The 72,089-nt window shown below is 43.2% G+C and overlaps 1 protein-coding gene across 1 annotated transcript; it reads left to right on the plus strand.

Annotated features, from left to right (window-relative positions):
• Positions 1-12,010: 12,010 nt before the first annotated feature.
• On the plus strand, positions 12,011-38,570 carry LOC137637217 (zinc finger protein 721-like). Its single transcript, XM_068369478.1, is given in 5 exon segments — positions 12,011-13,378; positions 15,888-16,075; positions 28,569-29,323; positions 29,326-30,173; positions 37,302-38,570. Coding segments are annotated over 5 exon segments (4,233 nt in total). The 5' UTR covers positions 12,011-12,205.
• Positions 38,571-72,089: the final 33,519 nt, after the last annotated feature.

Raw genomic sequence — 72,089 nt, forward strand, 5'->3', positions numbered from 1 at the left:
GTCATTGTATTATGATCTTTATGACTTCGCTATTGCTAAACGTAGGTGTCGCAAACACGTCCTGGCTGAGGCGACTATTAGGCACGAGCCTAATAAGCTTATCCGGTCCTCCTGCTGGGGTTCAAATCTCTTCCCTGAGGATCTTGTGGAGGAAGTCTTGGCAGAGGCCACTAGAGTCAATCAGAGCCTTAAAGCCCGTTGGGGTTTGACTCCTAAACGGAAATATGACCCCGCAAATTACCAAGCCCGGGGTAGGAAGAAGCTCCGCCCGTATACCTCCACCCAGTTCAGGCAACAGCAGAGTAGTTCGTCCAATTTCCGACTGCCTCTTCCTCCATCTCCCGTTGCTCCTGCGCAGCCTTCCACCTCTCAGGCTCCTTCGGACGACTATGTCACCGTTCTGCTCCCTAAGAGCCAGCTTTCCGGTGCCTCCACCACCTCTCCTGCCTTTAACCAGTTTTATGAGGCTCCTAGCTCTTCCCAGAGTTATAACAGAGGTAGAGGCTACCACCGTGGTTCAAACCAGAACAGAGGTAAAGGAAGAGTTTTTCGCAAGGGAAAGAACTTCCGAGGCGGACGTGGAGGCAACTCCTCAAGCCAATACTGAGGTGCAGCAGGTAGGGGGGAGGCTTTATGCCTTCCGCAACAAATGGAGGTTCAGTCCCTGGGCTTTCAGTATCATCTCCAAGGGACTGGGGTGGAGTTGGATTCAAGGGCCTCCTCCTCCGAACAAATTTCATCAACATTCCACTCCGGACCTAGTCGAATTTGTCCAGGATCTGTTACAAAAGAACGCCATACAAGAAACGAAACACCTGAAGTTTCAGGGTCGGCTGTTCAGTGTCCCGAAGAAGGATTCAGACAAGAGAAGAGTGATTCTAGACCTATCCCTTCTCAACTTGTCCATTCAATGCGACAAGTTTCGAATGCTTACCGTCTCGCAGGTGCGGACCTTACTTCCCCGTGGGGCCGTCACCACCTCTATCGATCTTACAGACGCCTATTATCACGTCCCGATAGCGAGACACTTCCGTCCGTATCTAGGCTTCCGCCTAGGGGACAAAAATTACTCCTTCAAAGTGATGCCTTTCGGGCTCAACATCGCCCCAAGGATCTTCACAAAGTTAGCAGAAGTCGCTGTTCAGGAACTCAGAAATCAAGGGATTCAAGTAGTAGCCTATCTGGACGACTGGCTCATTTGGTCAGACACCTCCCAAAATTGCCTAAAAGCCACTCACAGAGTCATCCAATATCTTCAATCTCTAGGCTTCCAGATCAACTTCAAGAAGTCCCGTCTTCTTCCGAAATCGAAGTTCCAATGGCTCGGCCTGCAATGGGATCTTATATCTCATACTCTGTGTCTTCCCAAACCCAAGAGGTTAGAGATTGCAAGGAACACCAAACGCTTTCTCAAAGACAAAGTAAGTTCCAGACGTCTCCAAGAGAGGATTCTAGGGTCCCTTCAATTTGCCTCAGTGACGGATCTACTTCTGAAGGCAAAATTGAAAGATATCAATCGTGTCTGGCGTTCGAGGGCGAACCGGAAGCTCCGAGACAGGAAAGTCCGCCTTCCTCCCATTCTACGGGAAAAACTTCTTCCTTGGACAAGAGCCAACAATCTGTCAAAGTCAGTTCCCCTTCGATTCCCGCCTCCGAAGTTAATCATTCACACGGACGCATCCCTATCAGGTTGGGGCGGCTATTCTCAGCTCAGGAAAGTTCAAGGTCTTTGGTCTCCCTTATTCCGCCAATTTCACATCAATGTGCTGGAGGCCATGGCAGTTCTTCTAACCCTGAAACGTCTCGCTCTTTCCAAGAGACAACACCTTCGTCTGGTCCTCGACAGCGAAGTGGTGGTCCGCTGCCTCAACAGAGGCGGGTCAAAATCAGGGCCCCTGAACCATGTTCTAGTAGCCATATTCTCCCTAGCAGCCTCGAACCGTTGGCATCTTTCAGCTGTCCACCTGGCGGGAGTCCGGAACGTAGTGGCAGACGCCTTGTCCCGGACCTCCCCTCTAGAATCGGAATGGTCACTCGATCTAAAGTCATTCCGGTGGATTCTCTCTCGGGTTCCCGGTCTCCAAGTGGACCTCTTCGCCACGGAGTCCAACCACAAATTGAGAGTATATGTGGCTCCCAATCTAGACCCTCGGGCTTACGCCACAGACGCCATGTCACAGAATTGGGACATCTGGGAAAGGATTTATCTCTTTCCCCCGGTGAATCTTTTACTGAAAGTCCTAGACAAACTGAGATCCTTCAAGGGACAAGTAGCCTTGGTCGCACCCAACTGGCCCAAGAGCAACTGGTATCCTCTCCTGCGAGAGTTGAGACTATATCCTCACCCGATACCCAATCCGGTTCTGTCTCAGATAGTACAAACACGCGTTGTGTACGCTTTCTCAAACATTCAGAGCGCCCTAACTTTATGGACTTCATGAAGTTTGCGGCCATGCATGGTGCCAATATCGATCCTCAAAACACCTTGTTTCTAGAATCAGATAAACGGGATTCCACCATCCGCCAATATGATTCTGCAGTTAAAAAGTTGGCAAAATTTTTGATGGACTCAGACGTGCACTGTATGAACCTGAACCTTACAGTCACTTTCTTTAGAACTTTATTAGAATCAGGTCTGGCAGCCAATACTATCACCACTATTAATTCTGCTTTGAAAAAGATTTTCCTAGTGGGTTTTAACATAGACTTAACCGACTCTTTGTTAGCTTCAATTCCAAAAGCCTGTGCCAGATTGAAACCGGTTACTCGTCCTACCCCGGTGACCTGGTTCCTTAATGATGTACTCAAATTGGCTTCTGATACCATTAACAGTTCTTGTGATTACATTCCCCTTCTCAGGAAAACACTTTTCCTGGTGAGCTTGGCTTCCGGGGCAAGAATTTCTGAACTGGCAGCCTTGTCGAGAGACCCGGGTCATATTGAGTTCCTTCCTTCGGGAGAGATCCTTCTTTCACCTAACAAATTCTTTTTGGCTAAGAACGAAGACCCTCAGAACAGATGGTCCTCCTGGAAAATTGTTCCCCTCACGCAAGATCCGTCTCTGTGCCCTGTTACTACTCTTAGGTCTTATTTATCCCGGACCTCCTCTAACTCCTCGGGGCCTCTATTCGTTAGAGAACAAGGCGGTACCATTACTATTAAAGGGATCAGGCAACAAATTTTGTATTTTATTAAACAAGCTAGCCCTGACTCTTTTCCTCTTGCACATGATATCAGAGCGGTTGCTACTTCGGTGAACTTTTTTCACCACATGAATTTTACGGACCTTTCCAGGTATACAGGGTGGAAATCACCGTCAGTGTTCAAGAAACACTACCTTAAACATTTGGAAGCCCTAAAATTTTCTACAGTAGCTGCAGGGAGCGTAGTTACTCCCAGGTAACTCACAGGTTAATGCCTTGTCTCTTTATCTCTCCCTCTTACCTGCCTCATTTATACCCTATTGTATTCGTTGGTCTCGCACCTGAATACTGTTATTATATTTGTAAATTTTTAAACTCCTGAGTATCTGTATATATTATCACTCACGGCATTATTATACCTACCTTATTTGTCAATTGTCTACCAAGTGGATTTATGTTCATATTTAAGATACCCTTATAATTGTTTTTTGGTACTCATCTCTGATTAAAGCATCCTGTATTTCCCTTACGCTTATGTTTTTTCCTTTATTTTGCAAGTTTGGTGACATTTCTCTTGTATAGATTCACTGGGCGGCACCGGTTCGAGCCCAGAAAAGGGATTTTGACGTAGGAAAAATCTATTTCTGGGCGAGGGACCTGTGCCGCCCAGTGAACCCTCCCAGCTCCTCTCCCTTGGAGTCCCCAAACTTTGGGTGCTAATGAGTTGGGTTCTGAGCGGATGCAGTGTTAGTAGTACCGAGTGAGGTTGAACGGCTCTCCTCTATTGGGGTTTCTGTCGTGGATGAATCTAAATAGTGCGGGACCTCTGGATTATACGCCCAATTTTATACCGACACCAATAGGTGAGCGAGCTAGTTAACCTAGCACTCCTTTACATTTTTTCTCTGGTATATTTAGCAGTAAATTACCTAAGAATAAGTGCTAAATGGAGCTTATTCACTGGGCGGCACAGGTCCCTCGCCCAGAAATAGATTTTTCCTACGTCAAAATCCCTTTATTATTACTATCCAAGCTACAACCCTAGTTGGAAAAGCAAGATGCTATAAGCCCAGGGGCTCCAACAGGGAAAAATAGCCCAGTGAGGAAAGAAAATAAGGAAATAAATAAATGAAGAGAACAAATTAACAATAAATCGTTCTAAAAAAAGTAACAACGTCAAAACAGACATGTCACATATAAACTATAAACAACATCAAAAACAAATATGTCATAAATAAACTATAAAAAGACTCATGTCCACCTGGTCAACAAAAAAGCATTTGCTCCAACTTTGAACATTTGAAGTTCTACTGATTCAACTACCCGATTAGGAAGATCATTCCACAACTTGGTAACAGCTGGAATAAAACTTCTAGAGTACTGCGTAGTATTGAGCCTCATGATGGAGAAGGCCTGGCTATTAGAATTAACTGCCTGCCTAGTATTACGAACAGGATAGAATTGTCCAGGGAGATCTGAATGTAAAGGATGGTCAGAGTTATGAAAAATCTTATGCAACATGCATAATGAACTAATTCAACGACGGTGCCAGAGATTAATATCTAGATCAGGAATAAGAAATTTAATAGACCGTAAGTTTCTGTCCGACAAATTAAGATGAGAATCAGCAGCTGAAGACCAGACAGGAGAACAATACTCAAAACAAGGTAGAATGAAAGAATTAAAACACTTCTTTAGAATAGATTGATCACCGAAAATCTTGAAAGACTTTCTCAATAAGCCTATTTTTTGTGCAATTGAAGAAGACACAGACCTAATGTGTTTCTCAAAGAAGGCACTGGACAACACCAAGGCAATCAGAGAGAAAAAACTTATAACAGTAGAACCAAAGCAAAAGGCAGAGGGAGTGATATGGAAGAGTTTGTGGTAAATGTTCCTGTCTGTGCAGTTTTCAATATTAAACTTAGCCGGTGATTATATAAGCTGCAACTCTGTTGCTCGACAGAAAACTCTACGTAAAAAATTCGCCAGCGATCGCTATGCAGGTAGGGGGTGTACTTCAACAGCGCCATCTGTCGTGCAGGTACTCAGTACTCAATGTAAACACAGAACTCAATTTTCTCTCTGTCGGGCTACCGGCAAGACCTACTAATTCGCTGTTACTAACTGGATTTGTTTTCACAACTATTTGGTGAAGTACACTATTCTAGTTTTGAGCTTTCGCTATGCAGGTGTTTTATCTTCATCACAAAACTTGAACTCGTTTTGGATAGATTTAATTATGGGGACAAAGAGAGTATGGACTCTCTTTCACTTTTAAATGGCCGACCCTTCCCTTAGACGGAAGTGTGTTTAGGTTTTTAGTAATTTTTCTTATCACGTTATAGATCTATATATTTTATATCTCTCCGCCTTTATTAGGCCTCTTCGATTAACTTTCCATTTATTATAAACATATAAAAATAAATTTTAATGTTTTGTTTATATGCGACCTTTCCTGATAGTAGGCGGTCCTAACTTGGAACCGAAGTTAATCTACGTTGAGCCCGTTATATCGTATTTAGCCTTTAAAGAATTTAAAACTTTTTAAATGTAATGTTTTATGAAAGAATTTCTTTGATAGTCTTCGTACTATTTTCAAAGATGAACTAACGTTTAGTTTTTTAGGCTACGCAGTTGTTGACGTTCAGGACGTTCAACATGCGCTCTATCGTTACGATAGAGAGAGAGTTTATCACGGTTTCACTTTGCAGTAAGAGTAAATCGATTCTGACGTTTTGTTCATTCTTTCTTAGCTTAAATGTTTTAAATTCTAATTTAAAGGAACTTTTTATTTGGAAAACCTTTCAGTTTTTTCCTTTAGTCAAATAACATGTTTTTTTGACGATATATAATTGGGCTCTTCTCTTAGGTGCGAAATCAAGAGAGAAATAGAGAGAGAGATAGAGACGGAGGGAGAGAGAGGAGAGAAAACGTTCCGTTCAAGCGGGTAACGTTGTTCTCGTGTTACTCTCGTCCCTAGTCTCTGTACGGGGAGGAAGGTAAAACGTTTTTAGGTTTTTATTCTCGTCCCCAGGCTATGTGCGGTGAGAGATTGAAAACGTAGTTTATATGAACTAGTGTTTAGTCTCTTTCCCAGCCACTAAATATATGTTTTCTGTTTTTTGCTGGTATTAATGAGCTGCATTATACGACTTATTTCGCAATTACTACCCTGTAATGATGGGTAGAATTGCGTGTTTCAGGTAGAAATCAGTAAAAGTTTCGATTTCAGTGAAATAAGTGCAAAACAGAAAATCGATAAAGTGATATGCGCAAAGTGTTACAGTGTTGCGTCCGAGGGTTCGTCTGTTCGTGCCTGTCGTTCACCTAGTCCGGGACCTCTTGCAAGCTCCCAAGCCCAGGGGAGAAGTAATGTCGAACGACTTATGGGTTCGAGAGGCCTTGATCAACGAACAGACGTTTCCCTCCGTGGTTTCGGGCGTATCTACCCAAGATCGCCCCACCCACACAAAGACGAGAGAGCCCATTTATTCCTCGTCTGCGGAAGAGGTTTCTCGTAAGAAACCATGGACCAAGGTCTCGCGGCTTATTAAGCGCAAGTCGGTCCCTTCCGCGCAAGTCCAACGGCCCAGTTGTAGCCACTGGGTCAGTTCGGACTCGCTGCAGTCTTCCGACGACTGCTCACCTCCTAAGAGAGGCAAAGCGGTACCGCATCAGGCAGTCACACCGTCTGTTGCCGCACCTGCTCCTGTAGACCCTAAGTGGTCTTTGCTGCAGACCATGCAGTCTCAGTTAACGTCATTGATGCGGGACTTTCGTGCGGAGAAGGTTGACACTGCACCAACCTCTAGCCTACAACCAACCACGGTTGTGCGTCCTGTGGATGCTGAGGCAACCTTCTGCCTCACTCCAGCTGAGAGAGTCCCGCCACCCATAAGTTCCAGTGTACCCTGCCAGCCGCATGTTGACGTTCAGCGACGCACGGAACCTTCCGTTGACGTTCGCGAGGTACAACAACAGTCTAAGTTGTTTTGTTTTGACGCGGTGCGTCAACCTCCGCATTCTAGAGTTGTTTTGACTGCTCAGTCTAGACAGTCAAAGCAGTCTCGAGTGGACGCTGTACGTCCTCACGCACCTGTTGTGGTTGACAGTTCAGTTGTTGACAGTTCACAGACTGTCAAGCAGTTACATGACGTTGCGTTCTGGTCCGCTACTAATGCACCAGTGAGAGACTCAGCTTTTATCGGACAAGGTTCCTGTAGATGAGGAAGTTGCTGTTCTCCCTCCTACTGATATTCCCTTGAGGACTCTGTCAGATGGAGAGGAGCCTTAAGCTGCTTAGCCTCCTATGGACTTTAATTAAATCATGATGATTTTTTTAAGGATCTTCGTCCGGATCTTGTAACTGCTGCTCCTCGTTCGCCTTAACGTCAGAACTTACACTAGGCCTAGCTACTTCGAAGCCGTTGTTTTTAAGCTAGTGCTCTCTCGCTCTCCTAGAGAGCGTTACGTTGGCTAGGCGACTGGTTTTTTCACCAGGAGGAGTATGGGGGATACAGCCTTTGATTTCCCTTCTTTTAAACTGGCTTATAGAGCGAGAGTCTGATATGACACGAGAGAAGTTCTCGGCTTGGGAGTTCATGCCTCTGCCCAGATAGACTTCTCAATTTTGGTAGACTCTCCCTGGCGCCTAGCCAGGAGACGCTCCAAGTTGTTTACAGGTCAACTTCTCAGCTTTTGTCGAGCCTTTGAAGTTTTGCTGTACTATTATGTCACACATAACAAGGCTTTCAGGGATGGTAAACGGTTCCGCCTCAGTCGCTAACCCCGTCTTTTGCCACACCTGCTCCCGTAGACCCTAAATGGGCTTTGCTGCAAGACATGCAGTCCAAGCTTGCGTCCTTGATAGAGGACTTAAATGCGGAGAAGAACCTTCTGGCCAACAACCTTCCAACCGGTCGGTTGTGCGCCCTGTTGACGCTGAGGTAACCTTCTCGCGTCTGCCAGTTGAGGTGGTTCCTCCTTCTGGCCAACAACCTTCCAACCGGTCGGTTGTGCGCCCTGTTGACGCTGAGGTAACCTACTCGCGTCTGCCAGTTGAGGTGGTTCCTCCTTCTGGCCATCAACCTTCCAACCGGTCGGTTGTGCGCCCTGTTGACGCTGAGGTAACCTACTCGCGTCTGCCAGTTGAGGTGGTTCCTCCACCGATGCGACCCAGTGTGGGTTGCCAGCCGCACGTTGACGTTAAGCGACGCTCGGAGGTGGTTGTTGACGTTCAGGACGTTCAACAACCAGCAGAGGTGACTGGTTGTGACGCAGTGCGTCAACCTCAGCAACCCGGTAGGGTGTTGACTGCACAACCCAGACGGTCTAGACAGTTTCGGGTTGACGCTGTACTTCCTCGCGCACCCATGGTTGTTGACAGTTCACAGACTGTGCAGCAGTTCCATGATATTGCGTCCGGCTCCGTCACGCATCCACTAGTGCGACGGGATTCAGCGAGTCAGACGTTGCCCACTCCGTTGCCGTTTCCTCATCAGTTTCGGATGAGGAACCCTCTGATGAGGACGTTGCTGAACAAGACGATCAGCCCCCAGCCCTGCTATCCATCCAGAAGATGCTGAAGAAGGAACGCTGCTCAGTCAGGCTGTGGATGAGTCTGGTAGGGACGCTGTCATCCGTGGATCAATTTGTGTCACTAGGAAGACTACACCTCCGTCCTCTTCTATACCATCTAGCTTTTCACTGGAAAAGGACAAGACGCTAGAAGCGGTCTCGATCCCGGTTTCCGAAAAGATAAAGTCTTGTCTGACTTGGTGAAAGGACTATATCAACCTAAGAGAGGGTCTTCCCCTGACTGTTCAGACTCCCAACCACGTTCTCTTCTCGGACGCATCGGACGTAGGCTGGGGTGTGACATTAGACGGTCGGGAATGCTCGGGATTATGGAACTCGAGTCAAAGGACAATGCATTTCAACTACAAGGAGCTACTGGCAGTACGTCTGGCCTGGAAAAGCTTCAGGTCACTCCTTCAAGGCAAAGTGGTGGAAGAGAACTCGGACAACACCACGGCTTTGGCGTACATCTCCAAGCAAGGAGGGACCTACTCTCTGACGTTGTACGAGATCGCAAGGGACCTCCTCACCTGGTCAAAAGGTCTAGACATATCACTAGTTACGAGGTTCATCCAAGGCAACTTGAATGTCATGGCAGATTGTCTCAGTCGGAAGGGACAAATAATTCCAACAGAATGGACCCTCCACAAGGATGTATGCAAGAGACTTTGGGCCACCTGAGGCCAGCCAACCATAGATCTCTTCGCAACCTCGATGACCAAGAGGCTCCCAATATTTTGCTCACCAATCCCGGACCCAGTAGCAGTTCATATAGATGCCTTTCTCTTAGATTGGTCACATTTAGATCTATATGCATTCCCTCCGTTCAAGATTGTCAACAAGGTACTGCAGAAGTTCGCCTCTCACGAAGGGACAAGGTTGACGCTAGTTGCTTCCCTCTGGCCCGCGAGAGAATGGTTCACCGAGGTACTTCGATGGCTAGTAGACGTTCCCAGAACACTTCCCCTAAGGGTGGACCTTCTACGTCAGCCACACGTAAAGAAGGTACACCAAGGCCTCCACGCTCTTCGTCTGACTGCCTTCAGACTATCGAAAGACTCTCGAGAGCTAGAGGCTTTTCGAAGGAGGCAGCCAGAGCGATTGCTAGAGCAAGGAGAACATCCACCCTTAGAGTCTACCAATCGAAGTGGGAAATCTTCCGAAACTGGTGCAAGTCAGTATCCGTTTCCTCGACCAGTACCTCTGTAACTCTAATAGCTGACTTCCTCTTATATCTGAGGAAAGAACGATCTCTTTCAGCTCCCACTATCAAGGGTTACAGAAGCATGTTGGCATCAGTCTTCCGTCACAGAGTCTTAGATCTTTCCAACAATAAAGATCTACAGGACCTCCTTAAGTCTTTTGAGACCACGAAGGAGCGTCGTTTGGTTACACCGGGTTGGAATTTAGACGTGGTACTAAGATTCCTTATGTCAGACAGGTTCGAACCGCTACAATCAGCCTCCCTGAAAGATCTCACCTTAAAGACTCTTTTCCTGGTATGCTTAGCCACAGCTAAAAGAGTCAGTGAGATTCATGCCTTCAGCAAGAACATCGGATTCTCATCCGAAACGGCTACATGTTCTACAACTTGGTTTTCTAGCCAAAAACGAGCTGCCTTCTCGGCCTTGGCCAATATCGTTCGATATTCCAAACTTATCGTATGGTTGGAAATGAACTAGAAAGAGTCTTATGCCCTGTAAGAGCTCTTAAGTTCTATTTAAAACAAACTAAACCTTTACGAGGCCCGTCTGAAGCTTTATGGTGTTCAGTTAAGAAACCATCTTTGCCTATGTCAAAGAATGCTTTATCCTATTTTATCAGACTGTTAATACGAGAAGCTCATTCCCATCTAAATGAGGAAGACCAAGATTTGCTGAAGGTAAGGACACACGAAGTTAGAGCTGTCGCAACTTCCGTGGCCTTTAAACAAAATAGATCTCTGCAAAGTATAATCGACGCAACCTATTGGAAAAGCAAGTCAGTGTTCGCGTCTTTTTTATCTTAAGAATGTCCAGTCTCTTTACGAGAACTGCTACACTCTGGGACCATTCGTAGCAACGAGTGCAGTAGTGGGTGAGGGCTCAACCACTACAATTCCCTAATTCCATAACCTTTTTTAATCTTTCTCTTGAAATGTTTTATTATTGTTTTTGGGTTGTCCGGAAGGCTAAGAAGCCTTTCGCATCCTACTTGATTTGGCGGGTGGTCAAAGTCATTTCTTGAGAAGCGCCTAGATTAGAGGTTTTGATGAGGTCCTGTTGTATTGGTTGCAACCCTTGATACTTCAGCTCCTAGGGGTCGCTCAGCATCCTAAGAGGATCGCGAGGCTCCGTAAGGAAGACGTACTTAAAAAGGCAGAGTAATTGTTCAAGTCGACTTCCTTACCAGGTACTTATTTATTTTATGTTTGTTATTTTGAATAACTGCTAAAATGAAATAAAAAATCCTTAGCTCATAATAATGTAAACAATTATTGCTGGTCTCTACCCACCCCCCTGGGTGTGAATCAGCTTATATAATCACCGGCTAAGTTTAATATTGAAAAATGTTATTTTTATAATAAAATAAATTTTTGAATATACTTACCCGGTGATTATATATTAAAGGACCCTCCCTTCCTCCCCAATAGAGACCCAGTGGACCGAGGAGAAAATTGAGTTCTGTGTTTACATTGAGTACTGAGTACCTGCACGACAGATGGCGCTGTTGAAGTACACCCCCTACCTGCATAGCGATCGCTGGCGGATTTTTTACGTAGAGTTTTCTGTCGAGCAACAGAGTTGCAGCTTATATAATCACCGGGTAAGTATATTCAAAAATTTATTTTATTATAAAAATAACATGATTACTATAAAGCCTTTTGCTGTTCATAACTCTGGAGGAAGGCTCACAGAGGTGCATAGCAGTATTAGCAAGACAATTTTGATGGTGACTGGAGAGGAAGTACAGTAAAGGAAATAAGACTATGGATGAAACTCTGTCTTTTTGAAGAGCAAGGGGGAAAACTGTTTAAAGAATAAAACCAATAATGTCACAAGAGATGCTATAGATTATAGAATCTACAGAGGATATGAGATTTTTAGATGCCTGAAATGTGTAACAAGAATAGATAGAACACAGATCGATGTCTGTGGTTTGTATGTCTAGGAAAAATGCAAATTACAGTACTATATGAATTTATTTTATTTTTTAGAAAACTCCATTAATTTTATTGAGTTTTCCTCTTCTCCAACTGATTGTAGTTTTCTTTTCTTCCAGACTTTTCATCTCAAAGGAAGGAATCATCCATCTCTTGCTGCTAAAGCTTGTAAGCTACTGAAGGTATATGCCAGAGACGTAAGACGGGAAAAGAAAGGGTCATGTTGGAAGTTTTTGTTGTACAGTATGATGTCTGAGAATTGGAAGTTTAGTCTTAATTTCCTCTTTGAAGTTTATTGAAAATAATATTAAGGGGTTTGTCATCTTGTGATAGGGAGAGGATGATGAATTCTGAACCACCTTTTGAATTTTCAATGAAAAGTGAAATTGAAGATCTATTTTCACCTGCAGTCGATCCAGAAAATAATGATACATCTGGCAATGTTGCTCTCTTTAATGATGCCGCTTTTTTCTTGGATCCAAAAATGGAAGTCAAAGTAGAGCCAGAAATATTTGATTCTAGCGAAAGCAACTCGAAAAATTCCTACGAGTACGATGCATCATTGAGTGAAAATGGTTCATTAAGTTTTAAAGGGGATGTCGATGATGAGGAAAGTGTAGACACTTACTTAGGGACAGCTGTGAAAGAGGATAAAGGAAAAGAAAAGGGAAGACTTTCATGTGTAATCAGTGGAAGAGAATTATTACAGAAAGATGTTTTGAATCAAGAGGTGAATCAAATAAATGAGAAGCAGATAAAAAAAAGGATCTTTGGTAATGTTAACTCCAATGCTCTATCTAGGAAGCGATGCTCATGCAGTGACTGTGGGAAAGCTTTTCGTGATAGATATAGTCTTTCATTACATTCAAGAATTCACACGGGAGAGAAGCCATACACATGTAAAGTCTGTAGCAAAGCATTTACTACAAAACCACATCTCACTGTACATTTAAGAATTCACACGGGAGAGAAGCCATACAAATGTAATGTCTGTAGCAAAACATTCAATGTAAAAGGACGTCTCACTGAACATTTAAGTATTCACTCGGGAGAGAAGCCATACAAGTGCGATGTCTGTAGCAAAGCATTTACTACGAAAGAACTTCTCACTAGACATGTAGGAATTCATATGGAAGAGAACCCATACAAATGTAATGTCTGTAGCAAAACATTCAATGTAAAAGGACGTCTCACTGAACATTTAAGAATTCACACGGGAGAGAAGCCACACAAGTGCGATGTCTGTGGCAAAGCATTTACTACGAAACAACTTCTCACTAGACATGTAGGAAATCATATGGAAGAGAAGCCATACAAATGTAAGGGTTGTAGCAAAACATTTAGTTCAAAATATAATTTCACTACACATGTAAGAATTCACATGGAAGGGAATCCATACAAATGCAATGTCTGTAGCAAAACATTTGCTACAAAAGCACATCTCACTGTACATTTAAGAATTCACACGGGAGAGAAGCCATACAAATGTAATGTCTGTAGCAAGACATTCAATGTAAAATGACGTCTCACTGAACATTTAAGAATTCACACGGGAGAGAAGCCACACAAGTGCGATGTCTGTGGCAAAGCATTTACTACAAAATAACTTCTCACTAGACATGTAGGAATTCATATGGAAGAGAACCCATACAAATGTAATGTCTGTAGCAAAACATTATCTTCAAAACATAATCTCACTACACATTTAAGAATTCACATGGGAGAGAAGCCATACAAATGCAATGTCTGTAGCAAAGGATTTTCTTGGAAACAATCTCTCTATAAACATTTAAGAATTCACACGGGAGAGAGGCCATACAAGTACTAAACATAAGAAATCACATGAGAGATCTATTCCAATGTCATGAATGTGGCAAAACATTGGATATAAAAGAAAGACTCGATAAACATTTAAGACGAACTCACATGGAAGGGAAACCAGTCAAGTGCAAGGACTGTGGTAAAGCTTTTTGGTCTAAAAGTTTCCTCAAGAATCATTATAGAAGGAGTTACTATAAAATCTGATATTGTGATCTAGAATAAAGAAGAAAAAACAGCAAAGATTACAGAAGTGAGAGTTCTTATGCCTTCTCACGATTTCCCAGGCCGTTAGCTCTCAGAGTTGAAGAGGTGACCTGGTGCCTCCAAACAGCTCATGCGAACCACAGAGTAGCCCCCCAGGTCAGGCACTAGCCAGTTAATTTTTTGGACTTGCACCCACCTAACAGTGAGTCATCACTGTAAATATCGTAAGGGTTTGTATATAGTGTAGTAATAAATGACAAATTTGGAAAAAATTTGCATTTTCCCTATGTATACAATCCTAGAGCTCTTAACACATACTGGTCCCGCCATCACCTTCCCCCAGGAAGTTCTGCCGCAATTGCAAAGTGACATTCAGTTACAAGTACAGGTGTGAGCAGAGTGGTTGGTCCAACTCTCGCACTCCTTTCGCTAAGTAGCTAAAAGTTTTACAGCTAGTTCCAGCTGTTGCCAAAAGGCATCTACGCTGTAAAGAGCAAATTTGTCATTTTAGCATAATTATTACTATTAGAAGCCAAGGTACAAAAGCAAATTGCCACTAGCCCAAGGGACCAAATAGTTGACAGTCTGGTGCAGTGAAGAAATAGGAATGTAAAGAATAAACTATATAAGAGAAATGAAAAATTAGATTATTTTAAGATAGATAACAATGTTGAATTAATAAGCATTATAAAAACCAGGAAATGAAACATCGTCAACAGAAACAACATTTGTACTAAGTTTGAACTTTGAAATATCCGCTGATTCAGTTTCAGGGCCAGTGGTTGATTGGCTTGGTCACAGCCTAAATATAGCTTAGAGAATAATATACAGCATTAAGCCTTTTGAAAGAATGCTGGTGACATTGTCTGCTTTATTGAAAGTAATACTGGATGATTCTTTCTGCTTCTTGTACTGTAGTGAAGTTATGAATGTTAGCAGGAAGGAAGAATCAAAATCCAGTCTACTTGTATTGGAATATGAAGCCATGCAATTATTTACTAAATACTATGGTATGGAGATAGCTTCATTTTGGGGGTTTGAATATAAGTATAGTAATAAGGTAGAAAAGTATCATTAATTTTTAAGATTTGTGTGATTTTCTTGATGTAATCTATTTTATGGTCTTAGTGATTAGTTTAGGTTGTATAAGTTTCATTGGATTGTCCTTGAGAGAATCTTCATTAAAATATCTAAATATTTGGTTTTCTTTCATTTCCACAATTGCTCTTCTCAAACATTTCAATCTGCATTGGTCTCTCTGGAGAGAGAGTTCCTCGTCAAATGATTTTACAGCATTCTTAGTACAGTACTGTATTCAGGTTTCACAAGACTGAAGTTAAGATTTAGACATATTTTGCTGAGTAATATTCCAAGTCCCAGGGCTGGGTCTTCTGGGTAAAATCCATAACCCAATTTTTTCAGGAATAAATTCTACAGGTTTCAGTATTAATGTGAATTTACAAAATTGAATATCTGATGTTATTAATTAAGTTTACAGTATATTGATTGTCTTTGTGGTACAGAGCAGTAATCATGTCCAGAGGCTGTCCTGGTTTGTTTTTCGAAATTCAATTTGTTTGGATTCATAGCTCACCCTAGTATTAACTGTACTAAGTGCAATCATTTGGGTTTAATTTCGGGTCAAGTTTGTTTTTGGTGTTTGCATACGAATAACAAAATACTGAAGGATATAAAGCAATATTTTTTATGTAACTTTTAAGATATATTTCTTTGTTCCGTCACTTTATACAAACCTTCGCTATGTATAGGGATATTACTTTCGGCGAGGCTGGAAAATGAGCCATAAGACTTTTAGCGAGGGTTAACTACCCATTCTGGTAGTTAGTTGGGATAGGGGAGGGTTGCTTGCTACCGCTCCCTCTCACACATCGGTGATTTAGCTCACTTTGGTTTTGGCTCGTTGTCGTTCTTTATCCTCACCAAGTTATATTTTGAACTGCCATTAATGGTTTTTGCTTGTTCTTTCTCTTTAATAGTATGTGTTTGTGTTGACTTTTGCTACCATGTGTACCTGTCCTGGACTTGAAGGCTGGCCCTGCGGTACCTTCATGTCGGTTGTGGACACCGACCACCACACCCTTTGTCCCACCTGCAGAGGTCAACGGTGTGATTGTGGTATTATGTGTAATGAGTGTCGGGAGTGGTCTGCCTACCAGTGGGAAAGGTTTGGGCGACGGCTAAAGAAGAAGTCAAAGCGGGATAAAATTCCTTTCAAGATTTATTTGAAGGGAAAAAAACACAAGACCTCTTCTTCTGCCTCCTGACCTTCCTCCGAAGCTCCTACTCATTCGGCCTCTTCCGAGAGACTGTGGAGCAGTAGCGTAGACCCTTCAATTTATGGCCAACCCTTGTCCTTGAGAGATGGTGTTGTTTCCCCTAGCGAAGCGGCCCCACATCTCCCCCCCCCCCCGGGTGAGGCCTTGTCTATGTCTTCTGTGTTACAGGTTTGGTCATCCTTGGGGCTCCCGGGTCTGCCCTCCAATGACTCCTTGCTGCAGCTTATCCTTCGCGTTGCGAGATTGCAGCCGTCGTTGACTTCGTAGGAGGATCCTCTAATTCCTGTTGACGTTTTGGTGTCAGAGGCGTCTTCTGTGGCCGCTGCCGATGCATTTGCCCCTCCAGACTCTTCGGCTGTTGCTGACGACTACGGTTCCCCTGTTCTGTTCATCCTTCGAGGGGGAAACTAAGTCCATCGTCTGTCTCCTGTGAGTGGTTCTTCCCCTCGGAGGAGTTCACTCATAGAGACTCCTCTTCGGAGGACTGCTGATCTTGGTGAGCTTACTGATCCCACGTCTTAGAGCTCGCCCTCCGCTTCACCTGAGAGGTTGTACTTGACCATCGGTGAAAAGGCGCCTCTTCAGCTCTTCAGTCTTGTCTTTGCCTTTCCCCACAGAGGAGCCTCCACTTTAGTCGTCCTGTGGCCCTTAACCTTCGCCCATTCCTGGTCATTACCCTGATGTTGCTGCCGCTAGTCCTTGGCCATCGACTCTTCTGTGGATCGTTTGCATTCCTTATTAGTGGATGTTCACCCTTTCAAAGGGTACATCCTAGGTCCAGTTCGACCTATCTGCCAACCTGCCGTCATCCTTCCTGACCCCTGTACATCATCCGGATGTTCTTCCGAAGCGTTCAGCTGCGCGCCAAGACTCTCCAGCTCCCCAGCACCCTGCAGTGCACCTATGCTTTCCAACAGCATGTCTTGGTGGTAAAAGGCTATCGCTCAGCCTCAAGCCTCGCATTAACACTGAATGGAAAGGACATTTCTTCATCACTAGAACTTTCCTCACTCATACAAAGTTAGGAACTTACCTGTCCTCAGTCTAAAGTGAGACCTCCCCCATAGAACGTGGTTTGAGTTCTCAGGTCTCTAAAGAGACCTCTGTATAAACCATTATCTCCACCTAACCTGGAAGACGGTGTTCCTGCTAGCTTTATCTTCGGCCAAGCGAGTTAGTGAACTTCATGGTCTCTCATACAACATCTCCCATTCAAGGAGATGGGGGAGAGGTAACGTTCAGCTTTGTCCCTGAGTTTGTTGCTTAGACTCAGAACCCGGGAGTAGCTGATCCTCAATTTGACTCCCTTTGGATTTCGAGTCTTCGTTCTTTAACAGATGACCCTGATCTCTTACTCTGCCCAGTGAGGAGTTTGAGGTTGTACCTTAAGAGAACAGCCGCAGCCTGTCGCCATGTGCCTGCACTCTTTGCCAGCTTAGGAAGGACTAAGAGGAGGGTCACCAAGAACACCATCTCAGCATTGATTTGCAAGGTCATAGACCATGTGTTGAGTCCAGACCCTCCTCCTTCACGTCACCCCAGAGCTCTTGGTGTCAGAGGCGTAGCTATGTCCCTGGCATTCAAGAGGAATTTCTCAGAAACAGGTTCTTCAGGCTGAGGTGATGAAATGTCAGAACACTTTCACAGCCCACTGCCTGCAAGATATGACCCACAATGAGACTCGATACGTTTTCTATCGGCCCAGTGGTGGCTGCACAACAGCTGGTATAATACCTCAAGCTCCTTATTGGACAAGTAGCAGAAAGTAGTGGGGACTGTTCGTTCAGTTTTAATTCTGCGTGATTGAAAAGGTTTGACTGGCTCTTATTCTTTTCTTCATCGTCCCCTCTCTTGCGGAAAGCAGCATCCTTGGTTCTCTGCATACGCTGAACAAAACCTCTGCAGGTAAACCATGCTCCATTGTGTACCTAGTATTAAGCTAATACTGTTGCGTCCTCATACATTGGCGAGGTTGTATAAGGAAAGTCTTGGTTATAATAGTTTTTATTACAAAAGACTCGAAATAACTTTTATTTGGACGGTTACACTTCTAAATATATCAACATACAGCTTGCGTAGGCCGCGTCGTGATCAGGGCAACACCTGCCCTGGGTGTTGGGAGTGGTCTGCCTCCCAGCTGAAGAGCTTTGGACGTGGGTGCAAGAAGTCTTAAAATAGATTATTTGCCTTCAGGGTCCTCATCGAAGTCAAAGAAACCTCTGACTTTGACGTTCAAGCAGAAGGATAAACCATTTAACACCAAGTCAACTTTGGGGTTCGAGGGACAGAACTATGGTGATATTTTACAGGTGTGGCCATCGCTGGGTATGGCTGGTCCCCTGTCAAACAAGGCGTTGTTGGAGCTTCTCCATTGAACTTCTGAGAGAAAGTGACACTGGCTTCATCTGAGGTGGATCTGTTGCCGATGACTGTTGTCCTTGTCTACCCTGGAGTTTCTGCCACCTTGCCCACAGAGGGGTGTTCCCCTTTGTCTTTGCCTGCTGTGGAACTATAAAATGAGACATAATTCTTTTGTGTTTTACAGTAAAGCAACCTTTTTCTTGCCAGTTGTCACTAGCTGGACCATAGAGAATGATTGCATAGCATTCATTACCTTAGTGTTTATTGATTCTGTGTATTTCACAGACTATAAGTGGACCCTTCAGGGAAAATAGGCTAAAGGCTGGATACCAGATATCATGTATCATTTCTATCTCATGATTATTCTTATCACTGTCAGTTGTTTTCCCATCATACTATAATTGCCTCATATATATTGACAGATTTTCCATGGGTAGTGTTTCACATACACGTCCCCAGAATCAAGTGACCATAAAGTGGCATAGAAAGAGTTCAGCAGCAGTCAAAGTTAAAGGTTGTCAATGTCCAAACCCTAATGACTCCTTTTGTAGATAATGAACCATAATTATTTCCGTAACTGAAATACAAGCCACGCTATTTAATATGGGTAATTACTTTCGGCGTAGCTGAAATGACGAGCCATTAGATTTTTAACGAGGGTTTACTACCCCACCGCTAGTTAGCGGGGGGTAGGGAGGCGTAGCTTGCTACTCCCCCCTTCTCACACACACCTGGTGTGGAGGATTTATTTTTACTTTATTTTTATTTTTTGTTTTTGCCAAATCCAGAGAGAGAGAGAGAGAGAGAGAGAGAGAGAGAGAGAGAGAGAGAGAGAGAGAGAGAGAGAGAGAGAATTTCATTTGCTTTAGTTTTGCTAGATCGCGCTAGAGTGTGTGTGTGTTTGAGTGTGTGTTTTTGTGTTTGGTTGTGTGTTTGTGTGACTGCGGTGCGCGCCGAAGAGCAAGTGGTAGTTAGAGAATGATCGTTGGTGGTGAGAAAGACTGTTGGTACAAATGAGATTGTTTGTTTACATTTTTTAGTTAGGTTACGACAGTGGTGAATGTTTCGGAGCGAATGCTTTTTTTATTTGACTGCAGCTTAAGGCAGTTGTGTGAGTGCTGGATAACTATTTATATATTTTCGACCAGCGTGGAAGTGTTTTTTGATTTTCAAAGTAAGTACAGTTTTGTTTATCTTTGCTTATCGTGATTGTGAATGATAGGAACAATTTATTATTTATCTTTGATTATAGTGCGATAGTTCAGTTAGCTAGAAGTGTTCGTAAGTGTTTTTCTTTTTTATTTTGGCAGGCTGCGATTCCTCCTTTGAGAGAGATATTTTGAACATTGATTGATGACCTGGCTTGTTATAAGGGACTTGGAACTGACTGCTATTTTAGATTTGGATTTAATTGGTAACGACTTGGCTGTAAGAAGGAATTTTCGGATGATGATGATGATGATGTGATGACATCCAGGACCCCAATTAGGGAGGCAGTGGTGGCAATTTGCCACACAGTGGATTGTTGACCACAAAGCTGTGGTAGTTGCCTTTAAAAGACTGTTGGCCCTTGTGTGGACGAAGGTGTCCACTCAGAAATATATAAAATATTTCTGTTTATGTTTGTGGTTGTGGTATATTTTAGCTTTTAAGTTTTGTTAGGGTTTAAATTAGGTTTATTTGAATTATGTTACGTTTATTGTATGTTTTGTAAGTTGTTAAGCGTTATTTATTTTGAGGGTTTAATTGAATGGTGGGATGATTAAGGCCTGTTTTGTGTTAAGTGTATGATTATTGATAAGTGTGTTTTTTTTGTTTATGTTGAGCGTTATAGTCTGTAAGAAATATATAGTTTTAAGGTTATGTTTAGTTTTTTTACCTTCTGTTAAAGAGTCTGGTATAGATAACGTAAGGGGAAAGTTTGTTTTGTTGAGACAATTGTCTGTAGGTGTGATTCAGGGTGTGGGGCTTGTTTTTTTTAACATCCCGCCACACTGGTATTTAGCTCACTTTGCTATCGGCTCGGGTGGCAGTCAGACGTGTCTGCTTTCACCCTCGCTTTTGTTGATCAGCCATTATTAATCTTTCTTTGCTTTTTCTTTTTACAGAGTGTATGTGAAGTTGGCCTCTGCTATGCGTAAGTGTCCTGGTTTACCTGACCGCCCTTGTGGCACATTTATGTCGGCGGTCGACATGGATCCCCACACCTTGTGTCCTTATTGTAGGGGCCAACGGTGTGATAGAGTTAACGTATGTGGTGAGTGTAGGGAGTGGTCTACCTCCCAGTGGGAGAGATTTTCTCGGCGCCGGAAGAAGTCCAAACGGGATATTTCTCCTTCAAAGGTTTCTTTGAAAAGAGAAAATCCCAAGGACTCTTCTTCCGTGGCCCAAACCTCCTCTGAAGCTCCCACTCGATCAGTTTCTCCCGAGAAGCCGTCGAGTGGTAGCGTAGACCTTAGTTCTGTTGACCGATCCCGGGGTGTGGGAGAGGGAGTTGCCTCCTATAGCGCGGCAGCTCCTCCTCCTCCCCCGGAAGAGGATATTTCTATGCCTGTAACTAATAGTGATTTATTACAGCTTTGGGCTTCCTTGGGGTTTCAGGGGTTGCCCTCCAAGGAAGCCCTGTTTGACATGATAAAATTTGGAGCAACAAACAATCGCCGACTTTAGCAGAGATCGATCCTCTGTTTATCGTCGACGTTGTTGTGGCAGAGGCTTCCGATGAGTTGTCTCAAACCCCTGCTCCTGATGTTGCTGCGGTAGCTGAAGGCTTATGTTCCCCCCTCCGAACATCTTTCGAGGGAGGAACTAAGTCCTACGGTATCCTGCCAGGATTCTCCCCCTCAGGGGAGTTCACTCACAGAGACTCCTCTTCGGAAGACTGCTGATGGTCAGCTTGCTGATCCCACGGCCCTCAGAGGGAGTATAAGGCTTTCCCCTTCGCCGTCGAGGTCTTCCTTCACCTCACAAGGGTGTCAGGAGGGTCCTCTTCGGCTCGTCATCTCCGCAGTCCTCTGCAGAAGAACCTCGCCGTCATTCGCCGACCCTGCCAGCTACAACCTTGGACCTCTCCGGAGATCGTTCGCGATCTCCTTCGGTATAAGCTCCGCCCTCCAGACCTGCTGACCTGCCGTCACCGTTCCTGGCTGCCGATGCGCTGTAGGCGCCATCTCACCCTGTTATTAAACAGGCAACGGTCCCTTTGGGGCATAAAGGGCACGAGACTAAAATTGCGTCTCAGTCCCTTAAGTGCCAACAATCTTCTGCTGCAGACGTTCCTGTCTTAGCCCGCCAGCACTCACCAACTGCAGTTGTTCCTGTCACCACGCGCCACGGTTCCCCTGCGCGCCAACGATCACTTGCGCGCACCTGCAATGGTCCCTGCAATAGCGTGCCAGCGCTCACCTGCACGCAAACGCTCTCCTACACGCAAGCAGTCTCCGTTGGTTTCTGTTATAGCGCACCAGTACTTACTTGCGCGTCAGTGCTCTCCGGAGCGCCAGCACACTTCAAGGGAGGTTCGTGAGATAGCGCACAGGCACTCACCGGTCCTCCAGTGCTCTCCAGTTTCTGAATGCGCTACTGTGCGCAAGCGCTCTCCTTCAGAGTATCCTGATTTAGCGCGCCAGCACTCTCCTGCTTGCCAGCGCACAACTGCGTGCCAACGCACAGCCCTGGAGTCTCCTGAGATAGCGCACAGGCGCTCACCAGGACTCCAGCGCTCTCCAAAATGCCAGCGCACTTCTGCGCGCAATGCGCGCCCACGATCTCCCGCGCTCCAAGCATGCCCACGGTCTTGGGATCTGGGAGCAGGAATCTCTTCTCCTGCTTGCCAGCGTTCACCTGCGCGCCATCGTGCGCCCACGAGGTTGCGCAAGCGCGCCCTGCTCGCCCATTACTTCAGCCAGATACGCGCACTGCGCGCCCGCGCGCTAAGAAGATTTCTCCCAAGCGCCCGCGCGTGCGAGCGCTCATCCAGCCTTCTGCGAGCCACCTGTCATCGCCAGCTCCTGCTGCCACGCGCCTTCGCTCGCCCGCGCGCCCACGTGCACTCTCGCCATCGACCCATCGCGCGACCCAGGGCAGAACCCATCGTGCAAGCACCAGCGCGGTTTGCAGCCCGATCGCCAGCAAGATCCCCAGGGCGATCACAGGCGCGATCCCACACGTGAGGCTACAGGATATCGCGCGGCCAGGTCATCGTCGTCTCGTTCCCCTCCCCGCAAGCGCAGAACAGCGCGCTCGTCGAAGGAGGGGAGGTTTCCGGATAGGTCCAAGGATGATTCTTCTTCAGTTTCAGCTTCTTTTCAGGCGAACCCTCGTTTGGTGACTCCTCCTAGGGATCGAACGATCCCCTTCCCTCCAGAGGGAGTGTCTGACAGCGCGACTGTCAGCCAGCAGCCCTGGTTTGGGACCATCATCAGAGTTCTCGTGCAGGCTTTTAAGCGTGTTTTCTCTGAACTTGGGCACAAATCAGTGGCGGCTTCTTCTCCCCTGAAGAGGAAGAGAGGAGTTTCTACCGTGGTAACTTCTCCAAGGGCGAAGCTGACTCCGCGGAAATCCTTGAGGAAGGCCCCCTCTCCCTTCCCTGTGGACGAGGATTTCCCGTCCTCCGGGGAGTCAGGTGAGGCGGATCGTTCCCCCATCGCACCAATGGGTGGAACCCCAACTCTCCCTGAGAAGTCTTCTCGGGTAGGAGTTGAGAAGAGCCTTCCACCATCACTGTTGGAGTCCTGTATCCCTCCCAGGAGGGAGTCAAAGAACTCTAAGACTTTACCCAAGTCTTCATCAAGGATTAGACCGGAGCCAGCCAAACCCTCAGAGAATGTCCACGAGTCCCCCCAGGAAGAGCCTCTGGGGACAGGAGACTTTGCTGCCAGCCCTTCAGGAGGAGAGCTGCAGGAGTCAGAACATGCGTTCTGGCAGGTTCTGACCTCAATGGGTTTCCGGATCCAGAGATTTCCCCTCATGAGGGCAAGGACACGGTCTTGGACTGAGTCTATGGTACTCAAAAACCCTCGAGGGCCAGTGCTGCTTTGCCCTGGTCGCAGGGGGTTAGGAGTGCCAGAGACAAGGTTGAAGGCCAGCTCTCCGAGCTTGCCTCCTCCAGCCGATACATCACCGGTAACAAGCTCCTCCCACCTCCTCGCGTCCATCAGAGGAGGTACTTCTGAGATCTTGGAGGACACTTGTTTAGCTCTTCCTCTGCACCACTCCCTGGAAGACTTACCGGGGGAGTCCCTGTAGAGAGAGACTCCAACCGGCACGCCTCGTACTCGGCAACGGAGATCCTGAGTCAGGAGAAAGTAGCGAAGTGTGCCATGCAGGCAACTTCGTGGCTGGACATCTGGCTAGGGTCTCTGGGCATCCTGATACGATCGGAGGACTTGTCCAAAGAGAGTACCAGGAAGGCCTTGGAGACCTTTTTGCTCTCAGGCACGCGTACTATCGAATTTCTAGCCCTCCAAGTCTCGAGCTTGTGGGTTAACACTATCTTGAAACGTCGAGACGCAGTGTCTGAGAGGTTCCATCACAAGGTCCCCATTATCTACGTTACCAGGCTCAGACATTCTTCCGTCCTCGGTAAGAACTTGTTGGAGCCTAAGGACGTGGAGCAGGCAGCAGAGAGGTGGAGAAAGTCCAACCAGGACTCTCTTCTCCATAGGGCCCTTACATCGAGGCCCTACAAACCTCCAGCGACCCAGCAACCACGTCCTGCCAAGAGTACGAAAAAGACAGTTGCAGCAAAGATGAAGGTGTCTAAGTCCTTTCCTGTCAAGGACAAGAAAGGCAAGAAGTCCTCCAGGGGAGGAAAGAATCCTAGAGGGAGCGGCCGAGGCCGAAAACGCTAGGATTGTCAGTCCCCCTACATGTCCACCAGAGGGGGGATGCCTACTAAGTTGCGCAAGAAGGTGGCAGCAACTCGGGGCCGATTCCTGGACGATTTCCGTAATCAGTCAGGGATATCGCGTCCCGTTCACGACATCTCTACCTCCCCTGACAGCGGATTCAGTGTCATTGAACTCCCTTGCCATGGGATCGGCAAGGGGGCAAGCCTTTCGGGCAGAAGTCGAGACTATGTTGAAGGTCACTCTCCAAGAGGTAGTCGACGGGTCCCCAGGCTTCTTCAGTTGACTCTTTCTTGTAAAGAAGGCGTCTGGAGGCTGGAGACCGGTCATCGACCTCTCAGCTCTGAACAGGTTTGTCAAGCAGACCCAGTTCATCTGTCTTCGAGGAAGTACCTAAGATTCTGCCTAGACAACAATATCTACCAGTTCAAGGTGCTGTGTTTCGGTCTCTCCACAGCACCACAAGTGTTCACCAGAGTGTTCACCCTAATATCGTCGTGGGCTCACAGGATCGGCATCCGTCTCCTCCGTTATCTGGACGACTGGCTGATCCTAGCAGACTCGGAGGCAGCCCTTCTACGTCACCGAGACAAACTTCTTGGACTCTGCCAAGATCTATGGATCATGGTAAATCTCAAGAAGTCGTCTCTGCTGCCCACTCAAAGACTGGTATATCTAGGCATGATAATAGACACCAATCTCCACAAAGCTTTCCCATCAGACGACAGGATAGCAAGGCTGAGGAGGGTCGCAAGTCCTTTCCTCAGACGAGAAGAGCTTCCAGCCCAATCGTGGTTACGTCTCCTCGGTCATCTCTCGTCACTGGCCCATCTAGTTCCGAATGGTCGCCTCAGAATGAGATCTCTTCAGTGGCGACTCAAGTACCGGTGGAATCAAGGTCACGATTCCCCGGACACTTTGATCCCTATTGGGTCTGCAGAACAGACGGATCTTCAGTGGTGGGTGGCAGACGAGAACCTACAAAAGGGAGTGGATCTTCTCGTCCTCCCCCAGGATTTGATGTTGTTTTCGGACGCTTCAAAGAAAGGGTGGGGGGCTCACGTTCTGAACCACAGGACCTCAGGCCTCTGGTCAAAATCAGAAAAGTGCCTCCGCATAAACCTGCTAGAAATGAAGGCCATATTCCTACCCCTTCAACAGTTCCAACAATACCTGGCAGGCCACTCTGTGGTAGTGATGAGCGACAACACCACAGTAGTGGCTTATATCAACAAGCAGGGAGGCAACTTTTCAGCACAGCTATTCCATCTCGCAGTAGAGATACTGAGATGGACCGAAGTCCACTCGATTCCACTTTCGGCTCGCTTCATTCCAGGCAAGAGGAATGTGCTCGCCGACAGTCTGAGCAGAGCGACGCAGATAGTGAGTACCGAGTGGTCTTTGGATCGTCAAGTAGCCAACAAAGTCCTGACTTTGTGGGGTTCCCCGACTGTGGATCTGTTCGCGACGGCGCTGAATTTCAAGCTTTTGCTGTACTGCTCCCCAGTCCCGGATCCCAAGGCGTTTCCTCCGTTCTGTCTGATGAGGAGGGTGCTCAACAAGACCAGAATATCGGTTATTCTCTCGATGACCCTAATAGCTCTGCTATGGCATCACGCGGAATGGTTTCCAGACCTTCTGCAACTCCTAACGGAGCGTCCGAGAGAACTCCCTCCACGACACGAGCTACTCAAACAACCACACGCCAACATCTTCCACAAAGCCGTAGCTTCGCTTCGACTTCACGCCTGGAGACTATCCAGCATCTCCTCACTAAGAGAGGAGATGTCTGGACACCTACGAAGGTCATCCGCAGGGGTCTACCAGGCGAAGTGGCGAGTCTTCTGTGGTTGGTGTCGTGGAAGGGGTATCTCTCCACTCGATGCCACTATTCCAGCAATAGCGGAGTTCTTCGTGTATTTGCGGGAAGAAATGCGCCTTTCAGTCTCGGCGGTGAAAGGCTATCGCTCAGCCTTAAGTCTAGCCTTCAGGCTCAAAGGAGTGGACATTTCTTCCTCGCTGGAACTTTCCCTACTCATACGGAGTTATGAACTTACCTGCCCTCAGTCGGAAGTGAGACATCCTCCATGGAATGTGGTTCGAGTTCTCAGGTCTCTTAAGAGACCTCCCTTCGAACCATTACGCCAGGCTTCAGATCGTCACCTTACTTGGAGGACGGTGTTCCTGCTAGCTTTGGCCTCAGCCAAGCGAGTCAGCGAACTTCATGTTCTCTCGTATGACATCGCCCATTCAAGGGGATGAGGGGAGGTAACGTTCAGGTTCGTCCCTGAGTTTGTTGCTAAGACTCAGAATCCGGGAGTGCCGGATCCTCGGTTCGACTCTTTCCAGATTTCGAGTCTTTGTTCTGTAACAGATGACCTAGACCATCTCCTACTGTGGCCAGTAAGAAGTCTGAAGCTATATCTTAAGAGAACGGGTGCAGTTCGTCCCCAAGTGCAAGCTTTGTTTGTGAGCACCGGGAGGACAAAGAGGAGGGTCACCAAGAATACCTTCTCGGCCTGGATTCGTAAGGTAATCCACCTATCCCTGAATCCTGACCCTCCTCCGTCACGTCGCTCTAGAGCACATGATGTCAGGGGCGTAGCTACATCCCTGGCCTTCAAGAAGAACTATTCAGTGATGCAGGTCCTACAAGCAGTGGTGTGGAAGCGTCAGACGACCTTCACAGCCCACTACCTGCAAGACGTGACACACAGGAGACTTGATACGTTCTCTATCGGTCCTGTGGTGGCTGCACAACAGCTGGTGTAAACCTCAGGCTCCTTAATGGACAGGTAGCAGAAGGTTGAGGGCATTGTTACCTGGTCTTAGTCTGCATGAATGAAAAGATATGTCTGGCCCTTATTCTTTTCTTCATCCTCTCCTCCCTTGGAGAAAGCAGCATCCTGGGTTCTCTGCACAGCTGACCTCAAACCACTGCTGGTAAACCATGCTTCCTTGTGTTCCTAGTATTAAATGTAATACTGTCATGTCCCCATACCCTGACGAGGTGGTATTGGGAGAGTCCTAGCCTAGATTTCCATCTGAAGAACTCTAGGTCAACTTCCTAGGACGTGTCACACTGCATACCTTCACACACAGCTTATGTAGGCCGCAGCACTTGCACAGCAAGATGCTAGCGAGGTGCAGGGACTCCTTATTGCTGAGTACTTACACACTCAGATACTGAGTCCCCGGGCAAAGGCAAAAGCCAGTAATGGCCGGGACTTACCACCCTTCCTAAGGGGTGAGTTACCCATATTAAATAGCATGGTTTGTATTTCAGTTACGGAACAAATGACAAATTCGTAGTTAATTTGTATTTTTCCTAACTATACAAACCTTAGCTATTTAATCAAACTTGCCCGCCAGCCCTATCCCCCGTGAAGTCCTACCTCTAAGCAAAGTGAGCTAAATCACAGGTACCCTCCATACCCACCGCTAATTAGCGGTGGGTTAGTTAACCCTCGTTAAAAATCTAATGGCTCGTCATTTCAGCTACGCCGTAAGTAATTACCCATATTAAATAGCTAAGGTTTGTATAGTTAGGAAAAATACAAATTACCTACGAATTTGTCATGTCTGTGCAAGATTACTATAAAACCTTTTGCTGTTCATAATTCTGGAGGAAGGCTCAGAGGTGCATAGCAGTATTAGCAAGACAATTTTGATGGTGATTGCAGAGGAAGTACAGTAATGAAAATAAGACAATGGATGAAACTCTGTATTTTTGAAGAGCAAGGGGAAAACTATTTAAAGAATAAAACCAATAAAGTCACAGGAAATACTGTGGATTATAGAATCTACAGAGGAATTGAGATTTTTAGATGCCTGAAATGTGTAACAAGAACAGATAGAGCACATATCAATGTCTGTGGTTTCTCTGTTAAGGAAAAATGCAAGTTACAGTACTTTATGAATTTATTTTATTTTTTAGAAAACTCCATTATTTTTATTGAGTTTTGCTCTTCTTCAACTGATTATAGTTTTCTATTTCAGACTTTTCATCTCAAAGGAAGGAATCGTCCACCTCTTGCTGCTAAAGCTTGTAAGCTACTGAATGTATATGCCAGAGACGTAAGACGGGAAAAGAAAGTGTCATGTTGGAAGTTTTTGTTGTACCGTATGATGTCTGAGAATAGGAAGTTTAGTCTTAATTTCCTCTTTGAAGTCTATTGAAAATAATATTAAGGGGTGTTTCATCTTGTGATATGGAGAGGATGATGAATTCTGAACCACCTTTTGAATTTTCAATGAAAAGTGAAATTGAAGATTTATTTTCACCTGCAGTCGATACAGAAAATAATGATAGGTCTGGCAGTGTTGCTCTCTTTAATGATGGCGCTCTTTTCTTGGATCCAAAAATGGAAGTCAAAGTAGAGCCAGAAATATTTTATTCCAGCGAAAGCAACTTGAAAAATTCCTACGAGTACGATGCATCAGTGAGTGAAAACGGTTCATTAAGTTGTAAAGAGAATGTCGATGATGAAGAAAGTGTAGACAGTTACTTAGGGACAGCTGTGAAAGAGGATAAAGGAAAAGAAAAAGGAAGACTTTCATGTGTAATCATTGGAAGAGAATTATTACAGAAAGATGTTTTGAATCAAGAGGTGAATCAAATAAAGGAGAAGCAGATAAAAAAAAGGATCTTTGGTAATGTTAACTCCAACGCTCTAGCTAGAAAGCAATGTACATGCAGTGAATGTGGGAAAACATTTTCTAATGAATATAATCTTACTGTGCATTTAAGAATTCACACGGGAGAGAAGCCATACAAATGCAATGTCTGTAGCAAAGCATTTAATGCAAAATCACCTCTCACTATACATTTAAGAATTCACACGGGAGAGTGGCCATACAAGTGTGATGTCTGTAGCAAAACTTTTTCTTTGCTATACAGTCTGGCTGCACATTCAACAATTCATACAAATGTAATGTCTGTAGCAAAACATTTACCCAGAAACACAATCTCATTGTACATGCAAGACTTCACAAGGGAGAGAAGCCATACAAGTGTGATATCTGTAGCAAAACATTTAATACAAAATCATATCTCACTATACATTTAAGAATTCACACGGGAGAGAAGCCATACAAGTGCGATGTCTGTAGCAAAACATTTATTACAAAAGCACAGTTCACTATACATTCAAGAATTCACACGGGAGAGAAGCCATACAAATGTGATGTCTGTAGCAAAACATTTATTACAAAAGCACAACTCACTACACATTCAAGAATTCACACGGGAGAGAAGCCATACAAATGCAATGTCTGTAGCAAAACATTTAATACAAAACAAAGTCTCACTACACATTCAAGAATTCACACGGGAGAGAGGCCATACAAATGTAATGTCTGTAGCAAAACATTTATTAAAAAATCTCATCTCACTATACATTTAAGAGTTCACACAGGAGAGAAGCCATACAAGTGTGATGTTTGTAGCAAAACATTTATTACAAAATCACAACTCACTACACATTCAAGAATTCACACGGGAGAGAGGCCATACAAATGTAATGTCTGTAGCAAAACATTTATTAAAAAAGTTCATCTCACTATACATTTAAGAGTTCACACAGGAGAGAAGCCATACAAATGTAATATCTGTAGCAAAACATTTAGTACACAATCAATTCTCACTAGACATTTAAGAATTCATACAGGAGAAAAGCCACACTATTGCGATGTCTTTAGCAAAACATTTATTAAAAAACATAGTCTCAATAAACATTTAAGAATTCACACGGGAGAGAAGCCATACAAGTGCAATGTCTGTAGCAAATTCTTTACTTCAAAAAAACATCTCACTAGACATAAGAAATCACATGAGAGATCTATTCCAATGTCATGAATGTGGCAAAATAAATCATTCAAAACAGAGACTATAAACATTTAAGAACACACATGGAAGAAAAACCATTCATGTGCACGGACTGTGGTAAAGCATTTTGCTCTGAAGGTTTCCTCAAGAATCATCATAGAAGGAGGTGCTATAAAATCTGATATTGTGATCTGGAATAAAAGAGAAAAAACAGCAAAGATTATAGATGTGAGCGTTCTTATACCTTCGCATGATTGCCCAGGCCGTTAGCTCTCAGAGTCAACGAGGTGACATGATGCCTGCAAACAGCTCATGCGAAGAACAGAGTAGCCCCCCAGGTCAGGTACTAGCCATTTAGTTTTTTGGACTTGCACCCATCTAAAGGTGAGTCTTTACTGTAAATATCGTAAGGGTTTGTATATAGTGTAGTAATAAATGACAAATTTGGAAGAAATTTGCATTTTCCCTATGTATACAATCCTGGAGCTCTTAACACATACTGGTCCCGCCATCACCTTCCCCCAGGAAGCTCTGCCGCAATTGCACAGTGACTTTCAGTTACAAGTGGTGGTGTGAGCAGAGTGGTTGGTCCAACTCTTGCTCTCCCTTCGCTAACTAGCATAATTATTACTATTAGAAGCCAAGGTGCAAAAGCAAATAGCTACTAGCCCAAGGGACCAAATAGTTGACAGTCTGGTGCAGTGAAGAAATAGGAATGTAAAGAATAAACTACATAAGAGAAAAATGAAATTATTTAAAGATAGATAACAATGTTTGATAAATAAGCATTATTAAAACCAGGAAATGAAACATCGTCAACAGAAAAAACATTTGTACTAAGTTTGAACTTGGAAATATCCGCTGATTTAGTTTCAGGGCCAGTAGTTGATTGGCTTGGTCACAGCCTAAATAAAGCTTAGAGAATAATATACAGCATTAAGCCTTTTGAAAGAATGCTGGTGACATTGTCTCTTTTTTTTTTTAAGTAATACTGGATGATTCTACCTGCTTCTTGTACTGTAGTGAAGTTATGAATGTTAGCAGGAAGGAAGAATCAAAATTCAGTCTACTTGTATTGGAATATGAAGCCATGCAATTATTTACTAAATACTATGGTATGGAGATAGCTTGATTTTGGTTGTTGAATATAAGTATAGTAATAAGGTAGAAAAGTATCATTATTTTTTAAGATTTATGTGATTTTGTTGATGTAATCTCTTTTATGGTCTTAGTGATTAGTTTAGGTTATATAAGTTTCATTGGATTGTCCTTGAGAGAATCTTCATTAAAATATCTAAATATTTGGTTTTCTTTCATTTCCACAATTGCTCTTCTCAAACATTTCAATCTGCATTGGTCTCTCTGGAGAGAGAGTTCCTCGTCAAATGATTTTACAGCATTCTTAGTACAGTACTGTATTCAGGTTTCACAAGAATGAAGTTAAGATTTAAAGATATTTTGCAGAGTAATATTCCAAGTCCCAGGGCTGGGTCTTCGGGGTAAAATCCATAACCTAATTTGTTCAGGAATAAATTCTACAGGTTTCAGTATTAATGTGAGTTTACAAAATTGAATATCTGATGTTATTAATTAAGTTTACAGTATATTGATTGTCTTTGTGGTACAGAGCAGTAATCATGTCCAGAGGCTGTCCTGGTTTGTTTTTCGAAATTCAATTTGTTTGGATTCATAGCTCACCCTAATATTAACTGTACTAAGTGCAATCATTTGGGTTTAATTTCGGGTCAAGTTTGTTTTTGGTGTTTGCATACGAATAACAAAAGACTGAAGGATAAAAAGCAATATTTTTTATGTAACTTTTAAGATATATTTCTTTGTTCCGTCACTTTATACAAACCTTCGCTATTTATAGGGATATTACTTTCGGCGAGGCTGGAAAATGAGCCATAAGACTTTTAGCGAGGGTTAACTACTCTTTACGCTAGTTAGTTGGGATAGGGGAGGGTTGCTTGCTACCGCTCCCTCTCACACATCGGTGATGTAGCTCACTTTGGTTTTGGCTCCTTGTCATTCTTTATCCTCACCAAGTTATATTTTGAACTGCCATTAATGGTTTTTGCTTGTTCTTTCTCTTTATTAGTATGTGTTTGTGTTGACTTTTGCTACCATGTGTACCTGTCCTGGACTTGAAGGCTGGCCCTGCGGTACCTTCATGTCGGTCGTGGACACCAACCACCACACCCTTTGTCCCACCTGCAAAGGTCAACGGTGTGATTGTGGTAATATGTATAATGAGTGTTGGGAGTGGTCTGCCTACCAGTGGAAAAGGTTTGGGCGACGGCGGAAGAAGAAGTCAAAGCGGGATAATATTCCTTTCAAGATTTATTTGAAGGGAAAAAACACAAGACCTCTTCTTCTGCCTCCTGACCTTCCTCCGAAGCTCCTACTCATTCAGCCTCTTCCGAGAGACTGTGTAGCAGTAGCATAGACCCTTCAATTTGTGGCCAACCCCTGTCCTTGAGAGATGGTGTTGTTTTCCCTAGCGAAGCGACCCCACATCTCCCCCCACGTGAGGACTTGTCTATGTGTTTGTGTTACCGGTGTGTTCATCCTTGGGGCTCCCGGGTCTGCCCTCCAAGGACTCCTTTCTGCAACTTATCCTTCGCGTTGCGAGTGTGCAGCCGTCGTTGACTTCGTAGGAGGATCCTCTAATTCCTGTTGACGTTTTGGTGTCAGAGGCGTCTTCTGTGGCCGCTGCCGACGCATCTGCCCCTCCAGACTCTTCAGCTGTTGCTGACGACTACGGTTCCCCTGTTCTGTCCATCCTTCGAGGGGGAAACTTAAGTCCATCGTCTGTCTCCTGTGAGTGGTTCTTCCCCTCGGAGGAGTTCACTCATAGAGACTCCTCTTCGGAGGACTGCTGATCTAGGTGAGCTTACTGATCCCACGTCTTAGAGCTCGCCCTCCGCTTCACCTGAGAGGTTGTACTTGACCATCGGTGAAAAGGCGCCTCTTCAGCTCTTCAGTCTTGTCTTTGCCTTTCCCCACAGAGGAGCCTCCACTTTAGTCGTCCTGTGGCCCTTAACCTTCGCCCATTCCTGGTCATTACCCTGATGTTGCTGCCGCTAGTCCTTGGCCATCGACTCTTCTGTGGATCGTTTACATTCCTTATTAGTGGATGTTCACCCTTTCAAAGGGCACATCCTAGGTCCAGTTCGACCTATCTGCCAACCTGCCGTCATCCTTCCTGACCCCTGTACATCATCCGGATGTTCTTCCGAAGCGTTCAGCTGCGCGCCAAGACTCTCCAGCTCGCCAGCACCCTGCAGTGCACCTATGCTTTCCAACAGCATGTCTTGGTGGTAAAAGGCTATCGCTCAGCCTCAAGCCCCGCATTAACACTGAATGGAATGGACATTTCTTCATCGCTAGAACTTTCCTCACTCATACAAAGTTAGGAACTTACCTGTCCTCAGTCTAAAGTGAGACCTCCCACATGGAACGTGGTTCGAGTTCTCAGGTCTCTAAAGAGACCTCTCTATAAACCATTATCTCCACCTAACCTGGAAGACGGTGTTCCTGCTAGCTTTATCTTCGGCCAAGCGAGTTAGTGAACTTCATGGTCTCTCATACGACATCGCCCATTCAAGGAGATGGGGGAGAGGTAACGTTCAGCTTTGTCCCTGAGTTTGTTGCTTAGACTCAGAACCCGGGAGTAGCTGATCCTCGATTTGACTCCCTCCGGTTTTCGAGTCTTCGTTCTTTAACAGATGACCCTGATCTCTTACTCTGCCCAGTGAGGAGTTTGAGGTTGTACCTTAAGAGAACAGCCGCAGCCTGTCCCCATGTGTCTGCACTCTTTGCCAGCTCAGGAAGGACCAGGAGGAGGGTCACCAAAAACACCATCTCAGCATTGATTTGCAAGGTCATAGACCATGTGCTGAGTCCAGACCCTCCTCCTTCACGTCACCCCAGAGCTCATGGTGTCAGAGGCGTAGCCATGTCCCTGGCATTCAAGAGGAATTTCTCAGAAACAGGTTCTTCAGGCTGAGGTGATGAAATGTCAGAACACTTTCACAGCCCACTGCCTGCAAGATATAACCCACAGGAGGCTCGATACGTTTTCTATCGGCCCAGTGGTGGCTGCACAACAGCTGGTATAATACCTCAAGCTCCTTATTGGACAAGTAGCAGAAAGTTGAGGGCACTGTTTACCCGGTTTTAATTCTGCATGAATGAAAAGGTTTGACTGGCTCTTATTAGTTTCTTCATCGTCCCCTCTCTTGGTGAAAGCAGCATCCTTGGTTCTCTGCATACGCTGAACAAAACCACTGCAGGTAAACCATGCTCCATTGTGTACCTAGTATTAAGCTAATACTGTTGCGTCCTCATACACTGGCGAGGTTGTATTAGGAAAGTCTTGGTTACAACAGTTTTCACTACAAAAGAATAGAAATAACTTTTATCTGGATGGTCACACTTCTAAATGTATCAACATCAGCTTGCATAGGCCGTGTTGTGATCAGGGCAACACCTGCCCTGGGTGTTGGGTGTGGTCTGCCTCCCAGTGGGAGAGCTATAGATGTAGGTGCAAGAAGTCTTAAGAGAGATTCTTTGCCTTCGGGGTCCTCATCGAAGTCAAAGAAACCTCTGACTTCTTAATTGACCCCCTGATCTTTTCCCAAATCTCTTACTAGATCAGTCTCCCGGGGAACGTTCAAGTAGAAGCATTGACCATTTAACAACAGGTCAACTTTGGTGTTTGAGAGACAGAACTGTTACCCCTGGAGAAGCGGTTCTGCCTTCCCCTCGGGCAGTAGCTGCTCTTTTTCTGATATTTTACAGGTGTGGCCATCGCTGGGTATGGCTGGTCCCCTGTCTAACAGGGCGTTGTTGGAGCTTCTCCATTGAGTTTCTGAGAGTAAGTGACACTGGCTTTGTCTGAGGTGGATCTGTTTGCCAATGAGTGTTGTCCTTGGCTATCCTGGAGTTTCTGCTACCTTCCCTACAGAGGATGTTCCCCTTTGTCTTTGCCTGCTGTGGAACTATAAAATGAGACATAATTCTTTTGTATTTTACAGTTGAGCAACCTTTTTCTTGCCAGTTATCTCAAGCTGGACCATAGAGAATGATTGCATAGCATTCATTACCATAGTGTTTATTGATTCTGTATATTTCACAGACCACAAGTGGACCCCTTAGTGAAAATAGGCTGAAGGCTGGATACCATTTATCATGTATTATTTCTATCTCATGATTATTCTTATCACTGACTGTCATTTTCCCATCATAATATAATTGCCTCGTATATATTGACATACTTTCCATGGGTATTGTTTCACATACACGTCCCCAGAAATAAGTGACCATAAAGTGGCATAGAAAGAGTTCAGCAGCAGTCAAAGTTAAGGGTTGTCAATGTCCAAACTCTGCTGACTTCTTTTGGAGATAATGAACCACAATGTTGTGTGGTTCTCCTTTTGGCTTGAAGCTTTTTTAAGTCGCAAGCTTGGAACTTTTTTATGTTCCAAGCTTGGAACTTTCTTATGTCACAAGCTTGGAACTTTTTTATGTTCCAAGCTTGGAACTTTCTTATGTCACAAGCTTGGAACTTTCTTTGAATACTTTGACCTTGACTGAAAAGGCTCTTTCTTGGTGTTAATTGCTTAGAAATTAGCATCATAAACCTAATGGCACTGTATTTCGAAAAAGAAATTTTATATCATATCTTATTTTTGGGTGTGTGGGTGTCCTAAAAAAAACCAGGTACTTGTGTTTTTGTATTGATATAAGGGTGCCTAATTAGTGGGAGGGTTTTTTTTTTCAAATAATTTTTCAGTCTTGTATTGTTTTTCAATTCTTATTCCATGTCATAGGAATGAACTTTAGTTACTAAGTCGTCTTCCCTTCGTTCAATTATCCCCAGTATATGAGGACAGATGGCCACTTACAAGATGAGGAAGTCTTCAGGTGTACACCTCCTCCCGCTCTCTGATCTGGGCGTCTTATCAAGGCGAGGGAAACCAGTCTTCTTTCCTTGGCCCTCATCGCTCCCTTCTGGCCTCGGAAGGACTGGTTCCCAGAACTTTTTGTTTTTGAGGTCCTAGTGAAGCCTCCTGTCAGATTGCTAGAGAGACCAGATCTTCTCAAACAGCCTCACTTTCATTGTCTTCATCAGGTGCTCCACATGCTTCATCTTCATGCTTGGAGCCTGTCAGGAGGTTCTCAAGGTAAGAAGGCTTTTCGTCAATTTAGCCTAAGTCATTTGATGCTCTACACGTGAATTTATAAAGTCAAATGGGCAGTTTTTTTATGCTGGTGCTGGATGAAAGGTCATTCTTCATCCAGACCCTCTTAGCCTAAAATTGCAGAATTCCTGGTCCATCTTAACAGGGATGGAGGGTATCTGTAGGTCTTAAGAAGGCACTGGACAACACAAAGGCAACCAGAAAGAAACAACTTATGTTAGTAATGTGAATTTGCCATTACACTAGAACCAAAGCAAAGGCAGAGGGAGAGATATGAAAGAGTTTGTGGTAAATGTTCCTGTCTGTGCAGGATTCTGGAGGAAGGCTCAGAGGTGCATAGCAGTATTATTAAGACAATTTTGATGGTGACTGGAGAGGAAGTACAGTAAAGGAAATAAGACAATGGATGAAACATATTTGTCTTTTTGAAGAGCAAGGGGAAAACTATTTAAAGAATGAAACCAATAATGTCACAGGAGATGCTGTAGATTATAGAATCTACAGAGGATATGAGATTTTTAGATGCCTGAAATGTGTAACAAGAACAGATAGAACACAGTGGTTTGTATTTTTAGAAAAAAGGCAAATTACATAACTTTATGAATTTATTTTATTTTTTAGAAAACTCCATTAATTTTATTGAGTTTTCCTCTTCTCCAACTGATTGTAGTTTTCTTTTTTTCCAGACTTTTCATCTCAAAGGAAGGAATCATCCACCTCTTGCTGCTAAAGCTTGTAAGCTACTGAAGGTATATGCCAGAGACGTAAGACTGGAAAAGAAAGGGTCATGTTGGAAGTTTTTGTTGTACAGTGTGATATCTGAGAATAGGAAGTTTAGTCTTAATTTCCTCTTTGAGGTCTATTGAAAATAATATTAAGGGGTTTGTCATCTTGTGATAGGGAGAGGCTGATGAATTCTGAACCACCTTTTGAATTTTCAATGAAAAGTGAAATTGAAGATCTATTTTCACCTGCAGTCGATCTTGAAAATAATGATACATCTGGCAGTGTTGCTCTCTTTAATGATGGCGCTCTTTTCTTGGATCCAAAAATGGAAGTCAAAGTAGAGCCAGAAATGTTCGATTCTAGCGAAAACTACTCGAAAAATTCCGACGAGTACGATGCATCATTGAGTGAAAACGGTTCATTAAGTTGTAAAGGGGATGTCGATGATGAGGAAAGTGTAGACACTTACTTAGGGACAGCTGTGAAAGAGGATAAAGGAAAAGAAAAGGGAAGACTTTCATGTGTAATCAGTGGAAGAGAATTATTACAGAAAGATGTTTTGAATGAAGAAGTGAATCAAATAAATGAGAAGCAGATAAAAAAAAGGATCTTTGGTAATGTTAACTCCAATGCTCTAGCTAGAAAGCGATGCACATGCAGTGAATGTGGGAAAACGTTTTCTAATGAATTTAATCTTACAGTGCATTTAAGAATTCACACGGGAGAGAATCCATACAAGTGCGATGTCTGTAGGAAAACATTTAATACAAAATATAATCTCACTAAACATTTAAGAATTCACACGGGAGAGAGGCCACACAAATGCATTGTCTGTAGCAAAACATTTACTGAAAAACAATAACTCACTGCACATTTAAGAATTCACACAGGAGAGAGGCCATACAAATGTAATGTCTGTAGCAAAACATTTATTACAAAACGAAGTCTCACTGCACATATAAAAATTCACACAGGAGAGAAGCTATACAAATGTAATGTTTGTAGCAAAGCATTTACTACAAAAGCACATCTCACTGTACATGTAAGAATTCACACGGGAGAGAAGCCATACAAGTGCGATGTCTGTAGCAAAACATTTATTACAAAAGCACATCTCACTACACATTTAAGAATTCACATGAAAGAGAATCCATGCAAATGCAATGTCTGTAGCAAAGCATTAACTTCAAAACAATCTCTCACTGACCATTTAAGAATTCACAGGAGAGAGAAGCCATACAAGTGCGATGTCTGTTGCAAAACATTTGCTACAAAAACACATCTCGCTGAACATTCAAGAGTTCACACTGGAGAGAAACCATACAAGTGCGATGTCTGTTGCAAAACATTTACTACAAAAACACATCTTGCTGAACATTCAAGAGTTCACACTGGAGAGAAGCCATACTAGTGCAATGTCTGCAGCATATTTTTTATTTCGAAAAGATATCTTACTAAACATAAGAAATCACATGAGAGATCTATTCCAATGTCATGAATGTGGCAAAACATGATATTTTAATTATAAAATAAATTTTTGAATATACTTACCCGGTGAATATATAGCTGCAACTCTGTTGCTCGACAGACAAACTGTACAGAAAAAACTCGCCAGCGATCGCTATACAGGTTGCGGGTGTGCCCAACAGCGCCATCTGTCGACCAGATACCAAGCTCAATGTAAACAAAGACTCAATTTTCAATATTTAACTTAGCCGGTGATTATATAGCTGCAACTCTGTTGCTCGACAGACAACTCTACGGTAAAAACTCGCCAGCGATCGCTACACAGGTTGCGGGTGTGCCCAACAGCGCCATCTGTCGACCAGATACCCAGTTCTCAATGTAAACAAAGACTCAATTTTCTCTCTGTCGAGGTTTCGACAAGACGTACTTTACTCGCTGTTGCTAAACTGGAGTTTTTCACATCTAATTGGTGAAGTACTTTATTCTAGTTTTGAGCTTTCGCTGTGCAGGGTTTCTCTTCACACAAATCATTGAACTCTTTTTGATAACGGATTCTTTGTTGATGACTTTTTGATAGTTTTTTGGAATTTCCCTTGACCAATTCAAAATGGCTGACCCTTCACAAGTCCCCAAATTTAGGAAGTGCAATGCTAGGGACTGTTCAAGGCGTCTTCCGAAGGCTTCTATCGACCCTCACACTGTTTGTTCCAATTGTCGGGATAAAACCTGTCAATTGGAAGATCGGTGTGAGGAGTGCGTTGGCCTTTCGGAATTCGATTTGATCGAATTTCAAAAGTATACACGTAGGCTAGAGAGAGATAGAGTTAGGAGAAGTTCTTCTCGTTCTATTGATATATCCTCTCCTCATGCCCCACAACCTATTCCTTCCCCTGTAGTGGTTGCTCCTAACCCCCCTCCTGGCACTCAGGAACCATCGATGGCTGATATGATGCGTGCCATCCAGGCTCTGGGTGAGAGAGTTGAGTCCCTTGCTAGTGACCGTAATCAGCTCATGGCGGATGTGAAGGAGCTTAAGTGCAAAAGTGCAGTGGGAAGTGCTAAAGTGCCGAGTGATAGTGTTGTGGATAGTGTTGCGCTTGAGGGTTCGTCTGTTCGTGCCTGTCGTCCTCCTAGTCCGGGACCTCTTGCAAGCTCCCAAGTCCAGGGGAGAAGCAATGTCGTACGACACATGGGTTCGAGAGGCTTTAATCAGCGAACAGACGTTCCCTCCGTGGTATCGGGCGTATCTACCCAAGATCGCTCCTACCTAACTAAGACTAGAGAGCCCATTTATACCTCGTCTTCGGAAGGTGTTTCTCGCAAGAAACCTTGGACCAAGGTCTCACGACCGTTAAAACGCAAGTCGGTCCCTTCAGCGCAAGTCCAACGGCCCGGTTGTAGCCACTGGGTCAGTTCGGACTCGCTGCCGTCATCCGATGACTGCTCACCGCCTAAGAGAGGCAAAGCGGTACCGCTTCAGACAGTAACATCGTCTGTCGCCGCACCTGCTCCCGTAGACCCTAAGTGGTCTCTACAGCAAGACATGCAGTCTAAACTGACGTCTCTAATGCAGGACTTTCGTGCGGAGAAGGTTGCTGCCGCACCAGCTTGTGCAGTACCTAGCCTACAACCTTCCACACGATCGGTTGTGCGTCCTGTGGACGCTGAGGTAACCTTCTCACGCACACCAGTTGAGAGAGTTCCTCCACCCATGCGTTCCAGTGTGATCTGCCAGCCGCATGTTGACGTTAAGCGACGCACGGAGGTTGCCGTTGACGTTCTGGAGGTTCAACAACCGTCAGAGTTGCTTTGTTTTGACGCGGTGCGTCAACCTCCGCAACCCAGTGTGGTTTCCACTGCGCACCCACATCAGTCCAGACAGTCTGGAGTAGACGCTGTGCGTCCCCGCGCTGCCATGGTTGTTGCCAGCTCACAGACTGGGCAGCAGTTCCATGACGTTGCGTCCGGTTCAGTCACGCATGCACCCGTGCGACCGGACTCAGCCAACCAGCCGTTACCCACTCTGTTGCCGTTTCCTCATCAGTTGTCGGATGAGGAACTTTCTGATGATGATGTTGCTGCACACATAGATGAACCACAATCAGATTTGGACGAGCCTAAGTCTACTCATCCCTCTTTGGACTTTAGAAAAGTTTTTGGCCATTTTCAAAGAGCTGTTTCCGGACCAGTTTGTTTCTGTGGCTCCTCGTTCTCCGCCGTCAGAGTTTGTGTTAGGCATGCCGTCTACCACTCCTGCCTTTACTAGACTCGTCCTCGCACGCTCGTCCAAGAGAGCTTTGCGGGTGATAGGAGAATGGTTGCAGTCCAAGAAGAGTTTAGGGAAGACAGCCTTTGCGTTTCCCCCTGCTAAACTCTCTTCTAGATCGAGCGTCTGGTATGCCACGGGAGAAGTTCTCGGCTTGGGAGTTCCTGCCTCTGCCCAGGGCGACTTCTCAAGTCTTGTAGACTCTCCCCGCCGCCTTGCCATGAGACGCTCAAAGATATGTTGGTCATCTTCGGACCTGGACCACCTTTTGAAAGGTATCTTTAGGGCCTTCGAAGTTTTTAACTTCTTAGACTGGTGTCTAGGAGCCCTAAGCAGAAAGATCTCTCCGACAGAGAAAGAGACTTCCTTGGTCATTATGTCCTGCATGGACAAGGCCGTACGTGATGGGTCTAATGAGCTTGCTGCATCAATTGTGTCCGGAGTCCTTAAAAAGCGTGAAAACCTATGCTCATTCCTTTCAGCTGGAGTTACACCGTGCCAGAGATCTGAGCTTCTCTTTGCTCCTCTTTCCAAGTGCCTTTTTCCAGAAGCCCTGATTAAGGAAATAGCCGCTTCATTGGTGCAGAAGGACACTCACGATCTTGTTGCGTCCTCCGCTCGCAAAGCTCCCCCTTTGCCTACCTTGTCAGCTAGACCAAGGATGGACACTCCAGCGTCCCGTTTTATTCCACCCTTTCGTGGCAGAGCCTCCAGCAGAGGAGGTGCTCGTGCCGAAGGGAAACGAGGAAAGAAGAAAGGATCTAAGTCCTATAAGGGCAGAGTCTGACTGCCCGCATCTTCAGACAGCAGTGGGAGCCAGACTCAAGAACTTCTGGCAGACCTGGGAGAAGAGAGGCGCAGATGCACAATCTGTGAAGTTGCTCAGAGAGGGGTACATGATCCCTTTTGTACGGAAACCCCCTCTAGCAATGTCTCCCATCGATCTCTCTCCCAGGTACAGAGAGGAAGACAAGAGACGAGCCTTGAAACGGGAAGTGTCTCTTTTACTAGAGAAGGGAGCGGTGGTCAAAGTCTCGGACCTTCAATCTCCGGGATTCTACAACCGACTCTTCTTGGTGTCAAAGAAGACAGGAGGGTGGAGGCCGGTGCTAGACGTCAGTGCTCTGAATGTCTTTTTCACAAAGCAGACGTTCTCCATGGAGACCACAAAGTCAGTCTTAGCAGCGGTCAGAAGGGAAGACTGGATGGTCTCTTTAGACCTAAGGGACGCCTAGTTCCACGTCCCCATCCACCCGGACTCCCAACCTTTTCTGAGATTCGTTTTCGAAAAGGTTGTCTACCAGTTTCAAGCCCTGTGCTTTGGCCTAAGCACAGCTCCTCTTGTGCTTACGAGGCTGATGAGGAATGTAGCCAAATTCCTTCATTTATCGGACATCCGAGCCTCCCTCTATTTGGACGACTGGCTTCTCAGAGCTTCTTCCAGTCGTCGCTGTCTGAAGGATCTAAAGTGGACTCTAGATCTGACCAAGGAATTGGGTCTCCTGGTCAATATGGAAAAGTCAAAGTCTCGGACCTTCAATCTCCGGGATTCTACAACCGACTCTTCTTGGTGTCAAAGAAGACAGGAGGGTGGAGGCCGGTGCTAGACGTCAGTGCTCTGAATGTCTTTGTCACAAAGCAGACGTTCTCCATGGAGACCACAAAGTCAGTCTTAGCAGCGGTCAGAAGGGAAGACTGGATGGTCTCTTTAGACCTAAGGGACGCCTACTTCCACGTCCCCATCCACCCGGACTCCCAACCTTTTCTGAGATTCGTTTTCGAAAAGGTTGTCTACCAGTTTCAAGCCCTGTGCTTTGGCCTAAGCACAGCTCCTCTTGTGTTTACGAGGCTGATGAGGAATGTAGCCAAATTCCTTCATTTATCGGACATCCGAGCCTCCCTCTATTTGGACGACTGGCTTCTCAGAGCTTCTTCCAGTCGTCGCTGTCTGAAGGATCTAAAGTGGACTCTAGATCTGACCAAGGAATTGGGTCTCCTGGTCAATATGGAAAAGTCACAACTGGTCCCATCCCAAACTATTGTGTATTTAGGGATGGAGATTCACAGTCTAGCTTTTCGGGCTTTTCCGTCGGCCCCCAGAATAAGCCAAGCCCAGTTATGCATCCAGAACATGCTGAAGAAGGAACAATGCTCAGTCAGGAAGTGGATGAGTCTGGTAGGGACGCTATCATCCCTGGAACAATTTGTGTCATTAGGAAGACTACACCTCCGTCCGCTTCAATACCATCTAGCTTTTCACTGGAAAAAGGACAAGACGCTAGAAGCGGTCTCGATCCCCATTTCCGAAAAGATGAAGTCTTGCCTGACTTGGTGGAAGGACAGTATCAACCTAAGAGAGGGTCTTCCCCTGGCTGTTCAGACTCCCAACCACGTTCTCTTCTCGGACGCATCGGACGTAGGCTGGGGCGCGACATTAGACGGTCGGGAATGTTCAGGACTGTGGAACTCGAGTCAAAGGATCATGCATATCAACTGCAAGGAACTGCTGGCAGTACATCTGGTCTTGAAAAGCTTCAGGTCTCTCCTTCGAGGCAAAGTGGTGGAAGTGAACTCGGACAACACCACTGCCTTGGCGTACATCTCCAAGCAAGGAGGGACCCACTCACTGACGTTGTACGAGATCGCAAGGGACCTGCTCATCTGGTCAAAAGGTCAAAACATATCACTAGTAACGAGGTTCATCCAAGGCAACTTGAATGTCATGGCAGATTGTCTCAGTCGGAAAGGGCAAGTAATTCCAACGGAATGGACCCTCCACAAGGATGTATGCAAGAGACTTTGGGCCACTTGGGGCCAACCAACCATAGATCTCTTTGCAACCTCGATGACCAAGAGGCTCCCAATATATTGCTCACCAGTCCCGGACCCAGCAGCAATACATATAGATGCCTTTCTCCTAGATTGGTCGCATCTAGATCTATACGCATTCCCACCGTTCAAGATTGTCAACAAGGTACTGCAGAAGTTCGCCTCTCACGAAGGGACAAGGTTGACGCTAGTTGCTCCCCTCTGGCCCGCGAGAGAATGGTTCACCGAGGTACTTCGATGGCTAGTAGACGTTCCCAGAAGTCTTCCTCTAAGGGTGGACCTTCTACGTCAGCCACACGTAAAGAAGGTACACCAAAGCCTCCTCGCTCTTCGTCTGACTGCCTTCAGACTATCGAAAGACTCTCGAGAGCTAGAGGCTTTTCGAAGGAGGCAGCCAGTGCGATTGCTAGAGCAAGGAGAACATCCACCCTTAGAGTCTACCAATCGAAGTGGGAAGTCTTCCGAAACTGGTGCAAGTCAGTATCTGTATCCTCGACCAGTACCTTTGTAGCTCAAATAGCTGACTTTCTCTTATTCCTGAGAAAAGGACGATCCCTTTCAGCTCCCACTATCAAGGGCTACAGAAGCATGTTGGCATCGGTCTTCCGGCATAGAGGCTTAGATCTTTCCAACAATAAAGATCTTCAGGACCTCCTTAAGTCTTTTGAGACCACGAAGGAGCGTCGTTTGGTTACACCTGGTTGGAATTTAGACGTGGTACTAAGATTCCTCATGTCAGACAGGTTTGAGCCGCTACAATCAGCCTCCCTGAAAGATCTCACCTTAAAGACACTTTTCCTGGTATGCTTAGCCACAGCTAAAAGAGTCAGTGAGATTCATGCCTTCAACAAGAACATCGGATTTTCGTCAGAAAAAGCTACATGTTCGCTACAACTTGGTTTTCTAGCCAAAATGAGCTGCCATCTCGACCTTGGCCGAAATCGTTCGATATTCCCAGCTTATCGAATATGGTAGGCAATGAACTAGAAAGAGTCTTATGCCCTGTGAGAGCTCTTAAGTTCTATTTAAAGCGAACTAAACCTTTACGAGGCCAATCTGAAGCTTTATGGTGTTCAGTTAAGAAACCATCTTTGCCTATGTCAAAGAATGCGTTATCCTACTTTATCAGACTGTTAATACGAGAAGCTCATTCACATCTGAGTGAGGAAGACCAAGCATTGCTTAAGGTGAGGACACACGAAGTTAGAGCTGTCGCAACTTCCGTGGCCTTTAAACAAAATAGATCTCTGCAAAGTATAATGGACGCAACCTATTGGAGAAGCAAGTCAGTGTTTGCGTCTTTTTATCTAAAGGATGTCCAGTCTCTTTACGAGGACTGCTACACACTGGGACCATTCGTAGCAGCGAGTGCAGTAGTGGGTGAGGGCTCAACCACTACAATTCCCTAATTCCATACCCTTTTAATCTTTCTCTTGAAATGTTTTTATTGTTGTTTTTTGGGTTGTCCGGAAGGCTAAGAAGCCTTTCGCATCCTGGTTGATTTGGCGGGTGGTCAAAGTCATTTCTTGAGAGCGCCTAGATTAGGGGTTTTGATGAGGTCCAGTTGTATGGGTTGCAACCCTTGATACTTCAGATCCTAGGAGTCGATCAGCATCCTAAGAGGATCGCGAGGCTCCGTAAGGAAGACGTACTTAAAAGGCAGAGTAATTGTTCAAGTCGACTTCCTTACCAGGTACCTATTTATTTTGTTTTTGTTATTTTGATAACTTCTAAAATGAAATAAAAACTCTTAGCTCATAAAAGTGTAAACATATATTGCTGGTCTCTACCCACCCCCCTGGGTGTGAATCAGCTATATAATCACCGGCTAAGTTAAATATTGAAAAATGTTATTTTGATTATAAAATAAATTTTTGAATATACTTACCCGTAATTATAAATTAAATGACCCTCCCTTCCTCCCCAATAGAGACGCAGTGGGACGAGGAGAAAATTGAGTCTTTGTTTACATTGAGAACTGGGTATCTGGTCGACAGATGGCGCTGTTGGGCACACCCGCAACCTGTGTAGCGATCGCTGGCGAGTTTTTACCGTAGAGTTGTCTGTCGAGCAACAGAGTTGCAGCTATATAATCACCGGGTAAGTATATTCAAAAATTTATTTTATAATCAAAATAACATTTTTCTCCTCGTCCCACTGCGTCTCTATTGGTGAGGAAGGGAGGGTCATTTAATTTATATATTCACCGGGTAAGTATATTCAAAAATTTATTTTATAATTAAAATATCATTTTTAAATATTTAACTTAGCCGGTGAATATATAGCTGATTCACACCCAGGATGGTGGGTAGAGACCAGTAATATATGTTTACATTTTATGAGCTAAGAGTTTTTTATTTCATTTTAGAAGTTATCAAAATAACAAAAACAAAATAAATAGGTACCTGGTAAGGAAGTCGACTTGAACGATTACTCTGCCTTATAAGTACGTCTTCCTTACGGAGCCTCGCGATTCTCTTAGGATGCTGATCGACCCCTAGGAGCTGGAGTATCAAGGGTTGCAACCCATACAACAGGACCTCATCAAACCCCTAATCTAGGCGCTCTCAAGAAATGACTTTGACCACCCGCCAAATCAACCAGGATGCGAAAGGCTTCTTAGCCTTCCGGACAACCCATAAAAACAACATTAAAAACATTTCAAGAGAAAGATTAAAAGGATATGGAATTAGGGAATTGTAGTGGTTGAGCCCTCACCCACTACTGCACTCGCTGCTACGAATGGTCCCAGTGTGTAGCAGTCCTCGTAAAGAGTCTGGACATCCTTTAGATAAAAAGACGCGAACACTGACTTGCTTCTCCAATAGGTTGCGTCCATTATACTTCGCAGAGATCTGTTTTGCTTAAAGGCCACGGAAGTTGCAACAGCTCTAACTTCGTGCGTCTTCACCTTAAGCAAAGCTTGGTCTTCCTCACTCAGATGTGAATGAGCTTCTCGTATTAACAGTCTGATAAAGTATGATAAAGCATTCTTTGACATAGGCAAAGATGGTTTCTTAACTGAACACCATAAAGCTTCAGATTGGCCTCGTAAAGGTTTAGTACGCTTTAAATAGAACTTAAGAGCTCTCACAGGGCATAAGACTCTTTCTAGTTCATTGCCTACAATCTCCGATAAGCTGGGAATATCGAAAGATTTAGGCCAAGGCCGAGAAGGCAGCTCATTTTTGGCTAGAAAACCAAGTTGTAGCGAACAGGTGGCTTTTTCTGACGAAAATCCGATGTTCTTGCTGAAGGCATGAATCTCACTGACTCTTTTAGCTGAGGCTAAGCATACCAGGAAAAGAGTCTTTAGAGTGAGATCTTTCAGGGAGGCTGATTGTAGCGGCTCAAACCTGTCTGACATGAGGAATCTTAGTACCACATCTAAATTCCAACCAGGGGTAGCCAAACGACGCTCCTTGGTGGTCTCAAAAGACTTAAGGAGGTCTTGAAGATCTTTATTGTTGGAAAGATCTAAGCCTCTATGCCGGAAGACCGATGCCAACATGCTTCTGTAGCCCTTGATAGTGGGAGCTGAAAGGGAACGACCTTTTCTCAGGTATAAGAGAAAATCAGCTATTTGAGCTACAGAGGTACTGGTCGAGGATACAGAAACTGACTTGCACCAGTCTCGGAAGACTTCCCACTTCAATTGGTAGACTCTAATGGTGGATGCTCTCCTTGCTCTAGCAATCGCACTGGCTGCCTCCTTCGAAAAGCCTCTAGCTCTCGAGAGTCTTTCGATAGTCTGAAGGCAGTCAGACGAAGAGCGAGGAGGCTTTGGTGTACCTTCTTTACGTGAGGCTGACGTAGAAGGTCCACCCTTAGAGGAAGACTTCTGGGAACGTCTACTAGCCATCGAAGTACCTCGGTGAACCATTCTCTCGCGGGCCAGAGGGGAGCAACTAGCGTCAACCTTGTCCCTTCGTGAGAGGCGAACTTCTGCAGTACCTTGTTGACAATCTTGAACGGTGGGAATGCGTAGAGATCCAGATGTGACCAATCTAGGAGAAAGGCATCTATATGTATTGCTGCTGGGTCCGGGACTGGGGAGCAATAGATTGGAAGCCTCTTGGTCAGCGAGGTTGCAAAGAGATCTATGGTAGGTTGGCCCCAAGTGGCCCAAAGTCTCTTGCACACATCCTTGTGGAGGGTCCATTCTGTTGGAATTACTTGCCCTTTCCGACTGAGACAATCTGCTATGACATTCAAGTTGCCTTGGATGAACCTCGTTACTAGGGAGATGTCTTGACCTTTTGACCAGATGAGCAGGTCCCTTGCGATCTCGTACAACGTCAGTGAGTGGGTCCCTCCTTGTTTGGAGATGTACGCCAAGGCCGTGGTGTTGTCTGAGTTTACTTCCACCACTTTGCCTCGAAGGAGAGACTTGAAGCTTTTCAAGGCCAGATGTACTGCCAACAGCTCCTTGCAGTTGATATGCATGCTCCTCTGACTCGAGTTCCACAGTCCTAAGCATTCCTGACCGTCTAGTGTCGCGCCCCAGCCCACGTCTGATGCGTCCGAGAAGAGAACGTGGTTGGGAGTCTGAACAGCCAGGGGAAGACCCTCTCTTAAGTTGATATTGTCCTTCCACCAAGTCAGACAAGACTTCATCTTTTCGGAAATCGGGATCGAGACCGCTTCTAGCGTCTTGTCCTTTTTCCAGTGAAAAGCTAGATGGTATTGAAGCGGACGGAGGTGAAGTCTTCCTAGAGACACAAATTGTTCCAGGGATGATAGCGTCCCTACCAGACTCATCCACAGCCTGACTGAGCAGCGCTCCTTCTTCAGCATGTTCTGGATGAATAACAGGGCTTGACTTATTCTGGGGGCCGACGGAAAAGCCCGAAAAGCTAGACTGTGAATCTCCATCCCTAAGTACACAATAGTTTGGGATGGGACCAGTTGCGACTTTTCCAAATTGACAAGGAGTCCCAATTCCTTGGTCAGATCTAGAGTCCACTTGAGATCCTTCAGACAGCGACGACTGGAAGAGGCTCGGAGAAGCCAGTCGTCCAAATAAAGGGAGGCTCGGATGTCCGATAAGTGGAGGAATTTGGCTACATTCCTCATCAGCCTCGTAAACACGAGAGGAGCTGTGCTTAGGCCAAAGCACAAGGCCCGAAACTGGTAGACCACATTTTCGAAAACGAATCTCAGAAAAGGTTGGGAGTCTGAGTGAATGGGGACGTGGAAGTAGGCGTCCCTTAGGTCTAGGGAGACCATCCAGTCTTCCCTTCCGACCGCTGCTAAGACTGACTTTGTGGTCTCCATGGAGAACTTCGTCTTTGTGACAAAGACATTCAGAGCACTGACGTCTAGCACCGGTCTCCACCCTCCTGTCTTCTTTGAAACCAGGAAGAGGCGGTTGTAGAATCCCGGTGATTGAAGATCCGAGACTTTGACCACCGCTCCCTTCTCTAGCAAAAGAGACACTTCCAGTTTCTGGGCTGTTCTCTTTTCTACCTCTCTGTACCTGGGAGAGAGATCGATGGGAGACGTTGCTAGAGGGGGTTTGCGTACAAAAGGGATTTTGTACCCCTCTCTGAGCAACTTCACAGATTGTGAATCTGCGCCTCTCCTCTCCCAGGCTTGCCAGAAGTTCTTGAGTCTGGCTCCCACTGCTGTCTGAAGTTGCGGGCAGTCAGACTCTGCCCTTAGAGGACTTGGATCCTTTCCTCTTCCCTCGCTTCCCTTCGGCACGAGCACCTCCTCTGCTGGAGGCTCTGCCACGAAAGGGCGGAATAAAGCGAGACGCTGGAGTGTCAATCCCCGGTCTAGCAGACAATGTAGGCAAAGGGGGAGCTTTGCGAGCTGAGGACGCAACTAGATCGTGAGTGTCCTTCTGCACTAACGAAGCAGCTATTTCCTTTATCAGGACTTCTGGAAATAGGCACTTGGAAAGGGGAGCAAAGAAAAGCTCAGATCTCTGGAATGGTGTAACTCCAGCAGACAGGAACGAGCAGAGAGAATCTCGCTTTTTCAGGACTCCGGACGCAAATGAGGCAGCAAGCTCATTGGACCCATCACGGACGGCCTTGTCCATGCAGGACATAATGAGCAAAGAAGTCTCTTTATCTGTCGAAGAGATTTTCCTGCTCAGGGCTCCTAGGCACCAGTCTAAGAAGTTAAAGACTTCAAAAGCCCTAAAGATTCCTTTCATAAGGTGGTCCAGGTCCGATGATGACCAACAAATCTTTGAGCGTCTCATGGCAAGGCGGCGGGGAGAGTCTACAAGACTTGAGAAGTCGCCCTGGGCAGAGGCAGGAACTCCCAAGCCGAGAACTTCTCCCGTGGCATACCAGACGCTCGATCTAGAAGAGAGTTTAGCAGGGGGAAAAGCAAATGCTGTCTTCCCTAAACTCTTCTTGGACTCTAACCAGTCTCCTATCACCCGCAAAGCTCTCTTAGACGAGCGTGCTAGGACGAGTCTAGTAAAGGCAGGTGCGGTAGAAGGCATGCCTAAAACAAACTCTGAAGGCGGAGAACGAGGAGCCACAGAAAAAAACTGGTCAGGAAACAACTCTTTGAAAATAGCCAAAACTTTTCTAAAGTCCAAAGATAGTTGCGTTGACTTAGGCTCGTCCAGTTCCGATTGTTGATCATCTTGATGTGCAGCAACATCATCATCAGAAAGTTCCTCATCCGAAAACTGATGAGGAAACGGCAACGGAGTGGGTAACGTCTGGTTCGCTGAGTCCGGTCGCACTGGTGCATGCGTGACGGAGCCGGACGCAACGTCATGGAACTGCTGCACAGTCTGTGAACTGTCAACAACCATGGTAGCGCGAGGACGCACAGCGTCTACCCGAGACTGTCTAGACCGACTGGGTTGCGCAGTGGAAACCGCACTGGGTTGCGGAGGTTGACGCACCGCGTCAAAACAAGTCACCTCTGATGGTTGTTGAACGTCCAGAACGTCAACAACCACCTCCGTGCGTCGCTTAAAGTCAACATGCGGCTGGCAACCCACACTGGGTCGCATCGGTGGAGGAACCCCCTCAACTGGTATACGTGAGAAGGTTACCTCAGCGTCAACAGGACGCACAACCGATCGCTTGGAAGGTTGTAGGCTAGGTACTGCACTCGCTGCTGGTACGGCAGCAACCTTCTCCGCATGAAAGTCCTGCATCAAAGACGTAAGCTTGGACTGCATGTCTTGCAGCAAAGCCCATTTAGGGTCTACGGGAGCAGGTGCGGCGACAGACGGTGTTAGTGCCTGAAGCGGTACCGCTTTGCCTCTCTTAGGCGGTGAGCAGTCATCAGATGACGGCAACGAGTCCAAACTGACCCAGTGGCTACAGCCGGGACGTTGGACTTGTCCTGAAGGGACCGATTTACGTTTTAAAGGTTGTGAGACCTTGGTCCAAAGTTTCTTACGAGAAACACCTTCAGACGACGAGGTATAAATGGGCTCTCTCGTCTTACGTAGGTAGGGGCGATCTTGGGGAGATACGCCTGATACCATGGAGGGAACGTCTGTTCGCTGATTAAAGCCTCTCGAACCCATGCGTCGTGCGACATTGCTTCTCCCCTGGACTTGGGAGCTTGCAAGAGGTCCCGGACTAGGAGGACGACAGGCACGAACAGACGAACCCTCAAGCGCAACACTGTTCACAACACTATCACTTGGCACTTTAGCACTTCCCACTGCACTTTGGCACTTAAGCTCCTTAACATCCGCCATGAGCTGATTGCGGTCACTAGCAAGGGACTCAACTCTCTCCCCCAGGGCATGGATGGCACGCATCATGTCAGCCATCGAAGGTTCCTGAGTGCTAGGAGGGGGGTTAGGAACAACCACTACAGGGGAAGGAATAGGTTGTGGGGCATGAGGAGAGGAAACATCAATAGACCTAGAAGAACTTCTAATTCTATCTCTCTCTAGCCTGCGTGTGTACTTTTCAAATTCGATAAAATCGAATTCCGAAAGGCCCACGCACTCCTCACACCGATCTTCCAATTGACAGGTTTTACCCCGACAATTGGAACAAACAGTGTGAGGGTCGATAGAAGCCTTCGGAAGACGCCTAGAACAGTCCCTAGCATTGCATTTTCTAAATTTGGGAACTTGTGAAGGGTCAGCCATTTTGAATTGGTCAAGGGAAAATTCCAAAAAACGATCTAAGTCATCAACAAAGAATCCGATACAAAAAAGAGTTCAAGGATTTGTTTGAAGAAAAACCCTGCACAGCGAAAGCTCAAAACCAGAATATAGTACTTCACCAATATGATGTGAAAAACTCCAGTTTAGCAACAGCGAGTAAAGTACGTCTTGTCGACACGTCGACAGAGAGAAAATTGAGTCTTTGTTTACATTGAGCTTGGTATCTGGTCGACAGATGGCGCTGTTGGGCACACCCGCAACCTGTATAGCGATCGCTGGCGAGTTTTTTCTGTACAGTTTGTCTGTCGAGCAACAGAGTTGCAGCTATATATTCACCGGCTAAGTTAAATATTTAAAAATATAATTTAAAACAGAGACTCGATAAACGTTTAAGAACTCACATGTAAGAAAAACCATTCATGTGCACGGACTGTGGTAAAGCTTTTTGGTATGAAGGTTTCCTCAAGAATCATCACAGAAGGAGGTGCTATAAAATCTGATATTGTGATCTGGAATAAAGGAGAAAAAACAGCAAAGATTATAGATGTGAGAGTTCTTATACCTTCGCACGATTGCCTAGGCCGTTAGATCTCAATGTCGACGAGGTGACATGATGCCTCCAAACAGAGTAACACCTCAGGTCAGGCACTAGCCAGTTAGTTTTTTGGAATTGCACCCACCTAACGGTGAGTCTCCACTGTAAAGATCGTAGGGGTTTGTATATAGTGCCGTAACAAATGACAAATTTGGAAATAATTTTTATATTTTCCTATGTGTACAATTCTGGAGCTCTTACCATATACTGGTCCCGCCATCACCTTCCCCCAGGAATTTGCCGCAATTGCATAGTGACGTTCAGTTACAACGGCTGGTGTGAGCAGAGTGGTTGGTCCAACTCTTGCTCTCCCTTCACTAAGTAGCTAAAAGTTTTACAGCTAGTTCCAGCTGTTGCCAAAATTCATCTCCTCATTAAAGAGCTCCAGGTTTGTATAGTTAGGAAAAATACAAATTATTTCCAAATTTGTCACTTTAGCATAATTATTACTATTAGAAGCCAAGGTGCAAAAGCAAATTGCTAGTAGCCCAAGGGACCAAATAGTTGACAGTCTGGTGCAGTGAAGAAATAGGAATGTAAAGAATAAACTATATAAGAGAAAAAGGAGATTATTTGAAGATAGATAACAATTTTGAATTAATAAGCATTATAAAAACCAGGAAATGAAACATCGCCAACCGAAAAAACATTTGTACTAAGTTTGAACTTGTAAATATCCGCTGATTTAGTTTCAGGGCCAGTAGTTGATTGGCTTGGTCACAGCCTAAATAAAGCTTAGAGAATAATATACAGCATTAAGCCTTTTGAAACAATGCTGGTGACATTGTCTCTTTTTGAAAATAATACTGGATGATTCTACCTGCTTCTTGTATTGTAGTGAAGTTATGAATGTTAGCGGGAAGGAAGAATTAAAAGCCAGTCTGCTCATATTGGAATATAAAGCCATGCAATTATTTACAAAGTACTATGGTATGGAGATAGCTTCATTTTGGGGGTTTGAATATAAGTATAGTATTAAGGTAGAAAAGTATAATTTTTTTAATTTTTGTGATTTTGTTGATGTTATCTAAATTATGGTCTTAGTGATTAGTTTAGGTTGTACAAGTTTCATTGGATTGTCTTTGAGAGGAGAATCTTCATTAAAATATCTAAATATTTGGTTTCTCTTTCATTTCCACAATTGCTCTTCTCAGACATTTCAGTCTGCATTGGTCTCTCTGGAGAGAGAGTTTCTCATCAAATGATTTTACAGCATTCTTAGTACAGTACTGTATTCAGGTTTCACAAGAATGAAGTTAAGATTTAAAGATATTTTGCTGAGTAATATTCCAAGTCCCAGGACTGGGTCTTGTGGGTAAAATCCATAACCCAATTTATTTAAGAATAAATTCTACAGATTTCAGTATTAATGTGAGTTTACAAAATTGGATATGTGATGTTGTTAATTAAGTTTACAGTATATTGATTGTATTAGTGGTATAGATCAGTAATAATTTCCAGAGGCATTTCTGAAAGAAAACGGAACACAAAGATATTTCCCGAGAATTTCTGAAAGAAAAAGGAATTAGCACAAAGAGAGAAAAAATTCTAGATGAGAATTCGGAGTTGAACACAGTTTCCTTTAATGAAAGGAAAACAAAAGATTAGCAAACCACTCACCCCAGTAATAATCGACTAACGACTCGTGATAACTACACTTCACTGCCCAAACTGAAATGAATTTGAAAATTGTACTTAGCTTTTATATGGTTCTGTGTGATGTCGTCATATCCTCTCTCTTTCTTGATGTTTGGGTGAATGTTTCGTCCGAGTTTCCGTTGAATGTAGTGCTTCCTGGATATGTTTTGTAAGCGTTGAACGTCAGTCTTTGGGTTTCCTAGGATGTTGATTGAAGATCCAGTTCATCAGTTTGTATGTATAACATTCATCAAATGTTTTAGTCTGCGATGGACTATGATACTTAGTCAAAATTGTAGATTCCTTAACGTTGATTTCTTGAAGATCTTTCTCTGGTTTTTACAGCTTTATTTTTTATTTCTTGAAGATCTTCCTCTAATTCTTAGAGTTTTACCGCTGCCACCATTTATTAGTGTGCTACTGTTATTAACACACATTGAGTATGTGTTGTTTGAGATGTTGAGTCTTGAAATAAAGTCCAGCATTGTAACTTTAAAATGGTTTATTCTCTAAAAACAACAGTGTTAAACATCTCCATCACAGGAGTGTAGCTGGTTTGGTCGGATGACCAATTCAGGTGAAGTATAGATATGAACTGCCTAAATTATCAATATCACAGATATCGTATGTATAGTTGTCTCAGCATTTAAACACAATATGTAAACTTTACATTCGTCTAGGAAGACACCTGCATCCGGTGACGACACAATCTTTCACACGGTATGCATTTGTGTTGATGCTTCAGAAAAATGTTACATTGCTGAGGGATGCAAAATACATCCTGTTATGATTTTATCTGACCACAGCACATCTCACGCTAGCATCTTCATCCACAATAACATATTACGTCATGTGTTTTAAACATGTAATAACTAACTATTACATATGTATGTATGTATGTACTAGCTGAGCTATGACCCTAGTTGGAAAAGCAAGACGCTATAAGCCCAAGGGCTCCAACAGGGAAAAATAGCCGGAGGAAAGGAAATAAGGAAATAAATAAACGATATGAGAAATGATGAACAATTAAAGTAAAATATTTTAAAAACAGTAATAACATCAAAACAGATATTTCTTATATAAACTGTAAAAAGACTTATGTCAGCTTGTCCAACATGATAGTGTGTCCACCCCCGAGAAAGTACTGCCTATTCACCCTAGAATTAATTCTAAAGGTATTGCGTGAGTCTCATCAAATGATCAGCACTATAGTCCATTTCTTTTAGCGATGCATATTTGCACCGACTCGCGGCGGTGCCCTTTTAGCTCGGAAAAGTTTCCGGATCGCTGATTGGTTAGAATTATCTTGTCCAACCAATCAGCGATCCGGAAACTTTTCCGAGCTAAAAGGGCACCGCCGCGAGTCGGTGCAAATATGCATCGCTAAAAGAAATGAACTATAGACATCCAACATATTTCAGAGAACTATCCCACATCGTGGAGGTAACAAATCATATATAGATAAGAATATGTACGAGTTTTTGAGCTTTTCCAATATGAGTCTCTAAATGCACATCAAGCAGGTAAAAAATCGTGTAGACACAATAATATTTACGAGTTCTATCGCAAGCCCCCACAAGACATCCAAAGGACTGACAATATTAAGGCTTTTCAAAAGGGGTTGAAGGCTTTTTTCTTTTTTATTCATGGAATCTTGTGTTACCCTTCTCATGACAATCAACAGATTACGCAATATAATACTCTAAATACTTAAGAATGTATATGACAAACAAACTTCGTAGGTCCTCCAATGAACAGGGGTGTTTCCGTGTGGTACAGGACAAGGAAACAATCGGAAAACTGCTTTTTAGGTATTCAAATCAAAATAAATTTTCGGGGCAGTATTTAATCTAAAACTAAAATTGTATGAATTAGTAAAATTCGTGTGTGTTGTCGTCCGCGGGTGTGGACGTGTGTTTTAATGCTCTGTATCGAATCTGGCTCAAAACGGAATCATTGTGTATCTCATTGTTTATACTATGGAAAATCTTTTTGTGGGTTTTTACTAGTGTTGATATTAGTGAAATATAGTGTTAAAAATCAGTGGTTTCCTTGTATATGAGGTCTGTAGCGAAAGGCCTGACCCAGCATTTTTGTGTTGGGGTGGGGCTACTTGAAAAGTCATTGAAAAATAATTCAATATGCCTCTCGGTAGAAAACGAAAAGAAAAACTTAATCCCGTGAATGATCTCGATCTATTTGTGACCGAAATCGATACGGTACTCCAAGGAAAAGAGGGAAATATAATGGCAGCAGCCAATGAAGAATGTGATGACGGAGGCAATCATGGCATGTGTGGGCACTGTGAGTCCTATGTCGCTGGTGGGATACAATGCGATGAATGCCAAAGATGGTACCATGATGAAGAAGCTTGCTCTAATTTAAGTGATGGCACAAGTACTCTTTTAGAAAGCAGGAACATCATTTATAAATGTCCAAGATGTGTCGAGACTGCAAATCCCAATGGTTCATGGGCCAGGCAATCATGGGAAGACATGATGAGACTAAGCATCAACATAGAAGAGATGAAGGTAAATGTACAACAACAGATGTCTGGTTTTATGGATATGATAACTGCTCAATACACTAATATGCGTCAAGAAATTGTTGAGCTGAAAGAGAAACTTATGGAATACGAACAAGAGAACGTGACCAAGACCATGTAAGGACACCGATCCCATCGTCGTCCAGAAAATCGACAAACTACTTATTTATTTGAATTCTCTTTTCGCCACACTGTGGTTTCCCATGTATATATATTCCGCTCTACCAGAGCTACATTTTGACATATGTATCATTTCATAACATGTTTCTGTTAACTCATAATTCATATATTTGTAAGTGTAAGAAAACACATATATTTTGGCGGGCACTTCAATCTGATTTGGCGCCAGCGTCATCCTACCTTTTCGTCCGCACCTTGTAATATACTCCCGTGCACATTCGAATAAAGTATCAGTTGATCTTGGTGACGCTTGTCTCACTGTCCTTACAACCACATATGCAAGTAGGTTGAAATAAAAAAAAACACTTAGGTTATAAAATCTACGGAGGAAAATACGAAGGCTTCAGAGATCAAGAAAACTATCATGAAGAAGATAACCACGAATGTCGAACAGGTCAAAACCTCTAAACAAGGCCACTTGGTAGTTAATTTTGCAGATAAAGCTGGGTTAGAAAAGGCTAAAAATGACTTAGAAGAGGTCAAGAATGACATTAAGGTAGAAGTAGATAAAAAGGATCTACTTAAACCGAAGATTAAGGTCTGCAATATTGATGAAAATGAAGATGATATAATTGCCAGTATAATGATATATGTGAAAATGAAGAGGACTTTAAATTGATCAGGAAGTTTAAATCAAGACAAAGCAGTAAATTACATGTCATTATAAAGTGTAGTCCAACTATCAGGAAAGTCTTCCGTAAAAGGGATGATAGAGTATATACCCCGCTTGGAGGATGCTGCAAAATTTATGATTCCTACAATGTATTTCAGTGTTATAAATGCCAGGAATTTGGTCATACTGCCGAAAATTGTAGCAAGACTCAGGTATGTGCCAATTGTAGCCAGGAACATCGAACCACGGATTTTACTGTAAATACGTTAAAGTGTCATAACTGCACAGTGAGGAATTACAATGATACGAATCATAAGACATATGATGATAACTGTAAAGTATACAAGGAGGAGCTTACCAGGATAAAAGATAGAACCGATCATGGAGTCTAGCCCATTGGTTAAGTGTGGTCTGATGAATATTTAATCGGTGGGGAATAAAACCATAAAGATTAGAAATCTTATTAACGAAATGGAATTAGATTTATGCTTATTAACGGAAACTTGGTTGCAGGGAAATATTAGTGATAACTCAAAGATTCAGGAGATGACGCCATGAACTCACGATTTCTACCACGTACCAAGAAAGGACAAAACTGGAGGAGGAGTGGGTGTCTTCGTGTCGAAAACCTTCTCTAGGGTTTTTATCATGAATGAAATAGTATTTGAAACGTTTGAATATATCTATTTAAAACTGACAAGAAACATTAAGGTATTGAATATAATATCATTATATAGACCACCAGGGAGTAATATGAGGAAATTCATTGAAGAATTTAGTATTCTTGTGGGTGTGGTGGACGATATCAAAAATACATTAATTGGTGGTGACTTTAATTGTTGGGTAGATGATGAAAACGATTATAAGACTAAAGAACTCAAGGAAGTATTTGAGATGTTTAATTTAATAAACAGTGTTTCGATATCAACGTCAGTAGGTGGTCATACACTTGACTTGGTCATATGTGGAAAAGATTCAGACTTAATAAGAAACCTTGAAGTGGAACCAGACTTTGAGATCTCAAAAACACAAACTCATCACTTTTTATGTTAATATAAATTGCACCAGAGTATTGAAAAAAGGGATCACATATAGGGAACGGGAAAACTTTGATGCTGAGAATTTTATTGAGGCTAGTGTAGCGCAAATGTCTTGTGAGAACATACAATGTGAACATATGGTAGACAGAGAATGTGTTGGGTGTTATACCAAGAAATATAACGACAATTTTGGAAAAATGTACGATACCATGTGTCCCATAAAGAACAAACAAATATTTGTACGCGAAAATGTTAGATGGTATAATAGTGAGCTAGTAAAGGCAAAAAGACACAGACGTAAGATGGAAGGTAGATGGAAAAGAGCCAAATCCTCACAAGCCAGAAATCTATATAATAAGGCCAGAAATGACTATAACATCCTGTTAGAAAAAACAAAAAGAAAATTCTACAACGACCAATGTAAAAAAACCAATAACATGAAGGACTTTCACAAAAAACCTAGATGATTTGATGGGATTAAAGAAAAAATATGTCTTGCCTGACAATGTTTGTGCAGAGAGATTTGCTATATTCTTCAATGAAAAAATTGATAAAATCTATAGAGGTTTCCCCCAAAATCACTTGGAAGGACAGTCAGCTATGCCAGTGAAGGAGGGAAAGAAGTTAATAAAATTTAAGGAAATAAATATGTGCGATTTATTAAAGGTTATAAGAGAGATGAAGAATACATATTGTGGAAACGACCCTTTCCCAAACAGTTCAATAAGTGAAGCTCCAAACAAGCAAGTTGTATATAATATTTACCTGAACATAATTAACCTAAGTATATCACAATCCTGTTTTCCTAGCTGTGAAAAAACTGCGTTGATCAAACCAATTTACAAAGGAAAAGGTGATGTAAACGAACTAAATTCATATAGGCCCATTTCAAATTTATCCTACATGTCAAAGCTTATTGAAAAAGTCATAAGTGAGCAATTATGGGCGCATATTGATGAGTTAGAGGTATTCCCGGAAAATCAATCGGCCTACAGAGCTAATCATTCTACAGAAACTACCTTATGCTCAATAATGAATGATATGATAGGTCTTCTTGATGGGGGAAAGTGTGGAATTTTGATTATGTTAGATCTTAGTGCTGCTTTTGACACTGTTGTGCATGAGTACTTACTTGACGACTTAGTCTATTGGAGTGACTGAGGAAGCGCTGAAATTTTTGCGAAGTTACTTAGTGAATAGGAAGACTTTTGTTGAAGTTTCTGGAAACCGATCCAGTGAGAGAATTCTTATGAAGGGTGTACCACAGGGTAGTGTTCTGGGCCCTATCTTGTTTAACATATATACTATCGAGCTATCACACATCTTGAAAAAACAAAAAATGGGTTTTAAACTATATGCAGATGATACTCAGTTTTACCTCTCAATTTCAACAACACAAGATACAGAGAAGAAAATTGATGAGATAATGACTGAAATAAAAACATGGATGCAGAGGAAAAAGCTCAAATTAAGTGATGATAAAACAGAATGTATGTTTTTTGGCACAAAGGTGGCTTTGAAAAATTACCAGTTAATTCAAAGTATAAAAATTGGTGATGCTGATGTTGGGATTGTGCCTGTTGTGAAAAATTTGGGTGTACTGATAGATTGTAGGGACCATATTGTGAACACAGTGAAAGTGTGTAACTATCACCTGAGAAACATAGCATTTATTAGAAAATATTTAACAGAGGGCAGTACAAAAATTTTAGTGATGAGTCACGTAATATCAAGGCTTGATTATTGCAATTCTCTGTACTACAAATTGCCCAATACACTACTAAGAAAGCTTCAAAATGTGCAAAACCGGGTGGCTAGACTGATAAAAGGCATTAAACCAAGGGAGAGAATAACTCCTGCATTGATCGATTTACATTGGTTACCTGTTAAGGCTAGAATTGAATTTAAAATTTGCTTGTTGACTCACAAAGCACTTACAAGTGATAAGCCTAAATATCTTTGTGATTGCTTGGTCCCCTACCCTGAAGCTACCAGCGCCGCTGTAAGAGTTAGACATGCTGATGACCCACATAGACTATTCGAAATTAGTGTGAATCATGCAATAGGAGGAAGAACGTTCAGTTATGCCTCACCGAGACTCTTTAACGACCTTCCACACAATGTCAAGAATAGCAATAATGTGGCAGCTTTCAAGAAAAACCTGAAGACTTATCGTTTTAGAAAGTGCTATAATAGTGACCTGAAAACTATTAAGCCTGAACACAAATGCTAGCGAAATAACTGATAATGATACAGAGCAAATTATTAACTGGAAAGAAATTATTTTTCACACACCAAGGCCCGCCTGAACAGACTCTTAGTGTCTGATGGAGGGCGAGAAATAAACCCGTAAAAGAGAGAAAGAAAGAGAAAGAGAGAACAATAGTATTTTTCCATTGCTGTTATATATATACATATATATATATATATATATATATATATATATATATTACACCAAATTTGAGGTTTCATATTCTATAATTTTCACAATTATATTTCATTTTCTTCGTCCCGAGACTCAGCTTCTGCAGTAATTAATTTTTTCATAATGATTCACGTAACCCAAATTTCAGGTTATTTTTTAATCTACCTTCTCATTTGCTATATGTATATATATATATGTATATATATATATATATATATATATATATATATATATATATATCTTCCCTTTAAAGGTAACTCGAAAAATTTATGAGTTACCTTTAAAGGGAAGATATATATATATATATATATATATATATATATATATATATATATATATATATATATATATGTCAGAGGCAAGGAAGAGAACGATGACCTAGATCCTAGAGACTGATCACATATACTCATAATCAGCTACCAAACCCGCTCTCTATGAAGCTAGGACCATGGAGGACCAGGCAATGGCTGCTGATAACTCAGCAGATAGACCTATATGCTCCCCCAAACCCTTCATCCCTGTCTCACAAGGATGGTGAGGTTACAGACACTACAAAAAGCAATCAAGCTTGAGCGTAGTTCGAACTCCCGTCCAACATATTTGTAAGTCCATAGTAATTTTAAGTACGTCTAGGTATATATATCTATGTTCTGGTTTTGCCAAGATTCTACCAACTACCTTTGAAATCTCTGTTTTTTTATATTATTTTAGTACTGTTTATTTGTTTTCTTATGTGTTGATAGTTATTGATAAATGTATGCAGGTTGGGTATACTCAAACACGAGCAATGTGCAATAGTTATGTATTCACAATTCAATACATGGTGAGCAGCAATGCAATAACAATGTTGAGGCCACGCTTGCTCCAGCGAGACTGCCCCAGATTCAATATCTCCCGCCTTTAATAGATTATGGCGGGAATACAAATAACTTTCAAAGTGCATTAGATGTAAACATCCTACATCCCCTCTCTAAAATAAATGTATTACATTTTTCATGAAATTGAGGGTTTATCAAGTAATCATACAGCAAGAGAAGTATAAGGCATACTGATGACAAAATGGTGTTATATAAAAGATAACACAAATCATATAAGTGGAGCGCGATTACGTGCTCATTGCAAAGTAAGACGACATTTAGTTGCATGAAATTATCAAATTATTACAAACTGGTCACATATTCAATACAAAAAAAAAATCAAATTGTGCATAATTAAAGAGAAATCAAATTGTACATAATTGAAAAATCATAAAATATAGTCTTCATGCCAACTCGGAGGATTTATTTTCCTGGTCCCTCTTCTGGGTTGGGGGTCGGCACACGAGTCAGCGGGAGAAAGTGAACGAGTAGGTGGGGGGAAATCTTGCACTCTTATTTCCCGAAGATGTTTTCTGTTTCTCGTTGATATTCTTCCACTACCATCTAGTTTTATGACATATTGGCGGTCTCCTTTCATTTCAACGACTTTTGCAATACGATCCCAGGCCTTAGAGACAACATTTTGCACTGCTACTGTGGTACCCGCTTGCAAGGGGCGGAGTCTCTTTGCACTAGAATCATGACGGAACTTGACATTTCTCAGGTGTTTACCCATCTTCTCCTCTCTGTCTATCATAATGTCTGCCCACTGTTCTGTTATCTTATGATAGCTTTTAATCATGGGGACTGAGTCCCTGAGTTGTCGTCCCATGGCTAACTGTGCCGGCGATTTATCGATGTCTCTTAGGGGCGTATTTCTATATTGCAAAATGGCTCTTGCAAAACTATCTGTGTCGAGGCTTCCGTCGCTTCTTGTGTTATCTTGAATGGTTCTCTTTGCTGTACGTACTGCTGCCTCTGCCCTTCCGTTGGATTGGGGGTAATGGGCTGAGGATATTCTCATCCTAACCCCCCATTTCTGTAGGAAGCTAGCCATCTCAGTGCTTACCAAATTGGTGCCACCATCGAGGGAGATTTCTTCCGGGGCGCCCCACTGCATGAAGTATCGTCGGAAGAGGGGAATCAACTTAGCAGAAGTGGCACCATTTGGAAAGAAGGCAATTTCCAGCCAACCAGTAAGCCTATCTGCATATACCAGATATTGTTTTCCACACATTTGAAACATATCCGTGACCGTTTGTTGAAAAGGATATTCAGGGGGTGGGGTAGGCAATAGCGGTTCCCTTTGTTGGGACGGAGCGATGACGTCACATGTTCTGCACTGCATCCTCTTGAGTTTCAGTTGACCCTCCATCCCAGGCCAATACACAGCCTGTCGTGCCCTACGAATCATTGAATCAGAACTTTGGTGGCCTGAGTGTAGGTTAGAGACAACTTGGTCTCGTAGTGACACAGGTATTGCCAGACGTATGTGCCCGTCATCGTATGAATACACCACCAGTTCGTCCACGATGCCAAGTCGATCCCGTACACTAAAATACGGCTTTATGCTGGAGTCGACTAGATTTCTCGATACCGGCCAAGAACCTGCGGCTACCATACTCTTTAGTAGCTGATATTCCACATCGCTTTCAGCAGCCCTTTTAACAGAATTCCAGTCGAGGGTTATGACGTCATCACTCAGCGACGTCATCAGTGCTGCAACACATGAATTCTCAACTTCCTCCCCCATCTCACGGTCACTCGCATTTATTGGGCTTCTGATTACTGGATATCTCGAAAGAGTATCGGCTGCTGAGTTTTTCTTCCCAGGGATGTATTTTACTGTGAAACTGTATTGTAATGTTTTTTCCTTTAATCGAAGCAAACGAGGATTTGCAATGTCTTTCAATTCTCTGTCCCCAAACACTTTGACTAGCGGACGGTGGTCAGTAACAAGGATAATATTGGGACACCCCAGTAAGAATAATCTAGCTTTTTGAAAGCACCATACCACGGCGGAAGCCTCTCCTTCAACGACTGCATAATTAACTTCTGCCGAGGTTAAATGTCTGCTTCCACAGAGGGCAAGCTTCCACCCCCATTTGCAACAAAATGGGACTTTATCCTCTTCGCAACTGCAATGTTGTTGTAACACCAGGAATCCCATCCCATCACGCGACCAGTCAGTGATTACTGCAGTTCGCCTGGATTTATCATAGTAGGCCAATCCATCCCCAATCAGATTGCATAAAATTTCTTTAGTCTTTTCGAACGCATCCTGTAACATTTCATCCCAGTATACCTTTCGACTAGTAGACTTTTTTAGGAGGTCTCGAAAGGGTTCCATTAGTTGAGAGGTAGCAACAAATGGGGCCAATTGGTTTACGAGGCCAAACCAAGATCTTATGTCAGTGATGGTTGGTTGATTTGGCATTGGGAAGTTCTTGATTGCAGACAACTTTTCCTCACATGGCTTGAAATTGTCCCAACCTAATTCATAACCCACAAAGTCTACCTCGCGTTGGCAAAATTTAAATTTTTCAGGATTGAGGGTAACTCCGTTCTCTTCACATACTTGCAAAAAACTTATCGTATGATAGAACGCTCCTTCCACAGTATCATCATAAAGGAGAACATCATCGACACATCTAGATTTTCTCGGAATGTCCGCTATTACATCATCAAAGCGCTTTGAGTATGCATCCGAGGCAGAGACATGTCCCATTGGGGTCCTACAATACTGGTACCTACCCCATGGGGATATGAAGGTAGTCAGGTGCCGACTTTCTTCATCTAGTTCCACTTGGTGAAAACCAGAATAGGCATCTATTACAGTTTTGTATGAACGTACAGGTACACCGGATGCCATGTCGAACGGGGCAAAAGTGTGATGAGTTTCTCTTTTGCAAAATTTGTTTAGCCTTTGGTAATCCACTGTTCTTCTTGGGTTTCCATTCCTTTTAGCCACTACCACCATTCGCGCACACCAATCGGTTGCAGTTCCTGTAGGAACGGGGCGGATTATTCCCAGTTTTACATCGTCGTCCAGCTGTTTTTTTACCTCTTGCTCCCAATGTTTGGGAATTGGAATTGGCGTATGGCATGCGTATGGGACTGCATCAGGGAGAAGGTGGATATGGTGTGGCTTTCCCTTCATTACCGGTAAAGGATTCCGTTTAGTATTGAATACCGTACCAGAGAAACGCTCCAAAATCCACCTTTTGAGCTTAGGTACGTTGGCCTCCTGAGAGGAGAACGGCAACTCTATGACGTCATGGATGTTGCTCACATCACTGGTGACGTCATTGACATCCACACTATTGGGCCGTTCCCTACCAATATTATTTACTGATATCCCGTCTACCTTAACATGATGGGGAAAGTTCGCATCCACTAATCCTAAACACTTACATACATCTATAGATAGGTATAGCCTAGAGACACCGCACACTACTAACACCTCTATATTTAGAGCAATATTTCTACATAATGTTATTGTACAACGCACACTACCCAGTACTCTCATGGGTTTTTCGGCTGCATGATTGACCCTGGCGTTCGAACGATGCAACTGTTTCATGTTCAGTCCTAATTGATGCAAAACCTTTTCCCCCATAATACAAACTTCAGCCCCAGTATCGGCAATGGCATCAATAAATGCCTCATACATTGGTACATCACGTCTCATTTTATGTTCAATTTTTACGCGTACATACGGTAGTTTTCCCGACAATGCTGTCACCTGCTGGACCCCACAATGTTGCACTAATGTGCATGCCGTCACTGACATAGTGTCGTCATCATGGTCGACTTCAATGCCTGCTGCCTTGTTATTCACACGTTTTTTTCTGCAATATCTAGCTAAATGACCCTTTATACCACAGTTGTGGCAACACACTTCATTTGCATAGCAGCTAGATTTATTTTTCTCATGAATGCGCCCACAATTATCACATCTCTTACCTGACATGAGCAGCTTACTATCCTTCTGTCGACGAAAGTTCGATTTTACTGCCGCAACATCACTATGTTCTATTTCATTACTATTATAGGGCAGCAATTCCTTCCCCACCTTGGCGGTAATGAGTTTCTGGTTAAATTTGTTTGCCCCACTGTCCCTTTCAGCTGCCTCATATATTTCACACTTCTGTAGAATTTTGGCGACACTGTTGTATTTCTCGTAGTCCTGGAGTATTTCTTGTTTCAATCCACAGTTATTTAAACCACTGGCTAACCTGTGGGTCAGCATATAGTCACTCATGTCATTTTGGCACTGAGGGCAGCGGAAAACACAATCTAAAGCCAGTTCCTGACACCGATGTACATATGTCTTCGCGGGTTCCATAGGCCCTTGCTGTGCACTAAAAAATTTATCCCACAGAATTGCACGATTTACAGACTTTTGAGTCACTTGGACGGCATCCAATGCCTGATGTAAAGAAAGGGCTTTCCATTCATCGGCCGTATAACAGGCGTCCAATGCCCTTTGCAACTGATCATCGCAGTTCAAACGAATGCTCAGCACAGCATCTTCAGTTGCAACCCTGCCAATTTGGAACCAATCTGTCATTGACCTACGCCACTTCCTAAATGCTCCTTGTGACATTTCGTACGAACATTTGTCGGGCATAATTGCCCTCATACCTGAGGGGGCACCACTGCTCTGTCGCTCTTGCAAGAAAAGGTTTGCCATTGCATTCAGAAGGTCCTCATTCCCACCATTGATGCGGCCACGTGCAGCCCGTCGAAGGGTCCCTCTTCTTGGTGTTGTTGAGTATCTTGCACCTGACATCTTGAAGGCTTCACTGCAATCCTACTCGCTGCGCCATGTATGCAGGTTGGGTATACTCAAACACGAGCAATGTGCAATAGTTATGTATTCACAATTCAATACATGGTGAGCAGTAATGCAATAACAATGTTGAGGGCACGCTTGCTCCAGCGAGACTGCCCCAGATTCAATGTCTCCCGCCTTTAATAGATTATGGCGGGAATACAAATAACTTTCAAAGTGCATTAGATGTAAACATCCTACAATAAATTTAAGTCTTTGCAATATATTAGCAAGAAATAATTTTCATATTTCCAATGTATATAGAAGAGAACCTTCGAAATTTGTATTGTTTATGTTTTGAGTTGCCAATGCTCATTAATTTAATAATTATTATAAGCTCAATCATACGTTTTATAGGTATTCATGTTTAATCTTTCACAATTTAACATGAAATAAATTATAAATCTTTAGCTCGTTCTTGTTTTAACATAAAAATATATATGTATTTAGTAGAAAATAAAGATTGAAAAAATGGTATACAATTAACTCCTCTTCTCTCTTTTAGTGACTTGACAGTGTTCCCAGACGGGAATTTATCCCTAGATTTGGGGATTTTGGGTGGGTGTCTGATGGGGGATATTCTGTACAAATTTCTGTGAAGGAGAAACATAGATGAGTAAACCTTTACATTATTGCAATTAGTTTCCTTGCACTTACGTGAAGTATAGTGAATAATTTCTACATTAGTAAAGCTTGCATGATCAGTAGAGATTATACTTGTGGAAATGGGGATTTTTGGATTGTTTTGGGGATTTTTTATAATGAGTTTTGGGGATTTTTAGACTTTAATATCTGGCAGTGGCAACACTGCTGTCAATTGTCAACAAGGTGACGGCCATATTTGTTTTTAAGTGCATAAAGCTGTTCACTGGAAGTGTTTTTTTATCATTTTCCTTAATAAATAACATTCTGGTAAGACTAATTAATATTTGTCATTGTAACTATAGGTCTGTTTTAGTAATTATTAGTGTAGAGAAGTTATTTATAAGGAAGGAATTACTGTAAAATGTCACTTCGAGTGTTCATTTCAATTGTGTCTGGGGCTAAGGGGTGTGTATATTTTACGATATCTATCTAGTTTTGCATCGATAGACTAAATAGGGCTAATATATCTTAGATTAATCTCATATTTGATTTAGATTAAATCTAAAAGATAGTAATTTAAATACTAAATGCTCTTAGCCTATAGAGACCTGCAATAGGTAAGTTGAAGTAGGCTAGCAAAGACCTACGTAGTTAATCCGGTAATTTTGTATATTATTACATCGTGTGACTACGCACAAGAAATATATGATTTCCTATAGCAAATAACGAGATTTAACCGATTTTGATGACCATTTCAATCGCAAACAAACAGATCAAACAATTCGGTTAGTTATAAGTTGACGAATTGGTTGATGTTATTACGGATGAAATGAATGAGAAAACCAGTTAAATCACGATATCTACTATAGGAAATCATATATTTCCTCTACGAAATCACACAATGAAATACAATACAAATGAACCATATAAATATTAACACTGTGAATATATATACTGAGTTAAAATAAATAAACTACAGATGTCGGGGACGATAACATTAGCAACGTTACCAATGGTTGACAGAACTACCAACGATGACGAATGGTACACAGTGTTACCAACGGCACGATGTCTATACTAGAGGTAGAAATAAATTTTTCCATACGAATACTAAATAATACTACCATAAAACTATTACATAATAAATAAAGAGTACCAAAAGGCCACAAAACCTAACAAACCCACCTAACCTTGCCTAGAAGTACCCCGGTCACAAAACACATATAATAAGAATGGGGGAATGACTTACCTTGATACACAGTACTACCAACGGAGACGAATGGTACACAGAACTACCAACGACACGATGGCATTATTAGAGCTAGAACTGCTAAATATCTCCTCAGATATATTCAATAATTTCTCCATATAACTGGTACGAAATATATAAAAAGTACAGAAAGGCCACATAACCTAACAAACCCACCTAACCTTGCCTAGAAGTACCCCGGTCACAAAACACGGATAATGACTATTGAGGAATGACTTACTTTTATGAAGGAAACGTCGAAACTTGCTGGACTTGGAAGGAAGAGACAAAAGCGCACGACACTAGGGGCAGTTTAAACGTTGAGGAATAACATTGTGAGATTTAAGAAAATGATCAACATAACCTGAATTATCAACAAAATCACCATGGAATTGAGCCACTGCTTTTAGATACGGAATGCTGCAACCGGTACAAGTTTCTATAATATGTTCCATCTCAAAATACGGGAAAAAAAACGCACTAGTAACGAAGGACGAGTAACTAGGTCAAAGGTTAAAACGGGAAAGGCAGGGGAACAATGGGTCGGAAAACAGCGCATACAGAGATAAAGGAAGGGGGGGTAGGGAGATATCTGAATAGGCCTAGAGTGATGATTGGTTAAGGGAAAAACAACGAACAAAAGAGTGAAAACATGAATGAACTAAATACGGAAACTAGACGAAAGAAAAGTTTTATAAGACACAGAGGAGAGAAAAGGAACTAACCAACAAAAATAAATACAAACAATATAGGAAGATAAAATGGAATGAACGGTAAATAATAGTGAATGGGAATATAAAATGAGGAGATCATACCGAGAATTAACTGGATAAAAAAACTAGTCCAGGGTAAGTATTTATGTGAAACCGGGAAGGGATAAAGAAATAACTCAACAAATAAAACCAATATAGGAAGGGAAAATGGAATGAATGATAAATAATATTGAATGGGAATAAAAAATGAGAAAATAACACTAATAAAAAGAGTAAAAGGGGGAGTGGAAACTCCTGCGCTGGGGGGGGGATATATGCGCAGATCGGAAACTGATGAAACGAACGTACGTACAAATGGGAAAGGAAATAACAAAACAAATAAACCCAATATAGGAAGGTAAAATGGAATGTATGATAAATTATATTGAATGGGAATATAAAATGAGAAAATAATACGGTAATAAAAAGAGTAATAATGGAGAGAAACTCCTGCGAAGGGGGGTTATATAAGCGAAGGACGGAAGGTGGGGCGAACGAACAAACGAACAAATGGGTGCTAATGTTAGCATGAAACGCTAACATTTGATCTACATCAGGTATGGAATTCTAACATTTAATCTACATCAGGCGTTGGCAGCACTGGTTACTGTATTACTACAAGAAATAACCTTTGAAACGGCTCCTCCCAAATATATCCAGGTATACTGATTTGTCTTTTTCTACGGTTATAATAAATACCAGAAAGAAATGTATAGAGAAGAAAAGGACTGAATTACGGTTATATATCGGTTCCCCAGTATGTTTTCCCCACCCAAAACCCCGAGTTCCCACTGGGGGTCCCCCATTATCGACGGATATAGATGTATATATATTTCTGTAACTATTCATTTGCGACGGGAACGAGTGTTATTTTCGAAGGGAGCGTAATTTTTCCTATAAGAAAAAGTAGTTGGAATACTAGGATACATTGAGATGTAATAATATACAATGAAACCGTTAATCCAGCCTTCACTTATTAGACTAGCTTAAAACTATGGTTTTATTGTAGTGTATTACAGGGCAATGTAACCTAGGAAAACAACTACTTTAAACCATTAGTATAATTTTAGTATTTAACAATATTAGCATTTGAAATTATTTCCCATTTAACAAATGGTTTAAACAATTTTATATAGTTAAATACCCTATATATATGGAAGGTTTTCAAATTTATCATTGCAATTACGGTAATTTTACTGATTAAGGTATGTGTGATAAACCCAGTGGTATTGCAATGAAGGTATTTCAAATTAATTCAATATTGTGAGATTAGGAAATTGTGGGGGAAGGTAGTTTTAAGGGGACAAAAGCCCCCCCTCCCCCCGGCCAATAAGTAAGGAAGACCCGGTGTCTTTGGTTAGGTTAGGTTGAGTTCTGCTTTGCAATTTGTTCTGTTTTAATAGTTATTGTTTTTTAAGATATTTTATATATATAAATTGTTTTTTTACTTCATATATTGTTTATTTATTGCTGTGTTTCCTTTCCTCTCTGGGCTATTTTTCCCTTTTGGAGCTCTTGCGCTTATAGCATCTTGCTTTTCCAACTAGGGTTGTAGCTTAGCCAGTAATAATAATACCGAAAAAATCCCTAATTTCCTCATCCATGGTTTTCCAGCAATTGTGGTTTGGTGTGTTGGCATAACGTTGAAGTAACCCTATATATGTCATGCTCATTTTAAGGGATCTTGATATATTATGTAAGCATCAACCTCCTGTAACAAGTTATGTGACGATGCTATGTAACAAATGCCGCTCCTGGAAAGGTTAGGTAGGCGCTGCTTACCGTGGTTGTACAGTCGGCTGTGATAGGTTGGAGAGGGCTCTTGTAACAGGTCAGGGACATGGAACTGTAGGCTATGCTAGGTTAGAATGCAGTCCGGTAGTTACCAATCAAAGTAAAACCTTAATGAAATAGTAATAAGTCTATCTTTTCATATTATAAACTACAATTGTATAATACCCGTTCTTCATTTTGTTATTTCTAACTAGCAGTGGATGAAGTAGGTTTAATTTCTTTACACTAAAACTATATATAGCATATATTTCAATTTCCTAGTTTCTGTGGAACTCACAAGTCAGTGATGTCTATGCAGAAATTATTGTTAAAATCGTTAACCATACTGGACATGAAATATCATAATTCTCTACTATTAGCTGGGCTATATAAAGGAATATCGTGGTTAATATGCCTGTGATATTTTAAACATATTTATGTTGTAATTACTGTTTACTTAAAGGTAGAACAACCATATTATCCTTTATTTACAAAGTATTAAGCCCAAAAGTGTGAGTACTTTACAATGAAGGCCTTTTGTTTGTGCTTGTACTGTACCTTTTAGATTCTATGTTGTAATCTACTGTAAAGAGTTTTGGAAGCAAATTTTTAGGAATGTGCTGGTCCTCAATTGACATAAACATAGTTTGGTTATTGTTTTAGAAAAGTGTGTCTGGTAATTTATTAGAGGTAAAGATGTAACCATGAATCTTTAAAAAGGAATTTGATATTCTACAGTACTCACCAACAAAGCATCAAGGTTTTAAATAGTACTTGTTCCGTAACCGAAATACAAACCACGCTATTTACATAGGGTTTACTTTCGGCGTAGCTGAAATTGACGAGCCACTAGATTTTAACGAAGGTTTACTACCCCGCGTTAGTTAGCAGGGGTAGGGAAGGGGTAGCTTGCGACCCCTCCCCCCCCTCACACACCGGTGAAATGTCTCACTTCACTTTTGGCTCGGACGATGGACAGACGTGCCTGTCTTCGTCCTTGCTTGGCAGTCATTACATGTTTTGTCTTTAATTAATCACTTACTTTTCTTATACTCTATATATATGTAAACATATTTTTATGTTTATGTATATATTTGAGTATAGAAATCAGTAAGTTTCCTTTTCAGAGTTCGTGCTTGTGTGTGTAGTGTACGATATCTCCGTGGAGC

This window comes from Palaemon carinicauda, unplaced genomic scaffold (genome assembly GCF_036898095.1).
Source record: "Palaemon carinicauda isolate YSFRI2023 unplaced genomic scaffold, ASM3689809v2 scaffold587, whole genome shotgun sequence".
Taxonomy (NCBI): domain Eukaryota; kingdom Metazoa; phylum Arthropoda; class Malacostraca; order Decapoda; family Palaemonidae; genus Palaemon; species Palaemon carinicauda.